The following is a 72,089-nucleotide window of genomic DNA, read 5'->3' as shown; positions in this document are numbered from 1 at the left end:
TGCCCTCACAGCTTTCTTCCTTCTTCCTCCCCTGCCCCCAGCTCTTTCCTCCTTCTTGCTCCCCTGCCCTCACAGCTCTTTCCTCCTTTTTCCTCCTCTGCCCTCACAGCTCTTTCCTCCTTCCTCCCCTGCCCTCACAGCTCTTTCCTCCTTCTTCCACCCCTGCCCCCACAACTCTTTCCTGCTTCTTCCTCCCCTGCCCTCACAGCTCCTTCTTCCTCCCCTGCCCTCACAGCTCTTTCCTCCTTCTTCCTCCCCTGCCCTCACAGCTCTTTCCTCCATCTTGCTCCCCTGCCCTCACAGCTCTTTCCTCCTCCCCTGCCCTCACAGCTCTTTCCTCCTTCCTCTCCTGCCCTCACAGCTCTTTCCTCCCTCTTCCTCCCCTGCCCTCACAGCTCTTTCCTCCTCCCTCCCCTGCCCTCACAGCTCTTTCCTCCCCTGCCCTCACTGCTCTTTCCTCCTCCCTCTGTCCTCACAGCTCTTTCCTCCTTTTTCCTCCCCTGCCCTCACAGCTTTCCTCCTTTTTCCTCCCCTGCCCTCACAGCTTTCCTCCTTTTTCCTCCCCTACCCTCACAGCTCTTTCCTCCTTCTTCCTCCCCTGCCCTTACAGCTCTTTCCTCCTTCCTCCCCTGCCCTCACAGCTCTTCCTCCTTCTTCCTCCCCTGCCCTCGCAGCTCCTTCCTCCCCTGCCCTCACAGCTCTTTCCTCCTCCCTCTGCCCTCACAGCTCTTTCCTCCTTCCTCCCCTGCCCTCACAGCTCTTTCCTCCTTCCTCCCCTGCTCTCACAGCTCTTTCCTCCTTCCTCCCCTGCTCTCACAGCTCTTTCCTCATTCTCCCTCTGCCCTCACAGCTCTTTCCTCCTTCCTCCCCTGCCCTCACAGCTCTTTCCTCCTTCTCCCTCTGCCCTCACAGCTCTTTCCTCCTTCCTCCCCTGCCCTCACAGCTCTTTCCTCCTCCCTCCCCTGCCCTCACAGCTCTTTCCTCCTCCCCTGCCCTCACAGCTTTCCTCCTTCCTCCCCTGCCCTCACAGCTCTTTCCTCCTTCTTCCTCCCCTGCCCTCACAGCTCTTTCCTCCTTCCTCCCCTGCCCTCACAGCTCTTTCCTCCTTCTCCCTCTGCCCTCACAGCTCTTTCCTCCTTCTCCCTCTGCCCTCACAGCTCTTTCCTCCTTCCTCCCCTGCCCTCACAGCTCTTTCCTCCTTCCTCCCCTGCCCTCACAGCTCTTTCCTACTTCTTCCTCTGCCCTCACAGCTCTTTCGTCCTTCTCCCTCTGCCCTCACAGCTCTTTCGTCCTTCTCCCTCTGCCCTCACAGCTCTTTCCTCTCCTGCCCTCACAGCTCTTTCCTCCTTCCTCCCCTGCCCTCACAGCTCTTTCCTCCTTCCTCCCCTGCCCTCACAGCTTTCCTCCTTTTTCCTCCCCTGCCCTCACAGCTTTCCTCCTTTTTCCTCCCCTGCCCTCACAGCTTTCCTCCTTTTTCCTCCCCTACCCTCACAGCTCTTTCCTCCTTCTTCCTCCCCTGCCCTTACAGCTCTTTCCTGCTTCCTCCCCTCCCCTCACAGCTCTTTCCTCCTTCTTCCTCCCCTGCCCTCACAGCTCTTCCTCCTTCTTCCTCCCCTGCCCTCGCAGCTCCTTCCTCCCCTGCCCTCACAGCTCTTTCCTCCTCCCTCTGCCCTCACAGCTCTTTCCTCCTTCCTCCCCTGCCCTCACAGCTCTTTCTTCATTCTCCCTCTGCCCTCACAGCTCTTTCCTCCTTCCTCCCCTGCCCTCACAGCTCTTTTCTCCTCCCTCCCCTGCCCTCACAGCTCTTTCCTCCTCCCTCCCCTGCCCTCACAGCTTTCCTCCTTCCTCCCCTACCCTCACATCTCTTTCCTCCTTCCTCCCCTGCCCTCACAGCTCTTTCCTCCCCTGCCCTCACAGCTCTTTCGTCCTTCTCCCTCTGCCCTCACAGCTCTTTCGTCCTTCTCCCTCTGCCCTCACAGCTCTTTCCTCCTTCTCCCTCTGCCCTCACAGCTCTTTCCTCCTCCCTCTGCCCTCACAGCTCTTTCTTCCTTCCTCCCCTGTCCTCACAGCTCTTTCCTCCTCCCCTGCCCTCACAGCTTTCCTCCTTCCTCCCCTGCCCTCACATCTCTTTCCTCCTTCCTCCCCTGCCCTCACAGCTTTCCTCCTTCCTCCCCTGCCCTCACATCTCTTTCCTCCCCTGCCCTCACAGCTCTTTCCTCCTTCCTCCCCTGCCCTCACAGCTCTTTCCTCCTTCCTCCCCTGCCCTCACAGCTCTTTCCTCCTTCTCCCTCTGCCCTCACAGCTCTTTCCACCTTCCTCCCCTGCCCTCACAGCTCTTTCCTCCTCCTTCCCCTGCCCTCACAGCTCTTTCCTCCTCCCTCCCCTGCCCTCACAGCTCTATCCTCCTTCCTCCCCTGCCCTCACATCTCTTTCCTCCTTCCTCCCCTGCCCTCACAGCTCTTTCCTCCTTCTTCCCCTGCCCTCACAGCTCTTTCCTCCTCCCTCTGCCCTCACAGCTCTTTCCTCCTCCCTCTGCCCTCACAGCTCTTTCCTCCTCCCTCTGCCCTCACAGCTCTTTCCTCCTCCCTCTGCCCTCACAGCTCTTTCCTCCTCCCTCCCCTACCCTCAGAGCTCTTTCCTCCTTCTTCCTCCCCTGCCCTCACAGCTTTCTTCCTTTTTCCTCCCCTACCCTCACAGCTCTTTCCTCCTTCCTCCCCTGCCCTCACAGCTCTTTCCTCCTTCCTCCCCTGCCCTCACAGCTCCTTCCTCCCCTGCCCTCACAGCTCTTTCCTCCTTCCTCCCCTGCCCTCACAGCTCTTTCCTCCTTCTTCCCCTGCCCTCACAGCACTTTCCTATTTCCTCCCCTGCCCTCACAGCTCTTTCCTCCTTCCTCCCCTGCCCTCACAGCTCTTTCCTCCTTCCTCCCCTGCCCTCACAGCTCTTTCCTCCTTCCTCCCCTGCTCTCACAGCTCTTTCCTCCTTCTTCCTCCCCTGCCCTCACAGCTCTTTCCTCCTTCCTCTCCTGCCCTCACAGCTCTTTCCTCCTCCTTCCTCCCCTGCCCTCACAGCTCTTTCCTCCTTCCTCCCCTGCCCTCACAGCTCTTTCCTCCCTCTTCCTCCCCTGCCCTCACAGCTCTTTCCTCCCTCTTCCTCCCCTGCCCTCACAGCTCTTTCCTCCCTCTTCCTCCCCTTCCCTCACAGCTCTTTCCTCCTTCTTCCTCCCCTGCCCTCACAGCTCTTTCCTCCTTCTTCCTCCCCTGCCCTCACAGCACTTTCCTCCTTCTTCCTCCCCTGCCATCACAGCTCTTTCCTCCTTCCTCCCCTGCCATCACAGCTCTTTCCTCCTTCCTCCCCTGCCCTCACAGCTCTTTCCTCCTTCCTCTCCTGCCCTCACAGCTCTTTTCTCCTTCTTCCTCTCCTGCCCTCACAGCTCTTTTCTCCTTCTTCCTCCCCTGCCCTCACAGCTCTTTCCTCCTTCTTCCTCCCCTGCCCTCACAGGTCTTTCCTCCTTATTCCTCCACTGCCCTCACAGCTCTTTCCTCCTTCTTCCTCCCCTGCCCCCACCTCTTTCCTCCTTCCTCCCCTGCCCTCACAGGTCTTTCCTCCTTATTCCTCCACTGCCCTCACAGCTCTTTCCTCCTTCCTCCCCTGCCCCCACCTCTTTCCTTCTTCCTCCCCTGCCCTCACAGCTTTCTTCCTTCTTCCTCCCCTGCCCCCAGCTCTTTCCTCCTTCTTGCTCCCCTGCCCTCACAGCTCTTTCCTCCTTTTTCCTCCTCTGCCCTCACAGCTCTTTCCTCCTTCCTCCCCTGCCCTCACAGCTCTTTCCTCCTTCTTCCACCCCTACCCCCACAACTCTTTCCTGCTTCTTCCTCCCCTGCCCTCACAGCTCCTTCTTCCTCCCCTGCCCTCACAGCTCTTTCCTCCTTCTTCCTCCCCTGCCCTCACAGCTCTTTCCTCCATCTTGCTCCCCTGCCCTCACAGCTCTTTCCTCCTCCCCTGCCCTCACAGCTCTTTCCTCCTTCCTCTCCTGCCCTCACAGCTCTTTCCTCCCTCTTCCTCCCCTGCCCTCACAGCTCTTTCCTCCTCCCTCCCCTGCCCTCACAGCTCTTTCCTCCCCTGCCCTCACTGCTCTTTCCTCCTCCCTCTGTCCTCACAGCTCTTTCCTCCTCCCCTGCCCTCACAGCTCTTTCCTCCTTTTTCCTCCCCTGCCCTCACAGCTTTCCTCCTTTTTCCTCCCCTGCCCTCACAGCTTTCCTCCTTTTTCCTCCCCTGCCCTCACAGCTTTCCTCCTTTTTCCTCCCCTGCCCTCACAGCTTTCCTCCTTTTTCCTCCCCTACCCTCACAGCTCTTTCCTCCTTCTTCCTCCCCTGCCCTTACAGCTCTTTCCTGCTTCCTCCCCTGCCCTCACAGCTCTTTCCTCCTTCTTCCTCCACTGCCCTCACAGCTCTTCCTCCTTCTTCCTCCCCTGCCCTTGCAGCTCCTTCCTCCACTGCCCTCACAGCTCTTCCTCCTTCTTCCTCCCCTGCCCTTGCAGCTCCTTCCTCCCCTGCCCTCACAGCTCTTTCCTCCTCCCTCTGCCCTCACAGCTCTTTCCTCCTTCCTCCCCTACCCTCACAGCTCTTTCTTCATTCTCCCTCTGCCCTCACAGCTCTTTCCTCCTTCCTCCCCTGCCCTCACAGCTCTTTTCTCCTCCCTCCCCTGCCGTCACAGCTCTTTCCTCCTCCCCTGCCCTCACAGCTTTCCTCCTTCCTCCCCTGCCCTCACATCTCTTTCCTCCTTCCTCCCCTGCCCTCACAGCTCTTTCCTCCCCTGCCCTCACATCTCTTTCCTCCTTCTCCCTCTGCCCTCACAGCTCTTTCGTCCTTCTCCCTCTGCCCTCACAGCTCTTTCGTCCTTCTCCCTCTGCCCTCACAGCTCTTTCCTCCTTCTCCCTCTGCCCTCACAGCTCTTTCTTCCTTCCTCCCCTGTCCTCACAGCTCTTTCCTCCTCCCCTGCCCTCACAGCTTTCCTCCTTCCTCCCCTGCCCTCACATCTCTTTCCTCCTTCCTCCCCTGCCCTCACAGCTTTCCTCCTTCCTCCCCTGCCCTCACATCTCTTTCCTCCCCTGCCCTCACAGCTCTTTCCTCCTTCCTCCCCTGCCCTCACAGCTCTTTCCTCCTTCCTCCCCTGCCCTCACAGCTCTTTCCTCCTTCTCCCTCTGCCCTCACAGCTCTTTCCTCCTTCCTCCCCTGCCCTCACAGCTCTTTCCTCCTCCCTCCCCTGCCCTCACAGCTCTTTCCTCCTCCCTCCCCTGCCCTCACAGCTCTATCCTCCTTCCTCCCCTGCCCTCACATCTCTTTCCTCCTTCCTCCCCTGCCCTCACAGCTCTTTCCTCCTTCCTCCCCTGCCCTCACAGCTCTTTCCTCCTTCTCCCTCTGCCCTCACAGCTCTTTCCTCCTCCTTCTGCCCTCACAGCTCTTTCCTCCTTCTCCTTCTGCCCTCACAGCTCTTTCCTCCTCCCTCTGCCCTCACAGCTCTTTCCTCCTCCCCTGCCCTCACTGCTCTTTCCTCCTCCCTCTGTCCTCACAGCTCTTTCCTCCTCCCCTGCCCTCACAGCTCTTTCCTCCTTTTTCCTCCCCTGCCCTCACAGCTTTCCTCCTTTTTCCTCCCCTGCCCTCACAGCTTTCCTCCTTTTTCCTCCCCTACCCTCACAGCTCTTTCCTCCTTCTTCCTCCCCTGCCCTTACAGCTCTTTCCTCCTTCCTCCCCTGCCCTCACAGCTCTTCCTCCTTCTTCCTCCCCTGCCCTCGCAGCTCCTTCCTACCCTGCCCTCACAGCTCTTTCCTCCTCCCTCTGCCCTCACAGCTCTTTCCTCCTTCCTCCCCTGCCCTCACAGCTCTTTCCTCCTTCCTCCCCTGCTCTCACAGCTCTTTCCTCCTTCCTCCCCTGCTCTCACAGCTCTTTCCTCATTCTCCCTCTGCCCTCACAGCTCTTTCCTCCTTCCTCCCCTGCCCTCACAGCTCTTTCCTCCTTCTCCCTCTGCCCTCACAGCTCTTTCCTCCTTCCTCCCCTGCCCTCACAGCTCTTTCCTCCTCCCTCCCCTGCCCTCACAGCTCTTTCCTCCTCCCCTGCCCTCACAGCTTTCCTCCTTCCTCCCCTGCCCTCACAGCTCTTTCCTCCTTCTTCCTCCCCTGCCCTCACAGCTCTTTCCTCCTTCCTCCCCTGCCCTCACAGCTCTTTCCTCCTTCTCCCTCTGCCCTCACAGCTCTTTCCTCCTTCTCCCTCTGCCCTCACAGCTCTTTCCTCCTTCCTCCCCTGCCCTCACAGCTCTTTCCTCCTTCCTCCCCTGCCCTCACAGCTCTTTCCTACTTCTTCCTCTGCCCTCACAGCTCTTTCGTCCTTCTCCCTCTGCCCTCACAGCTCTTTCGTCCTTCTCCCTCTGCCCTCACAGCTCTTTCCTCTCCTGCCCTCACAGCTCTTTCCTCCTTCCTCCCCTGCCCTCACAGCTTTCCTCCTTTTTCCTCCCCTGCCCTCACAGCTTTCCTCCTTTTTCCTCCCCTGCCCTCACAGCTTTCCTCCTTTTTCCTCCCCTACCCTCACAGCTCTTTCCTCCTTCTTCCTCCCCTGCCCTTACAGCTCTTTCCTGCTTCCTCCCCTGCCCTCACAGCTCTTTCCTCCTTCTTCCTCCCCTGCCCTCACAGCTCTTCCTCCTTCTTCCTCCCCTGCCCTCGCAGCTCCTTCCTCCCCTGCCCTCACAGCTCTTTCCTCCTCCCTCTGCCCTCACAGCTCTTTCCTCCTTCCTCCCCTGCCCTCACAGCTCTTTCTTCATTCTCCCTCTGCCCTCACAGCTCTTTCCTCCCCTGCCCTCACAGCTCTTTTCTCCTCCCTCCCCTGCCCTCACAGCTCTTTCCTCCTCCCCTGCCCTCACAGCTTTCCTCCTTCCTCCCCTGCCCTCACATCTCTTTCCTCCTTCCTCCCCTGCCCTCACAGCTCTTTCCTCCCCTGCCCTCACAGCTCTTTCCTCCTTCTCCCTCTGCCCTCACAGCTCTTTCGTCCTTCTCCCTCTGCCCTCACAGCTCTTTCGTCCTCCCTCTGCCCTCACAGCTCTTTCCTCCTTCTCCCTCTGCCCTCAGAGCTCTTTCTTCCTTCCGCCCCTGTCCTCACAGCTCTTTCCTCCTCCCCTGCCCTCACAGCTTTCCTCCTTCCTCCCCTGCCCTCACATCTCTTTCCTCCTTCCTCCCCTGCCCTCACAGCTTTCCTCCTTCCTCCCCTGCCCTCACATCTCTTTCCTCCCCTGCCCTCACAGCTCTTTCCTCTTTCCTCCCCTGCCCTCACAGCTCTTTCCTCCTTCCTCCCCTGCCCTCACAGCTCTTTCCTCCTTCTCCCTCTGCCCTCACAGCTCTTTCCTCCTTCCTCCCCTGCCCTCACAGCTCTTTCCTCCTCCCTCCCATGCCCTCACAGCTCTTTCCTCCTCCCTCCCCTGCCCTCACAGCTCTTTCCTCCATCCTCCCCTGCCCTCACATCTCTTTCCTCCTTCCTCCCCTGCCCTCACAGCTCTTTCCTCCTTCTTCCCCTGCCCTCACAGCTCTTTCCTCCTCCCTCTGCCCTCACAGCTCTTTCCTCCTCCCTCTGCCCTCACAGCTCTTTCCTCCTCCCTCTGCCCTCACAGCTCTTTCCTGCTCCCTCCCCTACCCTCAGAGCTCTTTCCTCCTTCTTCCTCCCCTGCCCTCACAGCTTTCTTCCTTTTTCCTCCCCTACCCTCACAGCTCTTTCCTCCTTCCTCCCCTGCCCTCACAGCTCTTTCCTCCTTCCTCCCCTGCCCTCACAGCTCCTTCCTCCCCTGCCCTCACAGCTCTTTCCTCCTTCCTCCCCTGCCCTCACAGCTCTTTCCTCCTTCCTCCCCTGCCCTCACAGCTCCTTCCTCCCCTGCCCTCACAGCTCTTTTCTCCTTCCTCCCCTGCCCTCACAGCTCTTTCCTCCTTCTTCCCCTGCCCTCACAGCACTTTCCTCCTTCCTCCCCTGCCCTCACAGCTCTTTCCTCCTTCCTCCCCTGCCCTCACAGCTCTTTCCTCCTTCCTCCCCTGCCCTCACAGCTTTCTTCCTTCTTCCTCCCCTGCCCCCAGCTCTTTCCTCCTTCTTGCTCCCCTGCCCTCACAGCTCTTTCCTCCTTTTTCCTCCTCTGCCCTCACAGCTCTTTCCTCCTTCCTCCCCTGCCCTCACAGCTCTTTCCTCCTTCTTCCACCCCTGCCCCCACAACTCTTTCCTGCTTCTTCCTCCCCTGCCCTCACAGCTCCTTCTTCCTCCCCTGCCCTCACAGCTCTTTCCTCCTTCTTCCTCCCCTGCCCTCACAGCTCTTTCCTCCATCTTGCTCCCCTGCCCTCACAGCTCTTTCCTCCTCCCCTGCCCTCACAGCTCTTTCCTCCTTCCTCTCCTGCCCTCACAGCTCTTTCCTCCCTCTTCCTCCCCTGCCCTCACAGCTCTTTCCTCCTCCCTCCCCTGCCCTCACAGCTCTTTCCTCCCCTGCCCTCACTGCTCTTTCCTCCTCCCTCTGTCCTCACAGCTCTTTCCTCCTTTTTCCTCCCCTGCCCTCACAGCTTTCCTCCTTTTTCCTCCCCTGCCCTCACAGCTTTCCTCCTTTTTCCTCCCCTACCCTCACAGCTCTTTCCTCCTTCTTCCTCCCCTGCCCTTACAGCTCTTTCCTCCTTCCTCCCCTGCCCTCACAGCTCTTCCTCCTTCTTCCTCCCCTGCCCTCGCAGCTCCTTCCTCCCCTGCCCTCACAGCTCTTTCCTCCTCCCTCTGCCCTCACAGCTCTTTCCTCCTTCCTCCCCTGCCCTCACAGCTCTTTCCTCCTTCCTCCCCTGCTCTCACAGCTCTTTCCTCCTTCCTCCCCTGCTCTCACAGCTCTTTCCTCATTCTCCCTCTGCCCTCACAGCTCTTTCCTCCTTCCTCCCCTGCCCTCACAGCTCTTTCCTCCTTCTCCCTCTGTCCTCACAGCTCTTTCCTCCTTCCTCCCCTGCCCTCACAGCTCTTTCCTCCTCCCTCCCCTGCCCTCACAGCTCTTTCCTCCTCCCCTGCCCTCACAGCTTTCCTCCTTCCTCCCCTGCCCTCACAGCTCTTTCCTCCTTCTTCCTCCCCTGCCCTCACAGCTCTTTCCTCCTTCCTCCCCTGCCCTCACAGCTCTTTCCTCCTTCTCCCTCTGCCCTCACAGCTCTTTCCTCCTTCTCCCTCTGCCCTCACAGCTCTTTCCTCCTTCCTCCCCTGCCCTCACAGCTCTTTCCTCCTTCCTCCCCTGCCCTCACAGCTCTTTCCTACTTCTTCCTCTGCCCTCACAGCTCTTTCGTCCTTCTCCCTCTGCCCTCACAGCTCTTTCGTCCTTCTCCCTCTGCCCTCACAGCTCTTTCCTCTCCTGCCCTCACAGCTCTTTCCTCCTTCCTCCCCTGCCCTCACAGCTCTTTCCTCCTTCCTCCCCTGCCCTCACAGCTTTCCTCCTTTTTCCTCCCCTGCCCTCACAGCTTTCCTCCTTTTTCCTCCCCTGCCCTCACAGCTTTCCTCCTTTTTCCTCCCCTACCCTCACAGCTCTTTCCTCCTTCTTCCTTCCCTGCCCTTACAGCTCTTTCCTGCTTCCTCCCCTCCCCTCACAGCTCTTTCCTCCTTCTTCCTCCCCTGCCCTCACAGCTCTTCCTCCTTCTTCCTCCCCTGCCCTCGCAGCTCCTTCCTCCCCTGCCCTCACAGCTCTTTCCTCCTCCCTCTGCCCTCACAGCTCTTTCCTCCTTCCTCCCCTGCCCTCACAGCTCTTTCTTCATTCTCCCTCTGCCCTCACAGCTCTTTCCTCCTTCCTCCCCTGCCCTCACAGCTCTTTTCTCCTCCCTCCCCTGCCCTCACAGCTCTTTCCTCCTCCCTCCCCTGCCCTCACAGCTTTCCTCCTTCCTCCCCTGCCCTCACATCTCTTTCCTCCTTCCTCCCCTGCCCTCACAGCTCTTTCCTCCCCTGCCCTCACAGCTCTTTCGTCCTTCTCCCTCTGCCCTCACAGCTCTTTCGTCCTTCTCCCTCTGCCCTCACAGCTCTTTCCTCCTTCTCCCTCTGCCCTCACAGCTCTTTCCTCCTCCCTCTGCCCTCACAGCTCTTTCTTCCTTCCTCCCCTGTCCTCACAGCTCTTTCCTCCTCCCCTGCCCTCACAGCTTTCCTCCTTCCTCCCCTGCCCTCACATCTCTTTCCTCCCCTGCCCTCACAGCTCTTTCCTCCTTCCTCCCCTGCCCTCACAGCTCTTTCCTCCTTCCTCCCCTGCCCTCACAGCTCTTTCCTCCTTCTCCCTCTGCCCTCACAGCTCTTTCCACCTTCCTCCCCTGCCCTCACAGCTCTTTCCTCCTCCTTCCCCTGCCCTCACAGCTCTTTCCTCCTCCCTCCCCTGCCCTCACAGCTCTATCCTCCTTCCTCCCCTGCCCTCACATCTCTTTCCTCCTTCCTCCCCTGCCCTCACAGCTCTTTCCTCCTTCTTCCCCTGCCCTCACAGCTCTTTCCTCCTCCCTCTGCCCTCACAGCTCTTTCCTCCTCCCTCTGCCCTCACAGCTCTTTCCTCCTCCCTCTGCCCTCACAGCTCTTTCCTCCTCCCTCTGCCCTCACAGCTCTTTCCTCCTCCCTCCCCTACCCTCAGAGCTCTTTCCTCCTTCTTCCTCCCCTGCCCTCACAGCTTTCTTCCTTTTTCCTCCCCTACCCTCACAGCTCTTTCCTCCTTCCTCCCCTGCCCTCACAGCTCTTTCCTCCTTCCTCCCCTGCCCTCACAGCTCCTTCCTCCCCTGCCCTCACAGCTCTTTCCTCCTTCCTCCCCTGCCCTCACAGCTCTTTCCTCCTTCTTCCCCTGCCCTCACAGCACTTTCCTCCTTCCTCCCCTGCCCTCACAGCTCTTTCCTCCTTCCTCCCCTGCCCTCACAGCTCTTTCCTCCTTCCTCCCCTGCCCTCACAGCTCTTTCCTCCTTCCTCCCCTGCTCTCACAGCTCTTTCCTCCTTCTTCCTCCCCTGCCCTCACAGCTCTTTCCTCCTTCCTCTCCTGCCCTCACAGCTCTTTCCTCCTCCTTCCTCCCCTGCCCTCACAGCTCTTTCCTCCTTCCTCCCCTGCCCTCACAGCTCTTTCCTCCCTCTTCCTCCCCTGCCCTCACAGCTCTTTCCTCCCTCTTCCTCCCCTGCCCTCACAGCTCTTTCCTCCCTCTTCCTCCCCTGCCCTCACAGCTCTTTCCTCCTTCTTCCTCCCCTGCCCTCACAGCTCTTTCCTCCTTCTTCCTCCCCTGCCCTCACAGCACTTTCCTCCTTCTTCCTCCCCTGCCATCACAGCTCTTTCCTCCTTCCTCCCCTGCCATCACAGCTCTTTCCTCCTTCCTCCCCTGCCCTCACAGCTCTTTCCTCCTTCCTCTCCTGCCCTCACAGCTCTTTTCTCCTTCTTCCTCTCCTGCCCTCACAGCTCTTTTCTCCTTCTTCCTCCCCTGCCCTCACAGCTCTTTCCTCCTTCTTCCTCCCCTGCCCTCACAGGTCTTTCCTCCTTATTCCTCCACTGCCCTCACAGCTCTTTCCTCCTTCTTCCTCCCCTGCCCCCACCTCTTTCCTCCTTCCTCCCCTGCCCTCACAGGTCTTTCCTCCTTATTCCTCCACTGCCCTCACAGCTCTTTCCTCCTTCTTCCTCCCCTGCCCCCACCTCTTTTCTTCTTCCTCCCCTGCCCTCACAGCTTTCTTCCTTCTTCCTCCCCTGCCCCCAGCTCTTTCCTCCTTCTTGCTCCCCTGCCCTCACAGCTCTTTCCTCCTTTTTCCTCCTCTGCCCTCACAGCTCTTTCCTCCTTCCTCCCCTGCCCTCACAGCTCTTTCCTCCTTCTTCCACCCCTACCCCCACAACTCTTTCCTGCTTCTTCCTCCCCTGCCCTCACAGCTCCTTCTTCCTCCCCTGCCCTCACAGCTCTTTCCTCCTTCTTCCTCCCCTGCCCTCACAGCTCTTTCCTCCATCTTGCTCCCCTGCCCTCACAGCTCTTTCCTCCTCCCCTGCCCTCACAGCTCTTTCCTCCTTCCTCTCCTGCCCTCACAGCTCTTTCCTCCCTCTTCCTCCCCTGCCCTCACAGCTCTTTCCTCCTCCCTCCCCTGCCCTCACAGCTCTTTCCTCCCCTGCCCTCACTGCTCTTTCCTCCTCCCTCTGTCCTCACAGCTCTTTCCTCCTCCCCTGCCCTCACAGCTCTTTCCTCCTTTTTCCTCCCCTGCCCTCACAGCTTTCCTCCTTTTTCCTCCCCTGCCCTCACAGCTTTCCTCCTTTTTCCTCCCCTGCCCTCACAGCTTTCCTCCTTTTTCCTCCCCTGCCCTCACAGCTTTCCTCCTTTTTCCTCCCCTACCCTCACAGCTCTTTCCTCCTTCTTCCTCCCCTGCCCTTACAGCTCTTTCCTGCTTCCTCCCCTGCCCTCACAGCTCTTTCCTCCTTCTTCCTCCACTGCCCTCACAGCTCTTCCTCCTTCTTCCTCCCCTGCCCTTGCAGCTCCTTCCTCCCCTGCCCTCACAGCTCTTTCCTCCTCCCTCTGCCCTCACAGCTCTTTCCTCCTTCCTCCCCTGCCCTCACAGCTCTTTCTTCATTCTCCCTCTGCCCTCACAGCTCTTTCCTCCTTCCTCCCCTGCCCTCACAGCTCTTTTCTCCTCCCTCCCCTGCCCTCACAGCTCTTTCCTCCTCCCCTGCCCTCACAGCTTTCCTCCTTCCTCCCCTGCCCTCACATCTCTTTCCTCCTTCCTCCCCTGCCCTCACAGCTCTTTCCTCCCCTGCCCTCACATCTCTTTCCTCCTTCTCCCTCTGCCCTCACAGCTCTTTCGTCCTTCTCCCTCTGCCCTCACAGCTCTTTCGTCCTTCTCCCTCTGCCCTCACAGCTCTTTCCTCCTTCTCCCTCTGCCCTCACAGCTCTTTCTTCCTTCCTCCCCTGTCCTCACAGCTCTTTCCTCCTCCCCTGCCCTCACAGCTTTCCTCCTTCCTCCCCTGCCCTCACATCTCTTTCCTCCTTCCTCCCCTGCCCTCACAGCTTTCCTCCTTCCTCCCCTGCCCTCACATCTCTTTCCTCCCCTGCCCTCACAGCTCTTTCCTCCTTCCTCCCCTGCCCTCACAGCTCTTTCCTCCTTCCTCCCCTGCCCTCACAGCTCTTTCCTCCTTCTCCCTCTGCCCTCACAGCTCTTTCCTCCTTCCTCCCCTGCCCTCACAGCTCTTTCCTCCTCCCTCCCCTGCCCTCACAGCTCTTTCCTCCTCCCTCCCCTGCCCTCACAGCTCTATCCTCCTTCCTCCCCTGCCCTCACATCTCTTTCCTCCTTCCTCCCCTGCCCTCACAGCTCTTTCCTCCTTCCTCCCCTGCCCTCACAGCTCTTTCCTCCTTCTCCCTCTGCCCTCACAGCTCTTTCCTCCTCCTTCTGCCCTCACAGCTCTTTCCTCCTTCTCCTTCTGCCCTCACAGCTCTTTCCTCCTCCCTCTGCCCTCACAGCTCTTTCCTCCTCCCTCTGCCCTCACAGCTCTTTCCTCCTTCCTCCCCTGCCCTCACAGCTCTTTCCTCCTCCCCTGCCCTCACAGCTTTCCTCCTTCCTCCCCTGCCCTCACATCTCTTTCCTCCTTCCTCCCCTGCCCTCACAGCTCTTTCCTCCTCCCCTGCCCTCACAGCTTTCCTCCTTCCTCCCCTGCCCTCACATCTCTTTCCTCCTTCCTCCCCTGCCCTCACAGCTCTTTCCTCCCCTGCCCTCACAGCTCTTTCCTCCTTCTCCCTCTGCCCTCACAGCTCTTTCGTCCTTCTCCCTCTGCCCTCACAGCTCTTTCCTCCTTCCTCCCCTGCCCTCACAGCTCTTTCCTCCTCCTTCCTCCCCTGCCCTCACAGCTCTTTCCTCCTTCTCCCTCTGCCCTCACAGCTCTTTCGTCCTTCTCCCTCTGCCCTCACAGCTCTTTCGTCCTTCTCCCTCTGCCCTCACAGCTCTTTCCTCCTTCCTCCCCTGCCCTCACAGCTCTTTCCTCCTCCTTCCTCCCTCTGCCCTCACAGCTCTTTCCTACTTCTTCCTCTGCCCTCACAGCTCTTTCCTCCCCTGCCCTCACAGCTCTTTCGTCCTTCTCCCTCTGCCCTCACAGCTCTTTCCTCCTTCCTCCCCTGCCCTCACAGCTCTTTCCTCCTCCCTCCCCTGCCCTCACAGCTCTTTCCTCCTCCCTCCCCTGCCCTCACAGCTCTTTCCTACTTCCTCCCCTGCCCTCACAGCTCTTTCCTCTCCTGCCCCCTCAGCTCTTTCCTCCTTCCTCCCCTGCCCTCACAACTCTTTCCTCCTTCCTCCCCTGCCCTCACAGCTCTTTCAATGTGTCCTGGATGCCTTGTATATCTAACCATTTATTGTTTGTGAGAGCTTCACAGCTTCCTGATGAAGTGAACCGGATGTTATCACAGAAATCCTACATCATGTGCAGCATCATTCACAGCAATTAAACTGTAACAGGAATTTGTGTCCAGATATAGTATACCATTTGTTATTAAAAGTGATACGAGTTACATATTTTAAAAGGAAGGTATTCCAAGCATTGTGCCAATATATGGGTATAAAAAGCAAAATTGAATGTATAAACACTAACATTAAGTATAAAGTTAGATAAGTTAGGTATGGAACAATGGGCATATATTTCCAAATCCTTAGTAGGCAGACAAACTTAGGAACAATTAGAAATAATTAAAATAAACTTAATCAACTCAGTGTTAATTAGAACACTCTTGGCTGACATCAAGGCAGGTGGCGAGTGCATGTGCACTCACCGCGATAGAGCTCACCACACTAAACCGCCATCACTACACAAACTGGCAACATCGTGACTCTAGCTACACAAAATGGCAACTTGCATGCAGTATTTTTTATAGATGTCTAGGAACTTAAATCTTGCTGGGTTATGTCACACCTCACCTAGTTCACCGAAGGTTAAAGTCATTATATGAGAGACTTTGCTAAACGTGGCTGAGCTTAAAATGTTCTATAGCACAGGTTCTCAAACTCGGCCCTTAGGACCCCAAACAGTGCATGTTTTCCAGATCTTCTTACAGAATCACAAGTGAAATAATTAGCTCCACCTGTGTCAGTGAGTAATGAATACACCTTTGGAAAACGTGAACTGTGTGGGTTCCTGAGGACCGAGTTTGAGAACCACTGCTCTAGGCTTTCTCGTTTGACTCTCCCAACTGCCTATGTTAGAACTCTGTTCTGTTTTGCTGTTTCCCGTCTGTTATTTTTCCCAGCAACCCGGGGTTCCCGATATATGAGCTACAGTTATGGATGTGACCAGAGGTGGTGCTGTTATGATTCTGTGCTGAGGCCAGGTGTCAGGTAATTTATTATTCATTCCCAGCATGGACTACACCTGACAGCTGCCTATTCAAGTCTGCATGATCCCAGCACTCATTGCTGGGTCTATAATTGTTCTGCCATTCACCAATGTTACTGGAGTTGTATACATGTGAGCTTCTGTGATCTGCCCTGCCATGTATATCTGCCTTACAAGCTTGTCTGTCATGCAAGAATATCAGCATTCTCAAATCTGAATTTTTAAATGTACCTACATTCTTAGCATCCTACCATTAAAGTATACCTGTATTATCATTAACTTACCTGCACTCCCAGGTCATTGTATTTTCCATCAATATACATCATTCTGAATTGATTGCTACATTCTGTGACTTGTGACTCACCTCCCGCCAGAGGGAACATAACAGAATATAGGCACTAATACTATTTATTCAACAATCAGAAAACGTGATTAAAAGAATCATCCAGTGCCGATGGTAAAGATTAATGTAGGTGACAGAGCCTAACTAGCCCTGACTCTCCCCACCTTATCCTTTGGCAATCTGGCTGGTGGTAAGATGTTCTCCGGTGGCCAATGAAGGGACTCCACTTTGTGCTCCAAATCTACGGCACCCTGCTGGTCATCCACCGTTTCATACCAAATTTGCTTTTTCAAGTACCATTGCTATGAAACAAAGAAGAGGTATGAAAAGCCTGGATTATTATATGTTACAATATATTAATACTAGTATCTGTTTATTTTATTTATTATTATGCTAGATGTATAGAACACTGAGGGTATGTAGAGTACTAGTTGGAATTTTTTGGTTATTTATGACTATTCATTTAAAAAATATATGCATATGTCTTCTTGCTATTATAAATATATAGTATACTATAGGGAATGATAATATTTTTTATGGATGTTGTAGTGAATTTATTAAATGGTTCGATAAGGGTTTTTATGCTCTTGTAATATCTATCTCCTTTATCCAACCAACAAAATGGCGGAGATTATATTTGGGACAAGATCGATAAAGACTGGGCACTTGTACAATACTGAATTTCAATATCTACTGTAATATGATCGGGGTAGGGGTCCCTCTCCTGGGGTTGAAGTACGCCTCAATACACATAGCAGCCAGGAAACAGCAGTAGTCGTGGGTTTTCGTGCAAGCTGGTTGGCACCAATAAACAACCAAAACATAAAAATAAACCCTAGCCCGTCTGGGCTCTAACTAGACAGGTAACACCCTCTATACAAGTGGCAGGGCCTACTGCCTTACCACAAACATAGTACATACCAATGTCACGGTGTCTCAGAACAAAACCTCAATGTCTGTTCTCCCCAGGGTGCGTGAGACACTGCATCAAAACTGTACAGAGCTCTTATGAGTCACTTCCAGGTGTAATCATTAATTAGCCTGGTCTCAGGCTGTAAAGCCCAACACCTGAAGCGGCCCTGTGGATGGAGCCCTCCCTTCTCTCTCTCACCCACACCCCCAGGACCCATTATCCGGCTTTTACCACACATCCCACCCTGCTGAGGAGCTGCCCTTACACCACACACTACCATCTCCCCGCATGGCCTACTGGGAATCTATCTCCCTGCTCCGGTGAAGACATTCCCCTCGTGGGTTACAGGACGCCGCCGGTGGCTTACAGTGACTTTCTGTGTATTCCCCCTATAGGTAGTCAGTAAGCCTCTCCACCTCCACGGACTTTACTGAATGACGTCACATCTCTACTGATAAATGTGGCAACCACCTAGGTCATAATGACGTCTTACTGATAGTTGTATTTATTCTTGGTCAGACAGTCGCCATGAGCAACTTGCAGCGACATATTTGTTACAGCGATTTGGACGTAGACATAGAAAATGGGATGAAAGGGGCTATGACGTTGTACTTCCTTATTATTGTCTACGGTCTGACGCGTAACCCTCAGCGGTGCCCTATTTGCCCGTTACCCCAAACAGCGGTCTCATAGGGGCTATAGGGGGGGGGTCCTGTACATTAGAATGGACTATGGACCCCAATATTATCGTTATTTAGGGGTATCCCACGTTACAGGGATCAAATATGGTAAACGTTTCCCGTGGTGTATCCTGGGAAATTAGATGTATGTGCCCCCGCTACGCGTCTGTCTCAGGGTACACGCTGTGTTACTATGGGACGGGCAGGGCCCTCCGCACTTCCACTATAATAAAGCAGCGTCATCATAGGTTTCCCAGAGGTGACTGACTACACAGGGAAGGCAGCTACATGTTTATATCTATATATACATCTGTCTATATATATCTATATATATGATATATATCTGACACCCGCCTGGCCCCGCCCAGCGAAATACGTCATGAAGGTTTTCCCTGCGATGGGGATTTGTTTTTTATACCTGACTTGCGTTCCAGCTTACTTCCGCCCTGTGCGTTCCACCTCGACTTCCGCCCTGTGCGTTCCACCCGACATCCGCCCTGTGCGTTCCACCCGCAGGAAGTCATTTGTACATCCATCTCCGCGTCTCTTCCAGAAAGAAAACAAAGAGACTGTCCGGCAGCAGCAGGTAATAATGTCCTACTACAGGGGGAGCAGCCTGTAGTGCTCTATTATACAGGGGGAGCAGCCTGTAGTGCTCTATTAAACAGGGGGAGCAGCCTGTAGTGCTCTATTTTACAGGGGAGCAGACTTTGGTGCCTACTATACAATGGAGCCTGTGGTGCCTACTATAGAGTGGAGGAGGCCTGTGGTGCCTATTATACAGGCGGAGCAGCCTGTGGTGGCCTACTATACAGGGGGAGTTGTCTGTGGTGCCCTACGATACAGGGGAGCAGCTTATAGTGTCCTATTAATATTACACAGGCGAGCAGCCTGTGGTGTCCTGTTATTATTATTGTACAGTGGGAGCAGCCTGTGGTGTCCTGGTATTATTATTATACAGGGGGAGCGGCCTGTGGTGTCACGATATTATACAGGGGGAGCAGCTGTGGTGTCCTGTTTTTATTATTATTATTTATTACTATTATTATTATACAGGGGGAGCAGCCTGTGGTGTCCTGTTATTATTATTATTATACAGGGGGAGCAGCCTGTGGTGTCCTATTATTATTATTCAGGGGGAGCAGCCTGTGGTGTCCTGTTATTATTATTATTATTATACAGGGGGAGCAGCCTGTGGGGTCCTGTTGTTGTTGTTGTTATTATTATTAACAGGACCCCACAGGCTGCTCCCCCTGTATAATAATAATAATAATAACAGGACACCACAGGCTGCTCCCCCTGAATAATAATAATAGGACACCACAGGCTGCTCCCTCTATATAATATTAACAATAAAAAATAACAACAACAGGCTGATCCTCCTTAATAATAATATCATATAGGAGGATCAGCCTATGGTGTCTTGTAATAAAATAATAATAAAAATAATAATCATCATCATCAGGAGGAGCAGCCTGTGGTGTCCTTATTATACAGAGGGAGCAGCCTTTGGTGTCCTTATTATAGAGAGGGAGCCTATTGTATTATTGTTATTATTATACAGTAGAATCAGCCTGTTGTTGTTATTTTATTATTAAGTAATAATAATAATAATTAGAAACAGAGTCTTTAGTACACGTCATACATTCTGTATTCTCACTGATTCACTGAGGATGGACAATGACGGGAGTCACAGGACTGAGAGGATTTTACATATCACCCTGGAGATAATCTACCTGCTGACTGGGGAGGTGAGGGGATCTGGGGGTGTCACAGTGACATCACTTATATCTATAGTAATAATACAGGGACATGACTGGGGAGGTGAGGGGATCTGGGAGTGTCACAGTGACATCACTTATATCTATAGTAATAATACAGGGACATGACTGGGGAGGTGAGGGGATCTGGGAGTGTCACAGTGACATCACTTATATCTATAGTAATAATACAGGGACATGACTGGGGAGGTGAGGGGATCTGGGAGTGTCACAGTGACATCACTTATATCTATAGTAATAATACAGGGACATGACTGGGGAGGTGAGGGGATCTGGGAGTGTCACAGTGACATCACTTATATCTATAGTAATAATACAGGGACATGACTGGGGAGGTAAGAGGATCTGGGAGTGTCACAGTGACATCACTTATATCTATAGTAATAATACAGGGACATGACTGGGGAGGTGTGGGGATCTGGGAGTGTCACAGTGACATCACTTATATCTATAGTAATAATACAGGGACATGACTGGGGAGGTGAGGGGATCTGGGGGTGTCACAGTGACATCACTTATATCTATAGTAATAATACAGGGACATGACTGGGGAGGTGAGGGGATCTGGGAGTGTCACAGTGACATCACTTATATCTATAGTAATAATACAGGGACATGACTGGGGAGGTGAGGGGATCTGGGAGTGTCACAGTGACATCACTTATATCTATAGTAATAATACAGGGACATGACTGGGGAGGTGAGGGGATCTGGGAGTGTCACAGTGACTATAGTAATAATACAGGGACATGACTGGGGAGGTGAGGGGATCTGGGAGTGTCACAGTGACATCACTTATATCTATAGTAATAATACAGGGACATGACTGGGGAGGTAAGAGGATCTGGGAGTGTCACAGTGACATCACTTATATCTATAGTAATAATACAGGGACATGACTGGGGAGGTGTGGGGATCTGGGAGTGTCACAGTGACATCACTTATATCTATAGTAATAATACAGGGACATGACTGGGGAGGTGAGGGGATCTGGGAGTGTCACAGTGACATCACTTATATCTATAGTAATAATACAGGGACATGACTGAGGAGGTGAGGGGATCTGGGAGTGTCACAGTGACATCACTTATATCTATAGTAATAATACAGAGACATGACTGAGGAGGTGAGGGGATCTGGGAGTGTCACAGTGACATCACTTATATCTATAGTAATAATACAGGGACATGACTGGGGAGGTGTGGGGATCTGGGAGTGTCACAGTGACATCACTTATATCTATAGTAATAATACAGGGACATGACTGGGGAGGTGAGGGGATCTGGGAGTCTCACAGTGACATCACATATATCTATAGTAATAATACAGGGACATGACTGGGGAGGTGAGGGGATCTGGGAGTCTCACAGTGACATCACATATATCTATAGTAATAATACAGGGACATGACTGGGAAGGTGAGGGGATCTGGGGGTGTCACAGTGACTATCTATAGTAATAATACAGGGACATGACTGGGGAGGTGAGGGGATCTGGGGGTGTCACAGTGACATCACTTATATCTATAGTAATAATACAGGGACATGACTGGGGAGGTGAGGGGATCTGGGAGTGTCACAGTGACATCACTTATATCTATAGTTATAATACAGGGACATGACTGGGGAGGTGAGGGGATCTGGGAGTGTCACAGTGACATCACTTATATCTATAGTAATAATACAGGGACATGACTGGGGAGGTGAGGGGATCTGGGAGTGTCACAGTGACATCACTTATATCTATAGTAATAATACAGGGACATGACTGGGGAGGTGAGGAGATCTGGGAGTGTCACAGTGACATCACTTATATCTATAGTAATAATACAGGGACATGACTGGGGAGGTAAGAGGATCTGGGAGTGTCACAGTGACATCACTTATATCTATAGTAATAATACAGGGACATGACTGGGGAGGTGAGGGGATCTGGGAGTGTCACAGTGACATCACTTATATCTATAGTAATAATACAGGGACATGACTGGGGAGGTGAGGGGATCTGGGAGTGTCACAGTGACATCACTTATATCTATAGTAATAATACAGGGACATGACTGGGGAGGTAAGAGGATCTGGGAGTGTCACAGTGACATCACTTATATCTATAGTAATAATACAGGGACATGACTGGGGAGGTGAGGGGATCTGGGAGTGTCACAGTGACATCACTTATATCTATAGTAATAATACAGGGACATGACTGGGGAGGTGAGGGGATCTGGGAGTGTCACAGTGACATCAATTATATCTATAGTAATAATACAGGGACATGACTGGGGAGGTGAGGGGATCTGGGAGTGTCACAGTGACATCACTTATATCTATAGTAATAATACAGGGACATGACTGGGGAGGTGAGGGGATCTGGGAGTGTCACAGTGACTATCTATAGTAATAATACAGGGACATGACTGGGGAGGTGAGGGGATCTGGGAGTGTCACAGTGACATCACTTATATCTATAGTAATAATACAGGGACATGACTGGGGAGGTAAGAGGATCTGGGAGTGTCACAGTGACATCACTTATATCTATAGTAATAATACAGGGACATGACTGGGGAGGTGTGGGGATCTGGGAGTGTCACAGTGACATCACTTATATCTATAGTAATAATACAGGGACATGACTGGGGAGGTGAGGGGATCTGGGAGTGTCACACTGACATCACTTATATCTATAGTAATAATACAGGGACATGACTGAGGAGGTGAGGGGATCTGGGAGTGTCACAGTGACATCACTTATATCTATAGTAATAATACAGGGACATGACTGAGGAGGTGAGGGGATCTGGGAGTGTCACAGTGACATCACTTATATCTATAGTAATAATACAGGGACATGACTGAGGAGGTGAGGGGATCTGGGAGTGTCACAGTGACATCACTTATATCTATAGTAATAATACAGGGACATGACTGGGGAGGTGAGGGGATCTGGGAGTGTCACAGTGACATCACTTATATCTATAGTAATAATACAGGGACATGACTGGGGAGGTGAGGGGATCTGGGAGTGTCACAGTGACTATCTATAGTAATAATACAGGGACATGACTGGGGAGGTGAGGGGATCTGGGAGTGTCACAGTGACATCACTTATATCTATAGTAATAATACAGGGACATGACTGAGGAGGTGAGGGGATCTGGGAGTCTCACAGTGACATCACATATATCTATAGTAATAATACAGGGACATGACTGGGGAGGTGAGGGGATCTGGGAGTCTCACAGTGACATCACATATATCTATAGTAATAATACAGGGACATGACTGGGAAGGTGAGGGGATCTGGGGGTGTCACAGTGACTATCTATAGTAATAATACAGGGACATGACTGGGGAGGTGAGAGGGTCTGGGAGCGTCACAGTGACATCACTTATATCTATAGTAATAATACAGGGACATGACTGGGGAGGTGAGGGGGATCTGGGAGTCTCACAGTGACATCACATATATCTATAGTAATAATACAGGGACATGACTGGGGAGGTGAGGGGATCTGGGAGTCTCACAGTGACATCACATATATCTATAGTAATAATACAGGGACATGACTGGGAAGGTGAGGGGATCTGGGGGTGTCACAGTAACTATCTATAGTAATAATACAGGGACATGACTGGGGAGGTGAGGGGATCTGGGGGTGTCACAGTGACATCACTTATATCTATAGTAATAATACAGGGACATGACTGGGGAGGTGAGGGGATCTGGGAGTGTCACAGTGACATCACTTATATCTATAGTAATAATACAGGGACATGACTGGGGAGGTGAGGGGATCTGGGAGTGTCACAGTGACATCACTTATATCTATAGTAATAATACAGGGACATGACTGGGGAGGTGAGGGGATCTGGGAGTGTCACAGTGACATCACTTATATCTATAGTAATAATACAGGGACATGACTGGGGAGGTGAGGAGATCTGGGAGTGTCACAGTGACATCACTTATATCTATAGTAATAATACAGGGACATGACTGGGGAGGTAAGAGGATCTGGGAGTGTCACAGTGACATCACTTATATCTATAGTAATAATACAGGGACATGACTGGGGAGGTGAGGGGATCTGGGAGTGTCACAGTGACATCACTTATATCTATAGTAATAATACAGGGACATGACTGGGGAGGTGAGGGGATCTGGGAGTGTCACAGTGACATCACTTATATCTATAGTAATAATACAGGGACATGACTGGGGAGGTAAGAGGATCTGGGAGTGTCACAGTGACATCACTTATATCTATAGTAATAATACAGGGACATGACTGGGGAGGTGAGGGGATCTGGGAGTGTCACAGTGACATCACTTATATCTATAGTAATAATACAGGGACATGACTGGGGAGGTGAGGGGATCTGGGAGTGTCACAGTGACATCAATTATATCTATAGTAATAATACAGGGACATGACTGGGGAGGTGAGGGGATCTGGGAGTGTCACAGTGACATCACTTATATCTATAGTAATAATACAGGGACATGACTGGGGAGGTGAGGGGATCTGGGAGTGTCACAGTGACTATCTATAGTAATAATACAGGGACATGACTGGGGAGGTGAGGGGATCTGGGAGTGTCACAGTGACATCACTTATATCTATAGTAATAATACAGGGACATGACTGGGGAGGTAAGAGGATCTGGGAGTGTCACAGTGACATCACTTATATCTATAGTAATAATACAGGGACATGACTGGGGAGGTGTGGGGATCTGGGAGTGTCACAGTGACATCACTTATATCTATAGTAATAATACAGGGACATGACTGGGGAGGTGAGGGGATCTGGGAGTGTCACACTGACATCACTTATATCTATAGTAATAATACAGGGACATGACTGAGGAGGTGAGGGGATCTGGGAGTGTCACAGTGACATCACTTATATCTATAGTAATAATACAGGGACATGACTGAGGAGGTGAGGGGATCTGGGAGTGTCACAGTGACATCACTTATATCTATAGTAATAATACAGGGACATGACTGAGGAGGTGAGGGGATCTGGGAGTGTCACAGTGACATCACTTATATCTATAGTAATAATACAGGGACATGACTGGGGAGGTGAGGGGATCTGGGAGTGTCACAGTGACATCACTTATATCTATAGTAATAATACAGGGACATGACTGGGGAGGTGAGGGGATCTGGGAGTGTCACAGTGACATCACTTATATCTATAGTAATAATACAGGGACATGACTGGGGAGGTGAGGGGATCTGGGAGTGTCACAGTGACTATCTATAGTAATAATACAGGGACATGACTGGGGAGGTGAGGGGATCTGGGAGTGTCACAGTGACATCACTTATATCTATAGTAATAATACAGGGACATGACTGAGGAGGTGAGGGGATCTGGGAGTCTCACAGTGACATCACATATATCTATAGTAATAATACAGGGACATGACTGGGGAGGTGAGGGGATCTGGGAGTCTCACAGTGACATCACTTATATCTATAGTAATAATACAGGGACATGACTGGGAAGGTGAGGGGATCTGGGGGTGTCACAGTGACTATCTATAGTAATAATACAGGGACATGACTGGGGAGGTGAGGGGATCTGGGAGCGTCACAGTGACATCACTTATATCTATAGTAATAATACAGGGACATGACTGGGGAGGTGAGGGGATCTGGGGGTGTCACAGTGACATCACTTATATCTATAGTAATAATACAGGGACATGACTGGGGAGGTGAGGGGATCTGGGAGTGTCACAGTGACATCACATATCTATAGTAATAATACAGGGACATGACTGGGGAGGTGAGGGGATCTGGGAGTGTCACAGTGACATCACTTATATCTATAGTAATAATACAGGGACATGACTGGGGAGGTGAGGTGATCTGGGAGTGTCACAGTGACATCACTTATATCTATAGTAATAATACAGGGACATGACTGGGGAGGTGAGGGGATCTGGGAGTGTCACAGTGACTATCTATAGTAATAATACAGGGACATGACTGGGGAGGTGAGGGGATCTGGGAGTGTCACAGTGACATCACTTATATCTATAGTAATAATACAGGGACATGACTGGGGAGGTAAGAGGATCTGGGAGTGTCACAGTGACATCACTTATATCTATAGTAATAATACAGGGACATGACTGGGGAGGTGTGGGGATCTGGGAGTGTCACAGTGACATCACTTATATCTATAGTAATAATACAGGGACATGACTGGGGAGGTGAGGGGATCTGGGAGTGTCACAGTGACATCACTTATATCTATAGTAATAATACAGGGACATGACTGAGGAGGTGAGGGGATCTGGGAGTGTCACAGTGACATCACTTATATATAGTAATAATACAGGGACATGACTGGGGAGGTGAGGGGATCTGGGGGTGTCACAGTGACATCACTTATATCTATAGTAATAATACAGGGACATGACTGGGGAGGTGAGGGGATCTGGGAGTCTCACAGTGACATCACATATATCTATAGTAATAATACAGGGACATGACTGGGGAGGTGAGGGGATCTGGGAGTCTCACAGTGACATCACATATATCTATAGTAATAATACAGGGACATGACTGGGAAGGTGAGGGGATCTGGGGGTGTCACAGTGACTATCTATAGTAATAATACAGGGACATGACTGGGGAGGTGAGGGATCTGGGAGTGTCACAGTGACATCACTTATATCTATAGTAATAATACAGGGACATGACTGGGGAGGTGAGGGTATCTGGGAGTGTCACAGTGACATCACTTATATCTATAGTAATAATACAGGGACATGACTGGGAAGGTGAGGGGATCTGGGGGTGTCACAGTGACATCAGTTATATCTATAGTAATACAGGGACATGACTGGGGAGGTGAGGGGATCTGGGGGTGTCACAGTGACATCACTTATATGTATAGTAATAATACAGGGACATGACTGGGGAGGTGAGAGGATCTGTGGGTGTCACAGTGACATCACTTATATCTATAGTAATAATACAGGGACATGACTGGGGAGGTGAGGGGATCTGGGAGTCTCACAGTGACATCACATATATCTATAGCAGTAACACAGGGACATGACTGGGGAGGTGAGGGGATCTGGGAGTGTCACAGTGACATCACTTATAGCTATAGTAATAATACAGGGACATGACTGGGGAGGTGAGGGTATCTGGGAGTGTCACAGTGACATCACTTATATCTATAGTAATAATACAGGGACATGACTGGGGAGGTGAGAGGATCTGTGGGTGTCACAGTGACATCACTTATATCTATAGTAATAATACAGGGACATGACTGGGGAGGTGAGGGGATCTGGGAGTCTCACAGTGACATCACATATATCTATAGCAGTAACACAGGGACATGACTGGGGAGGTGAGGGTATCTGGGAGTGTCACAGTGACATCACTTATATCTATAGTAATAATACAGGGACATGACTGGGGAGGTGAGGGGATCTGGGAGTCTCACAGTGACATCACATATATCTATAGCAGTAACACAGGGACATGACTGGGGAGGTGAGGGGATCTGGGAGTGTCACAGTGACATCACTTATAGCTATAGTAATAATACAGGGACATGACTGGGGAGGTGAGGGTATCTGGGAGTGTCACAGTGACATCACTTATATCTATAGTAATAATACAGGGACATGACTGGGGAGGTGAGAGGATCTGTGGGTGTCACAGTGACATCACTTATATCTATAGTAATAATACAGGGACATGACTGGGGAGGTGAGGTGATCTGGGAGTGTCACAGTGACATCACTTATATCTATAGTAATAATACAGGGACATGACTGGGGAGGTGAGGGGATCTGGGAGTGTCACAGTGACTATCTATAGTAATAATACAGGGACATGACTGGGGAGGTGAGGGGATCTGGGAGTGTCACAGTGACATCACTTATATCTATAGTAATAATACAGGGACATGACTGGGGAGGTAAGAGGATCTGGGAGTGTCACAGTGACATCACTTATATCTATAGTAATAATACAGGGACATGACTGGGGAGGTGTGGGGATCTGGGAGTGTCACAGTGACATCACTTATATCTATAGTAATAATACAGGGACATGACTGGGGAGGTGAGGGGATCTGGGAGTGTCACAGTGACATCACTTATATCTATAATAATAATACAGGGACATGACTGAGGAGGTGAGGGGATCTGGGAGTGTCACAGTGACATCACTTATATATAGTAATAATACAGGGACATGACTGGGGAGGTGAGGGGATCTGGGGGTGTCACAGTGACATCACTTATATCTATAGTAATAATACAGGGACATGACTGGGGAGGTGAGGGGATCTGGGAGTCTCACAGTGACATCACATATATCTATAGTAATAATACAGGGACATGACTGGGGAGGTGAGGGGATCTGGGAGTCTCACAGTGACATCACATATATCTATAGTAATAATACAGGGACATGACTGGGAAGGTGAGGGGATCTGGGGGTGTCACAGTGACTATCTATAGTAATAATACAGGGACATGACTGGGGAGGTGAGGGATCTGGGAGTGTCACAGTGACATCACTTATATCTATAGTAATAATACAGGGACATGACTGGGGAGGTGAGGGTATCTGGGAGTGTCACAGTGACATCACTTATATCTATAGTAATAATACAGGGACATGACTGGGAAGGTGAGGGGATCTGGGGGTGTCACAGTGACATCAGTTATATCTATAGTAATACAGGGACATGACTGGGGAGGTGAGGGGATCTGGGGGTGTCACAGTGACATCACTTATATGTATAGTAATAATACAGGGACATGACTGGGGAGGTGAGAGGATCTGTGGGTGTCACAGTGACATCACTTATATCTATAGTAATAATACAGGGACATGACTGGGGAGGTGAGGGGATCTGGGAGTCTCACAGTGACATCACATATATCTATAGCAGTAACACAGGGACATGACTGGGGAGGTGAGGGGATCTGGGAGTGTCACAGTGACATCACTTATAGCTATAGTAATAATACAGGGACATGACTGGGGAGGTGAGGGTATCTGGGAGTGTCACAGTGACATCACTTATATCTATAGTAATAATACAGGGACATGACTGGGGAGGTGAGAGGATCTGTGGGTGTCACAGTGACATCACTTATATCTATAGTAATAATACAGGGACATGACTGGGGAGGTGAGGGGATCTGGGAGTCTCACAGTGACATCACATATATCTATAGCAGTAACACAGGGACATGACTGGGGAGGTGAGGGTATCTGGGAGTGTCACAGTGACATCACTTATATCTATAGTAATAACACAGGGACATGACTGGGGAGGTGAGGGGATCTGGGAGTCTCACAGTGACATCACATATATCTATAGCAGTAACACAGGGACATGACTGGGGAGGTGAGGGGATCTGGGAGTGTCACAGTGACATCACTTATAGCTATAGTAATAATACAGGGACATGACTGGGGAGGTGAGGGTATCTGGGAGTGTCACAGTGACATCACTTATATCTATAGTAATAATACAGGGACATGACTGGGGAGGTGAGAGGATCTGTGGGTGTCACAGTGACATCACTTATATCTATAGTAATAATACAGGGACATGACTGGGGAGGTGATGGGGATCTGGGGGTGTCACAGTGACATCACTTATATCTATAGTAATAATACAGGGACATGACTGGGGAGGTGAGGGGCTCTGGGGGTGTCACAGTGACATCACTTATATCTATAGTAATAATACAGGGACATGACTGGGAAGGTGAAATGGTCTGCAGGTGTCACAGTGACATCACTTATATCTATAGTAATAATACAGGGACATGACTGGGGAGGTGAGGGGATCTGGGAGTGTCACAGTGACATCACTTATATCTATAGTAATAATACAGGGACATGACTGGGGAGGTGAGGGGATCTGGGAGTGTCACAGTGACATCACTTATATCTATAGTAATAATACAGGGACATGACTGGGAAGGTGAGGGGATCTGGGAGTGTCACAGTGACATCACTTATATTTATAGTAATAATACAGGGACATGACTGGGGAGGTGAGGGGATCTGTGAGTCTCTCAGTGACATCACTTATATCTATAGTAATAATACAGGGACACGACTGGGGAGGTGAGGGGATCTGGGGGTGTTACAGTGACTATCTATAGTAATAATACAGGGACATGACTGGGGAGGTGATGGGATCTGGGAGTGTCACAGTGACATCACTTATATCTATAGTAATAATACAGGGACATGACTGGGGAGGTGAGGGGATCTGGGAGTGTCACAGTGACATCACTTATATCTATAGTAATAATACAGGGACATGACTGGGAAGGTGAGGGGATCTGGGAGTGTCACAGTGACATCACTTATAGCTATAGTAATAATACAGGGACATGACTGGGGAGGTGAGGGTATCTGGGAGTGTCACAGTGATATCACTTATATCTATAGTAATAACACAGGGACATGTCTGGTAAGGTGAGGGTATCTGGGAGTGTCACAGTGACATCATTTATATCTATAGTAATAATACAGGGACATGACTGGAGGTGAGGGTATCTGGGAGTGTCACAGTGACATCACTTATATCTATAGTAATAATACAGGGACATGACTGGGGAGGTGAGGGGATCTGGGAGTGTCACAGTGACATCACTTATATATAGTAATAACACAGGGACATGACTGGGAAGGTGAGAGGGTCTGGGAGTGTCACAGTGATATCACTTATATCTATAGTAATAACACAGGGACATGACTGGGAAGGTGAGGGTATGGGAGTGTCACAGTGATATCACATATATCTATAGTAATAACACAGGGACATGACTGGGAAGGTGAGGGTATCTGGGAGTGTCACAGTGATATCACTTATATCTATAGTAATAACACAGGGACATGACTGGGAGGTGAGGGTATCTGGGAGTGTCACAGTGACATCACTTATATCTATAGTAATAATACAGGGACATGACTGGGAAGGTGAGGGTATCTGGGAGTGTCACAGTGACATCACTTATATCTATAGTAATAATACAGGGACATGACTGGGGAGGTGAGGGGATCTAGGAGTGTCACAGTGACATCACTTATAGTTATAGTAATAACACAGGGACATGACTGGGAAGGTGAGGGGATCTGGGAGTGTCACAGTGACATCACTTATATCTATAGTAATAATACAGGGACATGACGGGAGTTGAGGGGATCTGGGAGTGTTACAGTGACATCACTTATATCTATAGTAATAATACAGGGACATGACTGGGGAGGTGAGGGGATCTGGGAGTGTCACAGTGATGCCACTTATAGCTATAGTAATAATACAGGGACATGACTGGGGAGGTGAGGGGATCTGGGGGTGTCACAGTGACATCACTTATATCTATAGTAATAATACAGGGACATGACTGGGGAGGTGAGGGGATCTGGGAGTGTCACAGTGACATCACTTATATCTATAGTAATAATACAGGGACATGACTGGGGAGGTGAGGGGATCTGGGAGTGTCACAGTGACATCACTTATATCTATAGTAATAATACAGGGACATGACTGGGGAGGTGAGGGGATCTGGGAGTGTCACAGTGACATCACTTATATCTATAGTAGTAATACAGGGACATGACTGGGAAGGTGAGAGGGTCTGGGAGTGTCATAGTGACATCACTTATATCTATAGTAATAATACAGGGACATGACTGGGGAGGTGAGGGGATCTGGGAGTGTCACAGTGACATCACTTATATCTATAGTAATAATACAGGGACATGACTGGGGAGGTGAGGCGATCTGGGAGTGTCACAGTGACATCACTTATAGTTATAGTTATAACACAGGGACATGACTGGGAAGATGAGGGGATCTGGGAGTGTCACAGTGATATCACTTATATCTATAGTAATAACACGGACATGACTGGGGAGGTGAGGGGATCTGGGAGTGTCACAGTGACATCACTTATATCTATAGTAATAATAGAGGGACATGACGGGAGTTGAGGGGATCTGGAAGTGTTACAGTGACATCACTTATATCTATAGTAATAATAGAGGGACATGACGGGAGGTGAGGGGATCTGGGAGTGTCACAGTGACATCACTTATATCTATAGTAATAATACAGGGACATGACTAGTGAGGTGAGGGTATCTGGGAGTGTCACAGTGATATCACTTATATCTATAGTAATAACACAGGGACATGACTGGGAAGGTGAGAGGGTCTGGGAGTGTCACAGTGATATCACTTATATCTATAGTAATAATACAGGGACATGACTGGGGAGGTGAGAGGATCTGGGGGTGTCACAGTGACATCACTTATATCTATAGTAATAATACAGTGACATGACTGGGAAGGTAAGAGGGTCTGGGAGTGTCACAGTGATATCACTTATATATCTGTAGTAATAATACAGGGACATGACTGGGGAGGTGAGAGGATCTGGGGGTGTCACAGTGACATCACATATATCTGTAGTAATAATACAGGGACATGACTGGGGAGATGAGGGGATCTGGGGGTGTCACAGTGACATCACTTATATCTATAGTAATAATACAGGGACATGACTGGGGAGGTGAGGGGATCTGGGAGTGTCACAGTAACATCACTTATAGCTATAGTAATAACACAGGGACATGACTGGGAAGGTGAGGGTATCTGGGAATGTCACAGTGACATCACTTATATCTATAGTAATAACACAGGGACATGACTGGGGAGGTGAGGGTATCTGGGAGTGTCACAGTGACATCACTTATATCTATAGTAATAACACAGGGACATGACTGGGGAGGTGAGGGGATCTGGGAGAGTCACAGTGACATCACTTATATCTTTAATAATAATACAGGGACATGACTGGGGAGGTGAGCTGATCTGGAAGTGTTACAGTGACATCACTTATATCTATAGTAATAATACAGGGACATGACTGGGGAGGTGAGGGGATCTGGGAGAGTCACAGTGACATCACTTATATCTTTAATAATAATACAGGGACATGACTGGGGAGGTGAGCTGATCTGGAAGTGTTACAGTGACATCACTTATATCTATAGTAATAATACAGGGACATGACTGGGGAGGTGAGGGGATCTGGGAGTGTTACAGTGACATCACTTATATCTATAGTAATAATACAGGGACATGACTGGGGAGGTGAGGGGATCTGGGAGTGTCACAGTGACATCACTTATATCTATAGTAATAATACAGGGACATGACTGGGGAGGTGAGGGGATCTGGGAGTGTCACAGTGACATCACTTATATCTATAGTAATAATACAGGGACATGACGGGAGTTGAGGGGATCTGGAAGTGTTACAGTGACATCACTTATATCTATAGTAATAATACTCGGACATGACTGGGGAGGTGAGGGGATCTGGGAGAGTCACAGTGACATCACTTATATCTTTAATAATAATACAGGGACATGACTGGGGAGGTGAGGGGATCTGGGAGTGTCACAGTGACGCCACTTATATCTATAGTAATAATACAGGGACTTGACTGGGGAGGTGAGGGGATCTGGGAGTGTCACAGTGACATCACTTATATCTATAGTAATAATACAGGGACATGACTGGGGAGGTGAGGGGATCTGGGAGTGTCACAGTGACATCACTTATATCTATAGTAATAATACAGGGACATGACTGGGGAGGTGAGGGGATCTGGTAGTGTCACAGTGACATCACTTATAGTTATAGTGATAACACAAGGACATGACTGGGAAGGTGAGAGGGTCTGGGAGTGTCACAGTGACATCACTTATATCTATAGTAATAATACAGGGACATGACTGGGGAGGTGAGGGGATCTGGTAGTGTCACAGTGACATCACTTATATCTATAGTAATAATACAGGGACATGACTGGGAAGGTGAGAGGGTCTGGGTGTGTCACAGTGATATCACTTATATCTATAGTAATAATACAGGGACATGACTGGGGAGGTGAGGGGATCTGGGAGTGTCACAGTGACATCAATTATATCTATAGTAATAATACAGGGACATGACTGGGGAGGTGAGGGGATCTGGGAGTGTCACAGTGACATCACTTATATCTATAGTAATAATACAGGGACATGACTGGGGAGGTGAGGGGATCTGGGAGTGTCACAGTGACATCACTTATATCTATAGTAATAATACAGGGACATGACTGGGGAGGTGAGGGGATCTGGGAGTGTCACAGTGACATCACTTATATCTATAGTAATAATACAGGGACATGACTGGGGAGGTGAGCTGATCTGGAAGTGTTACAGTGACATCACTTATATCTATAGTAATAATACAGGGACATGACTGGGGAGGTGAGGGGATCTGGGAGTGTTACAGTGACATCACTTATATCTATAGTAATAATACAGGGACATGACTGGGGAGGTGAGGGGATCTGGGAGTGTCACAGTGACATCACTTATATCTATAGTAATAATACAGGGACATGACTGGGGAGGTGAGGGGATCTGGGAGTGTCACAGTGACATCACTTATATCTATAGTAATAATACAGGGACATGACGGGAGTTGAGGGGATCTGGAAGTGTTACAGTGACATCACTTATATCTATAGTAATAATACTCGGACATGACTGGGGAGGTGAGGGGATCTGGGAGAGTCACAGTGACATCACTTATATCTTTAATAATAATACAGGGACATGACTGGGGAGGTGAGGGGATCTGGGAGTGTCACAGTGACGCCACTTATATCTATAGTAATAATACAGGGACTTGACTGGGGAGGTGAGGGGATCTGGGAGTGTCACAGTGACATCACTTATATCTATAGTAATAATACAGGGACATGACTGGGGAGGTGAGGGGATCTGGGAGTGTCACAGTGACATCACTTATATCTATAGTAATAATACAGGGACATGACTGGGGAGGTGAGGGGATCTGGTAGTGTCACAGTGACATCACTTATAGTTATAGTGATAACACAAGGACATGACTGGGAAGGTGAGAGGGTCTGGGAGTGTCACAGTGACATCACTTATATCTATAGTAATAATACAGGGACATGACTGGGGAGGTGAGGGGATCTGGTAGTGTCACAGTGACATCACTTATATCTATAGTAATAATACAGGGACATGACTGGGAAGGTGAGAGGGTCTGGGTGTGTCACAGTGATATCACTTATATCTATAGTAATAATACAGGGACATGACTGGGGAGGTGAGGGGATCTGGGAGTGTCACAGTGACATCAATTATATCTATAGTAATAATACAGGGACATGACTGGGGAGGTGAGGGGATCTGGGAGTGTCACAGTGACATCACTTATATCTATAGTAATAATACAGGGACATGACTGGGGAGGTGAGGGGATCTGGGAGTGTCACAGTGACTATCTATAGTAATAATACAGGGACATGACTGGGGAGGTGAGGGGATCTGGGAGTGTCACAGTGACATCACTTATATCTATAGTAATAATACAGGGACATGACTGGGGAGGTAAGAGGATCTGGGAGTGTCACAGTGACATCACTTATATCTATAGTAATAATACAGGGACATGACTGGGGAGGTGTGGGGATCTGGGAGTGTCACAGTGACATCACTTATATCTATAGTAATAATACAGGGACATGACTGGGGAGGTGAGGGGATCTGGGAGTGTCACACTGACATCACTTATATCTATAGTAATAATACAGGGACATGACTGAGGAGGTGAGGGGATCTGGGAGTGTCACAGTGACATCACTTATATCTATAGTAATAATACAGGGACATGACTGAGGAGGTGAGGGGATCTGGGAGTGTCACAGTGACATCACTTATATCTATAGTAATAATACAGGGACATGACTGAGGAGGTGAGGGGATCTGGGAGTGTCACAGTGACATCACTTATATCTATAGTAATAATACAGGGACATGACTGGGGAGGTGAGCGGATCTGGGAGTGTCACAGTGACATCACTTATATCTATAGTAATAATACAGGGACATGACTGGGGAGGTGAGGGGATCTGGGAGTGTCACAGTGACATCACTTATATCTATAGTAATAATACAGGGACATGACTGGGGAGGTGAGGGGATCTGGGAGTGTCACAGTGACTATCTATAGTAATAATACAGGGACATGACTGGGGAGGTGAGGGGATCTGGGAGTGTCACAGTGACATCACTTATATCTATAGTAATAATACAGGGACATGACTGAGGAGGTGAGGGGATCTGGGAGTCTCACAGTGACATCACATATATCTATAGTAATAATACAGGGACATGACTGGGGAGGTGAGGGGATCTGGGAGTCTCACAGTGACATCACATATATCTATAGTAATAATACAGGGACATGACTGGGAAGGTGAGGGGATCTGGGGGTGTCACAGTGACTATCTATAGTAATAATACAGGGACATGACTGGGGAGGTGAGAGGGTCTGGGAGCGTCACAGTGACATCACTTATATCTATAGTAATAATACAGGGACATGACTGGGGAGGTGAGGGGATCTGGGGGTGTCACAGTGACATCACTTATATCTATAGTAATAATACAGGGACATGACTGGGGAGGTGAGGGGATCTGGGAGTGTCACAGTGACATCACTTATATCTATAGTAATAATACAGGGACATGACTGGGGAGGTGAGGGGATCTGGGAGTGTCACAGTGACTATCTATAGTAATAATACAGGGACATGACTGGGGAGGTGAGGGGATCTGGGAGTGTCACAGTGACATCACTTATATCTATAGTAATAATACAGGGACATGACTGGGGAGGTAAGAGGATCTGGGAGTGTCACAGTGACATCACTTATATCTATAGTAATAATACAGGGACATGACTGGGGAGGTGTGGGGATCTGGGAGTGTCACAGTGACATCACTTATATCTATAGTAATAATACAGGGACATGACTGGGGAGGTGAGGGGATCTGGGAGTGTCACAGTGACATCACTTATATCTATAGTAATAATACAGGGACATGACTGAGGAGGTGAGGGGATCTGGGAGTGTCACAGTGACATCACTTATATCTATAGTAATAATACAGGGACATGACTGAGAGGTGAGGGGATCTGGGAGTGTCACAGTGACATCACTTATATCTATAGTAATAATACAGGGACATGACTGAGGAGGTGAGGGGATCTGGGAGTGTCACAGTGACATCACTTATATATAGTAATAATACAGGGACATGACTGGGGAGGTGAGGGGATCTGGGGGTGTCACAGTGACATCACTTATATCTATAGTAATAATACAGGGACATGACTGGGGAGGTGAGGGGATCTGGGAGTCTCACAGTGACATCACATATATCTATAGTAATAATACAGGGACATGACTGGGGAGGTGAGGGGGATCTGGGAGTCTCACAGTGACATCACATATATCTATAGTAATAATACAGGGACATGACTGGGAAGGTGAGGGATCTGGGGGTGTCACAGTGACTATCTATAGTAATAATACAGGGACATGACTGGGGAGGTGAGGGATCTGGGAGTGTCACAGTGACATCACTTATATCTATAGTAATAATACAGGGACATGACTGGGGAGGTGAGGGTATCTGGGAGTGTCACAGTGACATCACTTATATCTATAGTAATAATACAGGGACATGACTGGGAAGGTGAGGGGATCTGGGGGTGTCACAGTGACATCAGTTATATCTATAGTAATACAGGGACATGACTGGGAGGTGAGGGGATCTGGGGGTGTCACAGTGACATCACTTATATGTATAGTAATAATACAGGGACATGACTGGGGAGGTGAGAGGATCTGTGGGTGTCACAGTGACATCACTTATATCTATAGTAATAATACAGGGACATGACTGGAGAGGTGAGGGGATCTGGGAGTGTCACAGTGACATCACTTATATCTATAGTAATAATACAGGGACATGACTGGGAGGTGAGGGGATCTGGGAGTCTCACAGTGACATCACATATATCTATAGCAGTAACACAGGGACATGACTGGGGAGGTGAGGGGATCTGGGAGTGTCACAGTGACATCACTTATAGCTATAGTAATAATACAGGGACATGACTGGGGAGGTGAGAGGATCTGTGGGTGTCACAGTGACATCACTTATATCTATAGTAATAATACAGGGACATGACTGGGGAGGTGAGGGGATCTGGGAGTGTCACAGTGACATCACTTATATCTATAGTAATAATACAGGGACATGACTGGGGAGGTGAGGGGATCTGGGAGTCTCACAGTGACATCACATATATCTATAGTAATAATACAGGGACATGACTGGGGAGGTGAGGGGCTCTGGGGGTGTCACAGTGACATCACTTATATCTATAGTAATAATACAGGGACATGACTGGGGAGGTGAGGGGCTCTGGGGGTGTCACAGTGACATCACTTATATCTATAGTAATAATACAGGGACATGACTGGGAAGGTGAAATGGTCTGCAGGTGTCACAGTGACATCACTTATATCTATAGTAATAATACAGGGACATGACTGGGGAGGTGAGGGGATCTGGGAGTGTCACAGTGACATCACTTATATCTATAGTAATAATACAGGGACATGACTGGGGAGGTGAGGGGATCTGGGAGTGTGACAGTGACATCACTTATATCTATAGTAATAATACAGGGACATGACTGGGAAGGTGAGGGGATCTGGGAGTGTCACAGTGACATCACTTATATTTATAGTAATAATACAGGGACATGACTGGGGAGGTGAGGGGATCTGTGAGTCTCTCAGTGACATCACTTATATCTATAGTAATAATACAGGGACACGACTGGGGAGGTGAGGGGATCTGGGGGTGTCACAGTGACATCACTTATAGCTATAGTAATAATACAGGGACATGACTGGGGAGGTGAGGGGATCTGGGAGTGTCACAGTGACATCACTTATATCTATAGTAATAATACAGGGACATGACTGGGAAGGTGAGGGGATCTGGGAGTGTCACAGTGACATCACTTATAGCTATAGTAATAATACAGGGACATGACTGGGGAGGTGAGGGGATCTGGGAGTGTCACAGTGATATCACTTATATCTATAGTAATAACACAGGGACATGTCTGGTAAGGTGAGGGTATCTGGGAGTGTCACAGTGACATCATTTATATCTATAGTAATGATACAGGGACATGACTGGGGAGGAGAGGGTATCTGGGAGTGGCACAGTGACATCACTTATATCTATAGTAATAATACAGGGACATGACTGGGGAGGTGAGGGGATCTGGGAGTGTCACAGTGACATCACTTATATATAGTAATAACACAGGGACATGACTGGGAAGGTGAGAGGGTCTGGGAGTGTCACAGTGATATCACTTATATCTATAGTAATAACACAGGGACATGACTGGAGAGGTGAGAGGATCTGGGGGTGTCACAGTGACATCACTTATATCTATAGTAATAATACAGGGACATGACTGGGAAGGTGAGGGTATAGGAGTGTCACAGTGATATCACATATATCTATAGTAATAACACAGGGACATGACTGGGAAGGTGAGGGTATCTGGGAGTGTCACAGTGATATCACTTATATCTATAGTAATAACACAGGGACATGACTGGGAGGTGAGGGTATCTGGGAGTGTCACAGTGACATCACTTATATCTATAGTAATAATACAGGGACATGACTGGGAAGGTGAGGGGATCTGGGGGTGTCACAGTGACATCAGTTATATCTATAGTAATACAGGGACATGACTGGGGAGGTGAGGGGATCTGGGGGTGTCACAGTGACATCACTTATATGTATAGTAATAATACAGGGACATGACTGGGGAGGTGAGAGGATCTGTGGGTGTCACAGTGACATCACTTATATCTATAGTAATAATACAGGGACATGACTGGGGAGGTGAGGGGATCTGGGAGTGTCACAGTGACATCACTTATATCTATAGTAATAATACAGGGACATGACTGGGGAGGTGAGGGGATCTGGGAGTCTCACAGTGACATCACATATATCTATAGCAGTAACACAGGGACATGACTGGGGAGGTGAGGGGATCTGGGAGTGTCACAGTGACATCACTTATAGCTATAGTAATAATACAGGGACATGACTGGGGAGGTGAGGGTATCTGGGAGTGTCACAGTGACATCACTTATATCTATAGTAATAATACAGGGACATGACTGGGGAGGTGAGAGGATCTGTGGGTGTCACAGTGACATCACTTATATCTATAGTAATAATACAGGGACATGACTGGGGAGGTGAGGGGATCTGGGGGTGTCACAGTGACATCATTTATATCTATAGTAATAATACAGGGACATGACTGGGAAGGTGAAATGGTCTGCAGGTGTCACAGTGACATCACTTATATCTATAGTAATAATACAGGGACATGACTGGGGAGGTGAGGGGATCTGGGAGTGTCACAGTGACATCACTTATATCTATAGTAATAATACAGGGACATGACTGGGGAGGTGAGGGGATCTGGGAGTGTCACAGTGACATCACTTATATCTATAGTAATAATACAGGGACATGACTGGGGAGGTGAGGGGATCTGGGAGTGTCACAGTGACATCACTTATATCTATAGTAATAATACAGGGACATGACTGGGGAGGTGAGGGGATCTGGGAGTGTCACAGTGACATCACTTATATTTATAGTAATAATACAGGGACATGACTGGGGAGGTGAGGGGATCTGTGAGTCTCTCAGTGACATCACTTATATCTATAGTAATAATACAGGGATACGACTGGGGAGGTGAGGGGATCTGGGGGTGTCACAGTGACATCACTTATATCTATAGTAATAATACAGGGACATGACTGGGAAGGTGAGGGGATCTGGGAGTGTCACAGTGACATCACTTATATCTATAGTAATAATACAGGGACATGACTGGGGAGGTGAGGGGATCTGGGGGCGTCACAGTGACATCACTTATATCTATAGTAATAATACACGGACATGACTGGGAAGGTGAGGGGATCTGGGAGTGTCACAGTGACATCACTTATAGCTATAGTAATAATACAGGGACATGACTGGGGAGGTGAGGGTATCTGGGAGTGTCACAGTGATATCACTTATATCTATAGTAATAACACAGGGACATGTCTGGTAAGGTGAGGGTATCTGGGAGTGTCACAGTGACATCATTTATATCTATAGTAATAATACAGGGACATGACTGGAGGTGAGGGTATCTGGGAGTGGCACAGTGACATCACTTATATCTATAGTAATAATACAGGGACATGACTGGGGAGGTGAGGGGATCTGGGGGTGTCACAGTGACATCACTTATATCTATAGTAATAATACAGGGACATGACTGGGAAGGTGAGAGGGTCTGGGAGTGTCACAGTGATATCACTTATATCTATAGTAATAACACAGGGACATGACTGGAGAGGTGAGAGGATCTGGGGGTGTCACAGTGACATCACTTATATCTATAGTAATAATACAGGGACATGACTGGGAAGGTGAGGGTATGGGAGTGTCACAGTGATATCACATATATCTATAGTAATAATACAGGGACATGACCGGGGAGATGAGGGTATCTGGGAGTGTCACAGTGATATCACTTATATCTATAGTAATAACACAGGGACATGACTGGGAGGTGAGGGTATCTGGGAGTGTCACAGTGACATCACTTATATCTATAGTAATAATACAGGGACATGACTCGGAAGGTGAGGGGATCTGGGAGTGTCACAGTGATATAACTTATATCTATAGTAATATTACAGGGACATGACTGGGGAGGTGAGGGGATCTGGGAGAGTCACAGTAACATCACTTATATCTATAGTAATAATACAGGGACATGACTGGGGAGGTGAGGGGATCTAGGAGTGTCACAGTGACATCACTTATAGTTATAGTAATAACACAGGGACATGACTGGGAAGGTGAGGGGATCTGGGAGTGTCACAGTGACATCACTTATATCTATAGTAATAATACAGGGACATGACGGGAGTTGAGGGGATCTGGGAGTGTTACAGTGACATCACTTATATCTATAGTAATAATACAGGGACATGACTGGGGAGGTGAGGGGATCTGGGAGTGTCACAGTGATGCCACTTATAGCTATAGTAATAATACAGGGACATGACTGGGGAGGTGAGGGGATCTGGGGGTGTCACAGTGACATCACTTATATCTATAGTAATAATACAGGGACATGACTGGGGAGGTGAGGGGATCTGGGAGTGTCACAGTGACATCACTTATATCTATAGTAATAATACAGGGACATGACTGGGGAGGTGAGGGGATCTGGGAGTGTCACAGTGACATCACTTATATCTATAGTAATAATACAGGGACATGACTGGGGAGGTGAGGGCATCTGGGAGTGTCACAGTGACATCACTTATATCTATAGTAATAATACAGGGACATGACTGGGAAGGTGAGAGGGTCTGGGAGTGTCACAGTGACATCACTTATATCTATAGTAATAATACAGGGACATGACTGGGAAGGTGAGAGGGTCTGGGAGTGTCACAGTGACATCACTTATATCTATAGTAATAATACAGGGACATGACTGGGGAGGTGAGGGGATCTGGGAGTGTCACAGTGACATCACTTATATCTATAGTAATAATACAGGGACATGACTGGGGAGGTGAGGCGATCTGGGAGTGTCACAGTGACATCACTTATAGTTATAGTTATAACACAGGGACATGACTGGGAAGATGAGGGGATCTGGGAGTGTCACAGTGATATCACTTATATCTATAGTAATAACACGGACATGACTGGGGAGGTGAGGGGATCTGGGAGTGTCACAGTGACATCACTTATATCTATAGTAATAATAGAGGGACATGACGGGAGTTGAGGGGATCTGGAAGTGTTACAGTGACATCACTTATATCTATAGTAATAATAGAGGGACATGACGGGAGGTGAGGGGATCTGGGAGTGTCACAGTGACATCACTTATATCTATAGTAATAATACAGGGACATGACTGGGGAGGTGAGGGGATCTGGGAGTGTCACAGTGATATCACTTATATCTATAGTAATAATACAGGGACATGACTGGGGAGGTGAGAGGATCTGGGGGTGTCACAGTGACATCACTTATATCTATAGTAATAATACAGTGACATGACTGGGAAGGTAAGAGGGTCTGGGAGTGTCACAGTGATATCACTTATATATCTGTAGTAATAATACAGGGACATGACTGGGGAGGTGAGAGGATCTGGGGGTGTCACAGTGACATCACATATATCTGTAGTAATAATACAGGGACATGACTGGGGAGATGAGGGGATCTGGGAGTGTCACAGTGACATCACTTATATCTATAGTAATAATACAGGGACATGACTGGGGAGGTGAGGGGATCTGGGAGTGTCACAGTGACATCACTTATAGCTATAGTAATAACACAGGGACATGACTGGGAAGGTGAGGGTATCTGGGAATGTCACAGTGACATCACTTATATCTATAGTAATAACACAGGGACATGACTGGGGAGGTGAGGGTATCTGGGAGTGTCACAGTGACATCACTTATATCTATAGTAATAACACAGGGACATGACTGGGGAGGTGAGGGGATCTGGGAGAGTCACAGTGACATCACTTATATCTTTAATAATAATACAGGGACATGACTGGGGAGGTGAGCTGATCTGGAAGTGTTACAGTGACATCACTTATATCTATAGTAATAATACAGGGACATGACTGGGGAGGTGAGGGGATCTGGGAGTGTCACAGTGACATCACTTATATCTATAGTAATAATACAGGGACATGACTGGGGAGGTGAGGGGATCTGGGAGTGTTACAGTGACATCACTTATATCTATAGTAATAATACAGGGACATGACTGGGGAGGTGAGGGGATCTGGGAGTGTCACAGTGACATCACTTATATCTATAGTAATAATACAGGGACATGACTGGGGAGGTGAGGGGATCTGGGAGTGTCACAGTGACATCACTTATATCAATAGTAATAATACAGGGACATGACGGGAGTTGAGGGGATCTGGAAGTGTTACAGTGACATCACTTATATCTATAGTAATAATACTCGGACATGACTGGGGAGGTGAGGGGATCTGGGAGAGTCACAGTGACATCACTTATATCTTTAATAATAATACAGGGACATGACTGGGGAGGTGAGGGGATCTGGGAGTGTCACAGTGACGCCACTTATATCTATAGTAATAATACAGGGACTTGACTGGGGAGGTGAGGGGATCTGGGAGTGTCACAGTGACATCACTTATATCTATAGTAATAATACAGGGACATGACTGGGGAGGTGAGGGGATCTGGGAGTGTCACAGTGACATCACTTATATCTATAGTAATAATACAGGGACATGACTGGGGAGGTGAGGGGATCTGGTAGTGTCACAGTGACATCACTTATATCTATAGTAATAATACAGGGACATGACTGGGGAGGTGAGGGGATCTGGTAGTGTCACAGTGACATCACTTATATCTATAGTAATAATACAGGGACATGACTGGGAAGGTGAGAGGGTCTGGGTGTGTCACAGTGATATCACTTATATCTATAGTAATAATACAGGGACATGACTGGGGAGGTGAGGGGATCTGGGAGTGTCACAGTGACATCACTTATATCTATAGTAATAATACAGGGACATGACTGGGGAGGTGAGGGGATCTGGGAGTGTCACAGTGACATCACTTATATCTATAGTAATAATACAGGGACATGACTGGGGAGGTGAGGGGATCTGGGAGTGTCACAGTGACATCACTTATATCTATAGTAATAATACAGGGACATGACTGGGGAGGTGAGGGGATCTGGGAGTGTCACAGTGACATCACTTATATTTATAGTAATAATACAGGGACATGACTGGGGAGGTGAGGGGATCTGTGAGTCTCTCAGTGACATCACTTATATCTATAGTAATAATACAGGGACACGACTGGGGAGGTGAGGGGATCTGGGGGTGTCACAGTGACATCACTTATATCTATAGTAATAATACAGGGACATGACTGGGAAGGTGAGGGGATCTGGGAGTGTCACAGTGACATCACTTATATCTATAGTAATAATACAGGGACATGACTGGGGAGGTGAGGGGATCTGGGGGCGTCACAGTGACATCACTTATATCTATAGTAATAATACACGGACATGACTGGGAAGGTGAGGGGATCTGGGAGTGTCACAGTGACATCACTTATAGCTATAGTAATAATACAGGGACATGACTGGGGAGGTGAGGGTATCTGGGAGTGTCACAGTGATATCACTTATATCTATAGTAATAACACAGGGACATGTCTGGTAAGGTGAGGGTATCTGGGAGTGTCACAGTGACATCATTTATATCTATAGTAATAATACAGGGACATGACTGGAGGTGAGGGTATCTGGGAGTGGCACAGTGACATCACTTATATCTATAGTAATAATACAGGGACATGACTGGGGAGGTGAGGGGATCTGGGAGAGTCACAGTAACATCACTTATATCTATAGTAATAATACAGGGACATGACTGGGGAGGTGAGGGGATCTAGGAGTGTCACAGTGACATCACTTATAGTTATAGTAATAACACAGGGACATGACTGGGAAGGTGAGGGGATCTGGGAGTGTCACAGTGACATCACTTATATCTATAGTAATAATACAGGGACATGACGGGAGTTGAGGGGATCTGGGAGTGTTACAGTGACATCACTTATATCTATAGTAATAATACAGGGACATGACTGGGGAGGTGAGGGGATCTGGGAGTGTCACAGTGATGCCACTTATAGCTATAGTAATAATACAGGGACATGACTGGGGAGGTGAGGGGATCTGGGGGTGTCACAGTGACATCACTTATATCTATAGTAATAATACAGGGACATGACTGGGGAGGTGAGGGGATCTGGGAGTGTCACAGTGACATCACTTATATCTATAGTAATAATACAGGGACATGACTGGGGAGGTGAGGGGATCTGGGAGTGTCACAGTGACATCACTTATATCTATAGTAATAATACAGGGACATGACTGGGGAGGTGAGGGCATCTGGGAGTGTCACAGTGACATCACTTATATCTATAGTAATAATACAGGGACATGACTGGGAAGGTGAGAGGGTCTGGGAGTGTCACAGTGACATCACTTATATCTATAGTAATAATACAGGGACATGACTGGGAAGGTGAGAGGGTCTGGGAGTGTCACAGTGACATCACTTATATCTATAGTAATAATACAGGGACATGACTGGGGAGGTGAGGGGATCTGGGAGTGTCACAGTGACATCACTTATATCTATAGTAATAATACAGGGACATGACTGGGGAGGTGAGGCGATCTGGGAGTGTCACAGTGACATCACTTATAGTTATAGTTATAACACAGGGACATGACTGGGAAGATGAGGGGATCTGGGAGTGTCACAGTGATATCACTTATATCTATAGTAATAACACGGACATGACTGGGGAGGTGAGGGGATCTGGGAGTGTCACAGTGACATCACTTATATCTATAGTAATAATAGAGGGACATGACGGGAGTTGAGGGGATCTGGAAGTGTTACAGTGACATCACTTATATCTATAGTAATAATAGAGGGACATGACGGGAGGTGAGGGGATCTGGGAGTGTCACAGTGACATCACTTATATCTATAGTAATAATACAGGGACATGACTGGGGAGGTGAGGGGATCTGGGAGTGTCACAGTGATATCACTTATATCTATAGTAATAATACAGGGACATGACTGGGGAGGTGAGAGGATCTGGGGGTGTCACAGTGACATCACTTATATCTATAGTAATAATACAGTGACATGACTGGGAAGGTAAGAGGGTCTGGGAGTGTCACAGTGATATCACTTATATATCTGTAGTAATAATACAGGGACATGACTGGGGAGGTGAGAGGATCTGGGGGTGTCACAGTGACATCACATATATCTGTAGTAATAATACAGGGACATGACTGGGGAGATGAGGGGATCTGGGAGTGTCACAGTGACATCACTTATATCTATAGTAATAATACAGGGACATGACTGGGGAGGTGAGGGGATCTGGGAGTGTCACAGTGACATCACTTATAGCTATAGTAATAACACAGGGACATGACTGGGAAGGTGAGGGTATCTGGGAATGTCACAGTGACATCACTTATATCTATAGTAATAACACAGGGACATGACTGGGGAGGTGAGGGTATCTGGGAGTGTCACAGTGACATCACTTATATCTATAGTAATAACACAGGGACATGACTGGGGAGGTGAGGGGATCTGGGAGAGTCACAGTGACATCACTTATATCTTTAATAATAATACAGGGACATGACTGGGGAGGTGAGCTGATCTGGAAGTGTTACAGTGACATCACTTATATCTATAGTAATAATACAGGGACATGACTGGGGAGGTGAGGGGATCTGGGAGTGTCACAGTGACATCACTTATATCTATAGTAATAATACAGGGACATGACTGGGGAGGTGAGGGGATCTGGGAGTGTTACAGTGACATCACTTATATCTATAGTAATAATACAGGGACATGACTGGGGAGGTGAGGGGATCTGGGAGTGTCACAGTGACATCACTTATATCTATAGTAATAATACAGGGACATGACTGGGGAGGTGAGGGGATCTGGGAGTGTCACAGTGACATCACTTATATCAATAGTAATAATACAGGGACATGACGGGAGTTGAGGGGATCTGGAAGTGTTACAGTGACATCACTTATATCTATAGTAATAATACTCGGACATGACTGGGGAGGTGAGGGGATCTGGGAGAGTCACAGTGACATCACTTATATCTTTAATAATAATACAGGGACATGACTGGGGAGGTGAGGGGATCTGGGAGTGTCACAGTGACGCCACTTATATCTATAGTAATAATACAGGGACTTGACTGGGGAGGTGAGGGGATCTGGGAGTGTCACAGTGACATCACTTATATCTATAGTAATAATACAGGGACATGACTGGGGAGGTGAGGGGATCTGGGAGTGTCACAGTGACATCACTTATATCTATAGTAATAATACAGGGACATGACTGGGGAGGTGAGGGGATCTGGTAGTGTCACAGTGACATCACTTATATCTATAGTAATAATACAGGGACATGACTGGGGAGGTGAGGGGATCTGGTAGTGTCACAGTGACATCACTTATATCTATAGTAATAATACAGGGACATGACTGGGAAGGTGAGAGGGTCTGGGTGTGTCACAGTGATATCACTTATATCTATAGTAATAATACAGGGACATGACTGGGGAGGTGAGGGGATCTGGGAGTGTCACAGTGACATCACTTATATCTATAGTAATAATACAGGGACATGACTGGGGAGGTGAGGGGATCTGGGAGTGTCACAGTGACATCACTTATATCTATAGTAATAATACAGGGACATGACTGGGGAGGTGAGAGGATCTGGGGGTGTCACACTGACATCACTTATATCTATAGTAATAATACAGGGACATGACTGGGGAGGTGAGAGGATCTGGGGGTGTCACACTGACATCACTTATATCTATAGTAATAATACAGGGACATGACTGGGAAGGTGAGGGGATCTGGGAGTGTCACAGTGACATCACTTATATCTATAGTAATAATACAGGGACATGACTGGGAAGGTAAGAGGGTCTGGGAGTGTCACAGTGATATCACTTATATATCTATAGTAATAATACAGGGACATGACTGGGGAGGTGAGAGGATCTGCGGGTGTCACAGTGACATCACATATATCTTTAGTAATAATACAGGGACATGACTGGGGAGGTGAGGGGATTTGGGACTGTCACAGTGACATCACTTATATCTATAGTAATAACACAGGGACATGACTGGGAAGGTGAGAGGGTCTGGGAGTGTCACAGTGATATCACTTATATCTCTAGTAATAACACAGGGACATGACTGGGAAGGTGAGAGGGTCTGGGAGTGTCACAGTGATATCACTTATATATCTATAGTAATAATACAGGGACATGACTGGGGAGGTGGGAGGATCTGGGAGTGTCACAGTGACATCACTTATATCTATAGTAATAATACAGGGACATGACTGGGGAGGTGAGGGGATCTGGGGGTGTCACAGTGACATCACTTATATCTATAGTAATAATACAGGGACATGACTGGGGAGGTGAGGGGATCTGGGAGTGTCACAGTGACATCACTTATAGCTATAGTAATAACACATGGACATGACTGGGAAGGTGAGGGTATCTGGGAGTGTCACAGTGACATCACTTATATCTATAGTAATAACACAGGGACATGACTGGGGAGGTGAGGGTATCTGGGAGTGTCACAGTGACATCACTTATATCTATAGTAATAACACAGGGAGATGACTGGGGAGGTGAGGAGATCTGGGAGTGTCACAGTGACGTCACTTATATGTATAGTAATAATACAGGGACATGACTGGGGAGGTGAGAGGATCTGGGAGTGTCACAGTGACATCACTTATATCTATAGTAATAATACAGGGACATGACTGGGGAGGTGAGGAGATCTGGGAGTGTCACAGTGACGTCACTTATATGTATAGTAATAATACAGGGACATGACTGGGGAGGTGAGGGGATCTGGGAGTGTCACAGTGACATCACTTATATCTATAGCAATAATACAGGGACATGACTGGGGAGGTGAGAGGGTCTGGGAGTGTCACAGTGACATCACTTATGTCTATAGCAATAATACAGGGACATGACTGGGGAGGTGAGGGGATCTGGGAGTGTCACAGTGACATCACTTATGTCTATAGTAATAATACAGGGACATGACTGGGGAGGTGAGGGGATCTGGGAGTGTCACAGTGACATCACTTATATCTATAGTAATAATACAGGGACATGACTGGGGAGGTGAGAGGATCTGGCAGTGTCACAGTGACATCACTTATATCTATAGTAATAATACAGGGACATAACTGGGAAGGTGAGGGTATGGGAGTGTCACAGTGATATCACATATATCTATAGTAATAACACAGGGACATGACTGGGAAGGTGAGGGGATCTGGGAGAGTCACAGTGACATCACTTATATCTTTAATAATAATACAGGGACATGACTGGGGAGGTGAGGGGACCTGGGAGTGTCACAGTGACGCCACTTATAGCTATAGTAATAATACAGGGACATGACGGGAGTTGAGGGGATCTGGGAGTGTTACAGTGACATCACTTATATCTATAGTAATAATACAGGGACATAACTGGGAAGGTGAGGGTATGGGAGTGTCACAGTGATATCACATATATCTATAGTAATAACACAGGGACATGACTGGGAAGGTGAGGGCATCTGGGAGTGTCACAGTGATATCACTTATATCTATAGTAATAACACAGGGACATGACTGGTAAGGTGAGGGTATCTGGGAGTGTCACAGTGACATCACTTATATCTATAGTAATAATACAGGGACATGACGGGAGGTGAGAGGATCTGTGGGTGTCACAGTGACATCTCTTATATCTATAGTAATAATACAGGGACATGACTGGGGAGGTGAGGGGATCTGGGAGTGTCACAGTGACATCACTTATAGTTATAGTAATAACACAGGGACATGACTGGGAAGGTGAGGGTATCTGGGAGTGTCACAGTGACATCACTTATATCTATAGTAATAATACAGGGACATGACTGGGGAGGTGAGAGGATCTGGGAGTGTCACAGTGACATCACTTATATCTATAGTAATAATACAGGGACATGACTGGGAAGGTGAGGGGATCTGGGAGTGTCACAGTGACATCACTTATATCTATAGTAATAATACAGGGACATGACTGGGGAGGTGAGAGGATCTGTGGGTGTCACAGTGACATCACTTATATCTATAGTAATAATACAGGGACATGACTGGGGAGGTGAGGGGATCTGGGAGTGTCACAGTGACATCACTTATATCTATAGTAATAATACAGGGACATGACTGGGAAGGTGAGGGGATCTGGGAGTGTCACAGTGACATCACTTATAGTTATAGTAATAACACAGGGACATGACTGGGAAGGTGAGGGTATCTGGGAGTGTCACAGTGACATCACTTATATCTATAGTAATAATACAGGGACATGACGGGAGTTGAGGGGATCTGGGAGTGTTACAGTGACATCACTTATATCTATAGTAATAATACAGGGACATGACTGGGGAGGTGAGGGGATCTGGGAGTCACAGTGACATCACTTATATCTTTAATAATAATACAGGGACATGACTGGGGAGGTGAGGGGATCTGGGAGTGTCACAGTGACGCCACTTATAGCTATAGTAATAATACAGGGACATGACTGGGGAGGTGAGGGGATCTGGGAGTGTCACAGTGACGTCACTTATATCTATAGTAATAATACAGGGACATGACTGGGGAGGTGAGATGGACTGGGGGTGTCACAGTGACATCACATATATCTATAGTAATAATACAGGGACATGACTGGGGAGGTGAGGGGATCTGGGAGTGTCACAGTGACATCACTTATATCTATAATAATAATACAGGGACATGACTGGGGAGGTGAGGGGATCTGGGAGTGTCACAGTGACATCACATATAGTTATAGTGATAACACAGGGACATGACTGGGAAGGTGAGGGTATCTGGGAGTGTCACAGTGATATCACTTATATCTATAGTAATAACACAGGGACATGACTGGGAAGGTGAGAGGGTCTGGGAGTGTCACAGTGATATCACTTATATCTATAGTAATAATACAGGGACATGACTGGGGAGGTGAGAGGATCTGGGGGTGTCACAGTGATATCACTTATATCTATAGTAATAATACAGGGACATGACTGGGGAGGTGAGAAGATCTGGGGGTGTCACAGTGACATCACTTATATCTATAGTAATAATACAGGGACATGACTGGGAAGGTAAGAGGGTCTGGGAGTGTCACAGTGACATCACTTATATCTATAGTAATAATACAGGGACATGACTGGGGAGGTGAGAGGATCTGGGGGTGTCACAGTGACATCACTTATATCTATAGTAATAATACAGGGACATGACTGGGGAGGTGAGGGGATCTGGGAGTGTCACAGTGACATCACTTATATCTATAGTAATAATACAGGGACATGACTGGGAAGGTGAGGGGATCTGGGAGTGTCACAGTGACATCACTTATAGTTATAGTAATAACACAGGGACATGACTTGGAAGGTGAGGGTATCTGGGAGTGTCACAGTGACATCACTTATATCTATAGTAATAATACAGGGACATGACGGGAGTTGAGGGGATCTGGGAGTGTTACAGTGACATCACTTATATCTATAGTAATAATACAGGGACATGACTGGGGAGGTGAGGGGATCTGGGAGTCACAGTGACATCACTTATATCTTTAATAGTAATACAGGGACATGACTGGGGAGGTGAGAGGATCTGGGGGTGTCACAGTGACGCCACTTATAGCTATAGTAATAATACAGGGACATGACTGGGGAGGTGAGGGGATCTGGGAGTGTCACAGTGACGTCACTTATATCTATAGTAATAATACAGGGACATGACTGGGGAGGTGAGATGATCTGGGGGTGTCACAGTGACATCACATATATCTATAGTAATAATACAGGGACATGACTGGGGAGGTGAGGGGATCTGGGAGTGTCACAGTGACATCACTTATATCTATAATAATAATACAGGGACATGACTGGGGAGGTGAGGGGATCTGGGAGTGTCACAGTGACATCACTTATAGTTATAGTGATAACACAGGGACATGACTGGGAAGGTGAGGGTATCTGGGAGTGTCACAGTGATATCACTTATATCTATAGTAATAACACAGGGACATGACTGGGAAGGTGAGAGGGTCTGGGAGTGTCACAGTGATATCACTTATATCTATAGTAATAATACAGGGACATGACTGGGGAGGTGAGAGGATCTGGGGGTGTCACAGTGATATCACTTATATCTATAGTAATAATACAGGGACATGACTGGGGAGGTGAGAAGATCTGGGGGTGTCACAGTGACATCACTTATATCTATAGTAATAATACAGGGACATGACTGGGAAGGTAAGAGGGTCTGGGAGTGTCACAGTGACATCACTTATATCTATAGTAATAATACAGGGACATGACTGGGGAGGTGAGAGGATCTGGGGGTGTCACAGTGACATCACATATATCTATAGTAATAATACAGGGACATGACTGGGGAGGTGAGGTGATCTGGGAGTGTCACAGTGACATCACTTATAGCTATAGTAATAACACAGGGACATGACTGGGAAGGTGAGGGTATCTGGGAGTGTCACAGTGACATCACTTATATCTATAGTAATAACACAGGGACATGACTGGGGAGGTGAGGGGATCTGGGAGTGTCACAGTGACATCACTTATATCTATAGTAATAATACAGGGACATGACTGGGGAGGTGAGAGGATCTGGGAGTGTTACAGTGACATCACTTATATCTATAGTAATAACACAGGGACATGACTGGGAAGGTGAGGGTATCTGGGAGTGTCACAGTGATATCACTTATATCTCTAGTAATAGCACAGGGACATGACTGGGAAGGTGAGAGGGTCTGGGAGTGTCACAGTGACATCACTTATATGTATAGTAATAATACAGGGACATGACTGGGGAGGTGGGAGGATCTGGGGGTGTCACAGTGACATCACTTATATCTATAGTAATAATACAGGGACATGACTGGGGAGGTGAGGGGATCTGGGAGAGTCACAGTGACATCACTTATATCTTTAATAATAATACAGGGACATGACTGGGGAGGTGAGGGGATCTGGGAGTGTCACAGTGACGCCACTTATAGCTATAGTAATAATACAGGGACATGACTGGGGAGGTGAGGGGATCTGGGAGTGTCACAGTGACGCCACTTATAGCTATAGTAATAATACAGGGACATGACTGGGGAGGTGAGGGGATCTGGGAGTGTCACAGTGACATCACTTATATGTATAGTAATAATACAGGGACATGACTGGGGAGGTGAGGGGATCTGGGAGTGTCACAGTGACATCACTTATATCTATAGTAATAATACAGGGACATGACTGGGGAGGTGAGAGGATCTGGGGGTGTCACAGTGACATCACTTATATCTATAGTAATAATACAGGGACATGACTGGGGAGGTGAAATGGTCTGCAGGTGTCACAGTGACATCACTTATATCTCTAGTAATAATACAGGGAAATGACTGGGAAGGTGAAGGGATCTGGGAGTGTCACATTGATATCACTTATTGCTATAGTAATAATACAGGTACATGACTGGGGAGGTGAGAGGATCTGCAGGTGTCACAGTGACATCTCTTATATCTATAGTATTGATACAGGGTCATGACTGGGGAAGTAAGGAAATCTGGGTCCCCATGTCTCAGTAGGACTGAGCAGAACTCAGAGCCCCAAAACAGTGCCTCCACCTGACTGATACATGAGAGACACAATGACCAGAAGATCCTGGAACTCACCAACAAGATCATTCAGCTGCTGACTGGAGAGGTGACTGCTGGGAATGGGACATTATACCGTAACACCGGGGGGTGGGTGTCTGGGTGATGACTGTATCATTGTGTGTGTCAGGTTCCTATAAGGTGTCAGGATGTCATTGTCTATATCTCCTTGCAGGACAAGGGTCTGTACAAGGACGTGATGATGGAAAATCACCGGCCCCTCACATTACTGGGTAAGAGTAGACTCGTTTATTGTACAGGGGAGAGCAGGTATGGGGACCCCCTATACACACATCACCTGATAATCACATTTATACAATGTACTCAGTCACTGTGTGTCTCCTACAAATGGACCCAGTAACAGAAATACCCCAGACAGATGTCCCCGTCCTCTGTATTCCCAGGATTGTACAGAGGAGAATCACAGGATCCCACAGGAGTATCAGGTAGGTGGGTTTTAGGGTCTCACAATATACCAAAGTGACTGTCGCTATATGGTGTGTACAGAAGCTGTGTGTGTCTTATCCACTGATATTATACTGTTTACACTCAATGATAATCCCACTGTATAATTTTATGGGTTATTTAGGGTGAAGGAAAACATAAAAAAGCAAAGCCAGCGCACCTTGTGGGGCACATGCAATAGATAACTGCAAAAAGTTAAAACTTAAGTCCATTCTGTCTGCTAGATGTCCATATTTTTGTGCAAGAAATGATGGAATTTCTGTACAGTCCTTTCCAATGTAAAATACGCGAAAAGAGCAACTAATCACAAAGTTATAAAACACCTATATATATATATATATATATATATATTTGCTGCTATTATAGCTTTATAAGCCGGAGAGGACCTTTTGGGAAGCTGCCCATATAGAAATAGATATCGGGTACATTAAAGATAAAACTTTTTTCAAGAAAGAAAAAAAAAGAATAAAGTGACCGGGATAAACAGGTGTACACTGCTGGGGATGTGGGGTCATATTAAGGATTTTATACGTACACCACATGGTTGGAAGATTGACACAAAGAAAAGAACTGTACAAGTTTCCTATGACTATTACTATCTGACATTGAACATATCTCAATACTCCTAACTGAAGGAGCACTGGGTTTGCTTTTTTATATTTTCATTTATGTTTGTTTAGGGAGGTGATCATGTATTTGAAATCTTGCTGCACCTGTTTTTTGAGCGCAGGTGTTACACATTACTTCACACTTGTATATTTAGGGTGAAGATCTGACTGATATGAAGGCAGAAGATACACAGGGAGAAGAGACGTATGTGACTAATATGAAGGCAGAAGATATAGAGGGAGAAGAAGAGACGTATGTGACTGATATAAAAACAGAAGATATAGAGGGAGAAGAAGAGACGTATGTGACTGATATAAAGGCAGAAGATATAGAGGGAGAAGAAGAGACGTATGTGACTGATATAAAGGCAGAAGATATAGAGGGAGAACAAGAGACATATGTGACTGATATAAAGGCAGAAGATATAGAGGGAGAAGAGACGTATGTGACTGATATAAAGGCAGAAGATATAGAGGGAGAAGAAGAGACATATGTGACTGATATGAAGGCAGAAGATACAGAGGGAGAAGAAGAGACATATGTGACTGATATAAAGACAGAAGATATAGAGGGAGAAGAAGAGATGTATGTGACTGATTTGAAGCCAGAAGATATAGAGGGAGAAGAGATGTATGTGACTGATAATAAGGCAGAAGATATAGAGGGAAAAGAAGAGACGTATTTGACTGATATGAAGGCAGAAGATATAAAGGGAGGAGAAGAGACGTATGTGACTGATATAAAGGTAGAAGATATAAAGGGAGAAAAAGAAATGTATGCGAGGGGTGATCAGCAGTGTAAGGAGGAGGAAATCCCTACAGATATCAGCACAGGTGAGTAATTAGCTTTTATTACATTAGTCACATATCCTCCTTGCTCAATCACTACAACAATTTCTTATCCTGCATCCTCCTCTATTAGTACAAACTAATGAGGGAAATGTATCTGACCAGTGGGGGAGTCAGAAGCCATCAGCCCCTATTATACTCCTGCTCCCCCTCACATCATGTCACTGTGTGTTACCAGCCCAGAGATCTAACCAGTCTCTTTTTCACACTTTCTGGTGTAACCCACATAGCCTACTATCATCTCTCACCAGTGGCCGTAGTATGGGCTAGTAATAACTCATTGTACCTGGAGGCTGTAGTTGTTGTTGCTCACCTGCTCCCAAGATACACTAGACACAGGAGACCTTTCTGCCCACTGAAGAGATCACCATGTGGTTGGGGAACACGTCATAAGGAAAAGGGTACACGGGACTTTCGGAGATGAAGACTTCTCATTCTATAAGCAGTAGTGTAACAAAAAATTTCCATCCACACTACTCTCCTGCATTTAGACAGATCCAGAACCCAGCAGCGATAGAACAATACTTGGATGTGAGGCTTCCTTAATCTGTGGATCTGGTATGCGCAGCAGCAGCCAATTACTGCTGGCAGCATCTCATCCAATTGCCGTCGGCAGCGTCTCATCCAATCACTGCATGAGACCTCCATGCCTCTCCGATCTCCAGGCTCTCAATCAAACATCCTTCTTGGATGCAGCAGAGTTGTTGGTGGTGCTGGGCCCCTCCAGCAGCCTGCACTCCATCCCCAACTCCTTCTGACAGCTCTGTGCACGCAGAAGGATGGGGAAGTTGACACTGTCCGGGGCATAAGTGAACTGGAGTTCTACAACTGGCTGCTGAGGGAGAAGCTGGGGCTGCAGCTCAGGCTAGAGGCCTACAACACTGACCTGGCCAGGGGCTCCCAGTAGGAGGAAGGAGGTAACCACTTCCCTAACTGCTATCTACCCTTACCTCTTCCCTTCCCCTAGTACTGCCCCAGCTTCTGTCCTGTCCCCTCCCTACCCCAGTACTCCCTGACCCTAACCCCTGCCTTGCCCCCCAGTACTGCCCCAGCTGCTATCTACCCTTTACTCCTATATACCCCTAGAACTTCCTGCCCTTGTCCCCTCCCTGCCCCCAGCACTGTCTCAGATGTTGTCTGCACATACTACCCCCAACACTGCATGCCCTTACCCCCTTCTACCCCAACTTCTACTTGTCCCCAGTACTGTCCAAACTGCCGCCCCCTGGAATTTCCCAACTGCTTCCTGCCCTTAGCCCTCAAATGCAGTGCTGGGAAGAGAGAGGGGGCTATGTAAAATCAAGGTAATGTATTTACTGTATAAGCATTGTCTGTAGTTCTAATATGAATGTGACTTTCCTTAGTGTACAGAATGTGTAGGCCATTTGGGGTGTTCTCATTGCATATGGGGATCTCAAAAGCACAAATTGTGATGGACCCAGAAACTGTGGAGTTAGAAGCCCACTCAGCACGATCACTGGATGAGCCAGAGCATTATGACCACCTACCATATATACTGTTGTACCTGAGTGGAGGAAGATACCTTTTCATTCAGAGTGGGGTGGCATGTACTGGGAATTGTCGTGGCTGTCTCAGTTTTCTGGCACATGACTATATATATTTATATCTATTGATATTGGTATATTTTGGTGCCAATTAATAATTTATATAATACCCAACATATTTCAATTTCCTGGCAATTTGGGGACATTCACCTTAGTCAGTATTCTAAAAGAAATCTTGTAACCAAACATTAATATTTCCATATGTATTTTATTCCCAGCAGATGGATGTAGCAGCCGGAATGTCTCAGAGGATCATCTCGTTATAACTCAGAATTGTGAAATTGATGATGATATCATCACTCGAGGTTCCCCAATTACCCCAGTTATGCCTCCAGTACCTCACAGTGCAGATATTTCACCTGATCCCTCTGATTATGGGGAGTGTTCTAAAAACTCTGATATTGTTGCATCTGTTACATCTCGGAAAGTAGATACAATATTTCCCTGTTCTATAGATTCCAAATGTTTTACACAGAAAACAAAGCTTATCGCCCATCAGCCAGGTGATAAGCCATTTCCATGTTCTGAGTGTGAGAAATGTTTTCCAAACAAATCACATCTTGTTAGACATCAGAGAACTCACACAGGTGAGAAACCATTTCTATGTCTTGAGTGTGGCAAATGTTTTGCACAGAAATCAGATCTTGTTATACATGAGAGAAGTCACACAGGTGAGAAACCATTTCCATGTTCTGAGTGTGAGAAATCGTTTACACTGAAATCATACCTTGTTACACATCAGAGAACTCACACAGGTGAGAAACCATTTCCGTGTCTTGAGTGTGGGAAATGTTTTACAAATAGAAAAGGTCTTGTTTCACATCAGAAAAGTCACACAGGTGAGAAGCCTTTTACATGTTCTGAGTGTGAGAAATGTTTTACACAGAAATCACATCTTGTTAGACATCAGAGACATCACACAGGTGATAAACCATTTCCTTGTCTTGAGTGTGGGATATGTTTTGCACAGAAATCAGAACTTGTTAAACATCTGAGAATTCATCCTAGTGAGAAACCATTTTCATGTCCCGAGTGTGGGAAATGTTTTGCACAGAAATCAGAACTTGTTAGACATCAGAGAGCTCACACAGGTGATAAACCATTTCCTTGTCTTGAGTGTGGGAAATGTTTTGCACAGAAATCAGAACTTGTTAAACATCTGAGAATTCACACTGGTGAGAAACCATTTTCATGTCCTGAGTGTGGGAAATGTTTTAAAGTGAATTCAGTACTTGTTTGGCATCAGAGGTTGCACACAGGTGTGACACCATATCCATGTTCTGAGTGTGGGAAATATTTTGCACAGAAATCAGGTCTTGTTACACATCAGAGAAGTCACACAGGTGAGAGGCCATTTCCATGTTCTGAGTGTGGGAAATGTTTTACACACAAATCATCTCTTGTTAAACATCAGAGAATTCACACAGGTGAGAAACCATTTCCATGTCCGGAGTGTGGGAAATGTTTTACACAGAAATCAGCTCTTGTTACACATCAGAAAAGTCACACAGGTGAGAAGCCATTTCCATGTCCGGAGTGTGGGAAATGTTTTACACACAAATCGTCTCTTGTTAAACATCAGAGAAGTCACACAGGTGAGAAACCATTTCCATGTCCTGAGTGTGGGAAATGTTTTACACAGAAATCAGCTCTGGTCACACATCAGAGAAATCACACAGGTGAGAAACAATTTCCATGTCCTGAGTAAGTGGTGTTAGTCAGGTGATTCTTTGTGTTTGCAAGTGAGAATATTTTATCTAAAGTACCTGAGTAAGCATAGTATTTCTCCTGTCACAGGCTCTTTAGTGACCTTTTCACGTTTCTTTTTTGTTATGGCCTCATTCAGTTACTGTACTAATCGCATTCTTGTGTATTTGTTCATTTGTTTTTGAAACCTGATAGACAAGTTCTTGCAAAAATCCTCCCCCCAATTCACATTTCTGGAGTGATGATTCCAGGTGCCCAGGGGAATGTGAGGCTATAAACTGACTCTGACTGTGAGCCTCATGTAATGTGGGCGCAATTCTAGCTAACTGCCTCCATCACAATTCTCTTGGCGGTATCCTGAGTCAGGCACTCACCACTCTCCACTGACTAGATCAGCCGTCATGGCCTGTAATGGCAACTTACACCTACCCAACACCTGACAATGACATGGAATGGCCAAATGCAGAACACTTATTAGCACGTACTTACATCTATACAGCCACGTGTGGACGCCCTGCTGAAATGTAGTCACTCCCATGTTGCCATAAGTTATGAGTCTAAGATATGAGCACCTCAGAATCACTTATTACTTACACCTATTACTAAGAAAGAAAAGGCTGGTACACAATGAGGACACAGCAATAGTGAGGCATAAGGACTGTCCTATATGTGGGTGCCCTGGAAGCATTTGCATTCTGGGTATATTAGTGTCTTTATAAGACCGCGCTCGCTCTCTCTTATCTGAGCAAAGAGGATGCTGCAAGGATCTTTTTCAAAGTTTCTTTTGTGCCGATATTTTTATATAGGCTAAATTGTAGTTTTATTTTTCTGACATCACTTTATATTCTGACTTCTCTAGTCAGGTTGTGGCCTGGGATCAGCCACTACTCACCATTGCGCCGGCTTCCCCTGATCTTCCTGATGGTCTCATCCAGTGGTAGCCTTGCCAGCTCTCAGCTGACTCTCCTCCAATGGATAGCTACCTAGGAGTTTAAAGCAGGACTCCAGGTAATAGGAAGGGGCCTGTTCAACTTTGTTCACTCTCCAGTGACTGTGTCCCTTACATCGCTCCAGGTTCCATGCTCAGATATTCTCGTGCTTCTCCGCCTTAGGATCTCCAGTGTGCTCGTTCAGCTCTCATGCTGATTTCTGGTGTTCATCTCTCATGCTGATTTCTGGTGTTCATCTCTCATGCTGATGTATCAATGTATCCTCTACGAGTTATTCTCTAGTGTATCTTCTACGAGACATTCTCCAGTGATACCCTTATGGGCCATCCTCCAGTGTACTTTCTACGAGTCATTGTTCAAGTACATCCTCTATGTGTCTCACCAGTGTATTCTCTATGACTTATTTCCCAGTGTGGGTAGTTATCTTTCTCTACCCTGCCACCTTGTCTCATTGCTAGTTTCTGGGTACCTGACCAGAGGGCCGCGACCTGCCCACTGGGTGCCGTAAAGCCAAAATACCAATTCAGTGATCGAGCTGAGCCAAAAAAATGTGGGTCCCAGGGACCCCTCTATTTAAAAACATTGGGGTCCTACCCTGACCTTTTCTGGGTCCCATCTAAATTAAGGTTATCTGTAAATCTAACAATTTAGCAGCTACATCCCATGAAGCATGTAGCAGATGACATTGGCCCTGGTAGGAAAAAAACAAACACGTGAAGAAACGCACACAATATGGCCCTGTTAGGATGAAAAAATATAAACTGTCCCCCACAGGAAAAAAATATATAAACACATTGGCCCCCACAGGAAAACAATACAAAATCATTGACCCCCACAGGAAAAAGATATATAAACACATTGGCTCCCACAGGAAATAAATACAAACACATTGGCCCCCACAGGAAAAAATATATAAACACATTGGCCCCCACAAGAAAAAAACAAACACATTGTACCTTACAGGAAAAAAGTATATAAACACATTGGCCCCCACAGGAAAAAAAAAATATAACACATTGGCCCCCACAGGAAAAAAAAAATATAACACATTGGCCCCCACAGGAAAACAATATATAAACACATTGGCCCTCATAGGAAAAAATACAAACACATTGACCCCCACAGGAAAAAAATACAATCATCAGGTCAGTCCCTGTAATGCTGCTGCTGCCGCCAAAAAGGTCTGTCTGCTTTTTATTGTCTGCAGTCAATCACTCATTTAAGGAAGAGCCAGGGATTGGCCATAGCGGAGCGCGTCCCCGGGGACCTACCCATTCAAAAAAGTGAGTCCCTGGTCCTCAATACCAGGTAAAATATGCTCTATAGCGCGTATTTGGGATCACTGCCAATTGGAGGGATCACTGGTGAAAACCACCAGTGGGTTATACTCCGCCTCTGGTCAGGTCTCACTAACACTCGGATCTAGCTAAGGAGGAAGACACACCTACCTCCACCTCATCTGTGGTCACTCCACACCCTAGTACCTTGACTTCCAGCCCTCTTTCCGAAGTTCCCTGTGTGTGGTCGTGACATCTCTATTAAATATATATGCAAAAGAGGGCGTGGCCATGGTGACATCAGAGTAAGATGCAGGTCCGTGGCCTCTCCGGCTAAACTATGATTACATCATACTAGTGCTTCTGCCTCGACAGTCTGAGGTCTATGCTGGTCTCCTTGTCTATGGTGGCCCTGGTGGTGGGTCCAGTGTGTAGCTCTTATGTTGAGCTGGGTCCTGTGGTGCTTCTACCAGGTCACGGCCTGGTAGTTCCTCGGGCCACATGTTCCACCACCAGAGTTCCTCTATTGCCATGTGGTTGCTGCTCCTGGGAAGCTGTTGGAGTCAGTGAGGGCCTCTGTCTCCCCTGTCAGTTGCTGGCCCATCTCTGGCCATGGGGCTGAGTCCCACTAATGGCTGCTGCTTTTTTCTGCACCTGCAGTTACTTTGCCTGTGGACCCCTATTGACACACTACCTTCTGTCTCCTACTATGCGGAAAACCAGCCATGGTGCAGCTAAATTAGAAAGAAATGCCCGTACTTCACATACACCCATGGGGTGCATTACTCCAGGCACCATAGGCTCTACAGATGTGTCCTTCTACACCTAGCCTAAATACCGCATGCGGCTTGAGACTCCAGGTCCCGTGCTACGCGGCTTACGCCGAGTGTCTTTTTTACATCCTTTTCACCCGAAAATCCGTCTTAGTTGCAAACGGTTGTGACAATCCGCTTCACGAGACTGCGCTGATTTATTTGATATGCGACACTTGTATATCTGTTTGCAACAGAATCTGTATATGAAGCACAATGGTCCTTGGCATAGAATAAAGACTCATATACAAGTGTCACATATCAAATAAATTAGTAGTCTTGCGACTAAAATGAATTTTCACATGACAAAGGGGCCTATTTACACTGCTCCTGTAATATATATCCGGGTACAGCGCACTCCTAGTGCCTCTTACTATGGGGAAAACCAGCCACACTGCAGCTGAATTAGAAAGATGTGCTTGTTATACTTCACATACTCCCGGGGGTGGGGGGAGCCGGGGGGTGACCATGGGCGCTACTTGGTTTGGGCCAGTAACCATCACCTGATGTTATTACTCTGTTACACCGGCCGGTCTTGTGGTATTCTTAAGATACTCACCTGGAATATTTGGGGTATGATAAAACAGGAATATGTGGACGTTTATATTCATTCAGCAACTCACAAATATATCCAGGCTTATGTTATTTTATTATCCTGCACTGCAATGTAGGGCATATAGAAAATCACTGAGAATATACATATATACAGTCAGGTGCATAAATATTGGGACAATTACAGAATTTTCATATTTTGGCCTCTAGTCACCACCACAATGGCTTTGAAATGAAACAAACAAGATGTGATTTACCTGCAGACTTTCAGATTTAATTTGAGGGTAATTACATCCAAATCAGGTGAACGGTGTAGGGATTACAACGGTGTCTATATGTGCCTCCCACTTTTCAAGCGGCCAAAAGTAATGGGACAAACTAAACAATCCTAAATCTAACTTTCACTTTTTAATACTTTGTTGCAAATCCTTTGCAGGCAATTACAGCCTGAAGTCTGGAACGCATAGACATCACCAGACGCTGGGTTTCATCCCTGGTGATGCTCTGCCAGGCCTCTACTGCTAATGTTTTCAGTTCCTGCTTGTTCTTGGGGCATTTTCCCTTCAGTTTTGTCTTCATGAAGTGAAATGCATGCTCAATCGGATTCAGGTCTGGGGATTGACTTGGCCATTGCATAACATTCCACTTTTTAGCCTTAAAAAACTCTTTGGTTGCTTTTGCAGTATGCTTCGGGTCATTGTCCATCTGCACTCTGAAGTGCCGTCCAATGAGTTCTGAAGCATTTGACTGAATATGAGCATATAGTATTGCCAGAAACACTTCAGAATTCAATCTGCTGCTTTTGTCAGCAGTCACATCATCAATAAATACAAGGGAACCAGTTCCATTGGCAGCCATACATGCCCACTCCATGACACTACCACCACCATGTTTCACTGATGAGGTGGTATGTTTTGGATCATGAGCAGTTCCTTTCCTTCTCCGTACTCTTCTCTTCCCATCACTCTGGTACAACTTGATCTTTGTCTCATCTGTCCATAGGATGTTGTTCCAGAACTGTAATGGCTTTTTTAGATGTTGTTTGGCAAACTCTAATCTGGTCTTCCTGTTTTTGAGGCTCACCAATGGTTTACATCTTGTGGTGAACCCTCTATATTCACTCTTGTGAAGTCTTCTCTTGATTGTTGACTTTGACACATATACACCTACCTCCTGGAGAGTGTTCTTGATTTGGCCAACTATTGTGAAGGGGTTTTTCTTCACCAGGGAAATAATTCTTCTGTCATCCACCACAGTTGTTTTCCGTGGTCTTCAGGGTCTTTTGGTGTTGCTGAGCTCTCCGGTGCGTTCTTTCTTTTTAAGAATGTTCCAAACAGTTGATTTGGCCACACCTAATGTTTTTGCTATCTCTCTGATGGGTTTGTTTTGATCTTTAAGCCTAATGATGGCTTGCTTCACTGATAGTGACAGCTCTTTGGATCTCATATTGAGAGTCGACAGCAACTGATTCCAAATGCAAATGTCACTCCTAGAATCAACTCCAGACCTTTTACCTGCTTAATTGATAATGAAATAACGAGGTAATAGCCCACACCTGTCCATGAAATAGCTTTTGAGTTGATAGTCCCATTACTTTTGACCCCTTAACAAGTGGGAGGTACATATAGAAACCGTTCTTATTCCTACACCGTTCACCTGATTTGGATGTAATTACCCTCAAATTAAATCTGAAAGTCTGCAGTTAAATCTCATCTTGTTTGTTTCATTTCAAAGCCATTGTGGTGGTGACTAGAGGCCAAAATATGAATATTCTGTCAATGTCCCAATATTTATGCACCTGACTGTATATATAGTTGTGCAAGTTGCAGTAGACCACACTTGTTGAATGGCCCCAGGCCCAGAGAGGATAAGGCCTTCCCTTTCCTCTCTAAATATATGCAGGTGTGTGTCTGATGCGGCAGCCATTTAGTTTTATATCTTAGCTAATAGCATGTTACATGATGTACTAACACGTGTGTAGAGAATAGTGTTTTATGTCTCTGCAGGTGTGATTAGCTGTGCAGATATGTATAGGCTTGTGAAGAATTATAGATTTTGTATGATTTTGAGTTTGTTTCGTAATAGTTTGTTAAACTCTGGCCCCTGACTGACCAATAAGATGCTCATTACATAGGACTCCCATGATGAGTATTCTTTGAAGTGTACAGGGCTAGAAGGCCTTTTGTTTAAAGTCTGTCAGAATAGCCCAGGTGATGAAACTAAGGGACATGCCCAGTTCCCACTAGCCTGATACCGAAGTCAGGAAATACTAAACAGATTCATCTAGCTTATGGCCCATCTGTAGGCTCATTCAGTAATGGTACCATTGTCACCAGGACATGTAGATTGCTCAGCCCTTTGTGTTTGCAGCTAGAGGAAGCCAGCGCTGTAGGGGATGTAATACAAAGAGTAACCAGGCTGACATTCAGGTGTGATGAGATACAGCCAGATCAAAGATCAGTCATATTTCAGATGGTTTATGAGATAACATTGATGTATCAGTGATAGCTGGAAGCTTGGAAAATCATATACACATAACTGGAATCAACATCCAGGTTGGGTGGGATTTACTAACCACTAAGACATACAGATATAAAGATATGAGATATCTCAAGAATGCACCATCATAAACACATGATATCTATACTCATATAACAGCTAAAATAAGGACAAGTAAGATGAACACCCCATATTTTAGGTAATCCTTCTGCAGGGGATATATATATATATTGTTTTAGCAATAAGAATTATAGGTTTAAAATGTATAAGGTATAACACACACAGAACAGCTGACAGCAGCAAGTCTCACATTTTATATAACAAATGAGCTGAGATAGCATTACCTGCAATAAGCAGAGATGAAGGATAAATGGGCGACCATGTCAGATTCCTACATGAGAACAAAAACATAACGCGGAATTATGTCAATTTTATGTCTAAGGCAGAGATAGCTAATAAAGGACCTGATTCAGAGCCGCTCGCAAGTGGCTTGATGTTTGTGATCTACGCCACGTCCGGCGTGCACATTCGCGAGCTCTGTCGAGTGACTGAAGTTCAGTTGCTACGGGGCTCGCTACAAGATGGGGCGGCTGTCGAAAGTGAGCGACAGCTCGCCCTGTTTTGTAGGCGTGTAGGGGGGTGGTTGGCCAAATGCAGGTGTTCCCTTAGGAACACCTGGCATTTGAGGGAGGACCTACTGACATCACAACTGATGTCAGTAGTGGACTTCCTGCTCTATTAGAGCAAGAAGTCCACTCGGCCTTGCGGAAGCTCAAACCCTACCACAGAGTCTCGTCGCAAGGCCATTATCGCGATGGGTTCCTTGCTGCTCGCACAAGCTGTGGGTGGGCTCCCACAGCTTTGCGAGCGGCAGGATTAATAAAAAACGTCAACATTACCTGCGAGCGACCAGCCCTTACGAGGGGGTCTGAATCAGGCCCAAAGATTTAAGGCCCCCATACACGGTGCGATGGCACCATGCGAGGTGATAAGTGATCCGTCGTCCAACATATCGGACGTTCCACACAGACGGTGCGATCCGGTGGACGACCACCTGATATGCCGGCTCCCTCCTCCCTAACTCGCATAGCCATACATGGGATCGCACATCGCATCCCCTGATCTTTGTCATACAGAAAGTTCAGGGGGTGCGATGTACGACCCCACGTGAGCGTGCTCGGCCTGACATCGGGGCCATACACGGTGCAATATAGCAGGCAAATCGCACCAATCAGTCGGATCACCTGATTTATCGCCCCGTGTATGGGGGCCTTAAGTTACATACAAATATTGATTGGACTAATTTAATTTATAAACAAAAATAAGGTATAAATATGAGCTGGGGAGGGGGGAGCAGTCGAAGAACAGAGGAGAGAGCGCAGAACGAGGGTCGGGGATGCCGTTGCCGTTATGTATGTATGAGGTATTGATTGACTGCTGTCGTGCTATTCTGTACAGAGTGTCACAAATTTATTTTAGAAGTATTCCCTACTGCTGTTGGTATAACCTATGTTTTTTGTTGTAACTCTGCATTGGCAAAATTAATGTATGATTAAGCTGTCTTTAAGTAAAAGCATTGTCATTTATTTTACAATCTGTATTTGTGTGGAATTATTTCAGTGCTCACTAATACAAGTAAGGTTTTTAAGTAATCCAGAATTTTCAGCGTTATCAACGACAAACTCTAGCGCTCTTTCTAGTCAGTAACCAGCTCAAACAATATGGTCCTGACAGTACTTGTCTATTTCAGTGGCGGTAAACTACTTTTCCTCAAAAATTCATGGATTGCCTGTGCGTTTCATGCCTCTCACATCTCCTCCCCTAAGGGAGTTTTTTGGGAGTTTCTGTACATTTTTTATTGAACTCTTTTTGAAAACAGCCAGGGGAAGTATGTTTTTCTTTGTCTGCAGAATACATTTGACTCCCTCTTTATCCTGGCTCTTATGTCCCCCACCGTTATCTCATGATGTATTGAAGAGAAAACAAGGGGATGTTAAATCAGCGCTCCACAAACTTCACCTTTTTTCTGTGTACAATATATAAGATAGGAGGGTCAGCTCCTCCAAGTGGTAGCGAGTGATATGAGCCTCACCATGATAATTTCTTAGCGCCCATAAGGAACCTTTCTTCTGTTCTCTTGTTGATGTATTGAAGAGAGCTGTTGAGTTGGTCATGCAATCCCCTACTACTTCTGTGCTAGGTTTAGGAGACTTTAATAATCTTAGACCCTACCATGTATAGGTGGCATGAATCCTCTGCCTCTCCTCTGCAGGGAAGAGGTAGATTTACACATTTTGTGACAGGTCTTGGCTGTGTTGATGCTTGGTGAGTAATACGTCCTGGTGTAGGCCAATTTTTTGGTATCTCACATACCTATCACTCCTTTTTGAGGATTGACCTGGCTCTGGTCTTTTGCAGATTGCTTCCAAAATATCTTTGGTCGAATATATTAAACCAGAGGTATTTCAGATTATTCCTTACTTATTTTAGACTTGGATTTAGCTAGCCCTCATGGACCGGGACTTTGGAAATTACACCCATCCTGGCTATTACAGATGGATGCTGGGTCTGAAGTAGAAATTTGTACTGGATATTTTTCTTATACTATAGGGATGACCTATGTGTGGTGAGATGAGCCTTCCATGAACCTTCCATGAACCAGGTGGAAAAAAGCAACATGGCGACCCATGTGGGGGATCTCATACCCCATGCTATACTTCACCGTAAGCATACTAATTTAGTACGATGGTAATTCTGGCTGTCATAATATCCATTCTTGTCCCTTAAAGTATAAAAATAAAACAAAATAATAAGGGAATAAACTCATATTTTAATCTTATAAGGCTTCTAGTAACAACTTTTTTGAAAAAGATTTTGGGAACAGGTTTGAATCACAATCGTTAGTAAAAACTAAACTTAGGAACAATTAGAAATAATTAAAATAAACTTAATCAACTCAGTGTTAATTAGAACACTCTTGGCTGACATCAAGGCAGGTGGCGAGTGCATGTGCACTCACCGCGATTGCGCTCACCACACTAAACCGCCATCACTACACAAACTGGCAACATCGCGACTCTAGCTACACAAAATGGCCACTTGCATGCAGTCATTTTTATCGATGTCTAGGAGCTTAAATCTTGCTGGGCTACGTCACACCCCACCTAGTTCACCGAAGATTAAAGTAATTTTATGAGAGACTTTGCTGAACGTGGTTGAGCTTAAAATGTTCTAAAGCACAGGTTCTCAAACTCAGTCCTCAAAGTCCCAAACAGTGCATGTTTTCCAGATCTCCTCACAGAATCACAAGTGAAATAATTAGCTCCACCTGTGGATCTTTTAAAATGTGTCAGTGAGTAATGAATACACCTTTGGACAACGTGAACTGTGTGGGTTCCTGAGGACCGAATTTGGGAACCACTGCTCTATAGGAAGAGAGGTGGAACACCCAGGACAACCTTAATTGAGTGACCGGTTGGAGTCCTCTAGGCTTACTCGTTTGACTTTCCCAACTGCCTGGACTGATCATCTTCAGGATAAATCTAATTGGAGGTTGATGTTTGCTTCACTTGGCTCATTTAGTTAATGTTTAGAAAATAAATATATTCAGCGCTGGGATGTATGTGAAGCCGCACAGTATGTAATAAAGGTACATTAGTTAAAAACAAGTGCTAAAAAAAAGGTGTCTATGTTAGAACTCTGTTCTGTTTTGCTGTTCCCCATCTGTTATTTTTCCTCACCACCCGAGGTTCCCAGGGCTCCCGATATGTGAGCTGCAGTTATGGATGTGACCAGAGGTGGTGCTGTTATGATTCTGTGCTGAGGCCAGGTGTCAGATAATTTATTATTCATTACCAGCATGGACTACACCTGACAGCTGCCTATTCAAGTCTGCCTGATCCCAGCACTCATTGCTGGGTCTATAATTGTTCTGCCATTCACCAATGTTACTGGAGTTGCGTTCATATGCTGGAGGTGTGTTCATGTGAGCTTCTGTGATCTGCCCTACTAAGTTTATCTACCTTGTCAAGTTTATCTGATGGGTTAAGTAGGGGTGCCAAACCCTATCCTTCTCCCGTAAGTGCTTAAACCTAACCCTTCCTCCCCACACCCTAACTCCCGGGGGGGTGCCTATCCCTAACCATCCCCCTAGCCTAACCCTCCCGGGGGGGTGCCTAACCCTAAGTAATAAAGTAAAAAGGTGTTGCAGTGTTTATTTCATTATTAATTTGATATTATCCTCAAATACAAAAATCCAGCATTCTATCTTTCACGTTTCCTTCAGTGCACGGTCTGTTTTTGGTTCTCTCTTGTCCCCTTGTGGACATGGGTTCCCACCCAAATATACACAGGCAAAAGGGAAAACAAAAGATTCTCTAATAGTGAAATTGTTTATTTTGGAAATGTCTATAAAAACATATAAAAAAACACCCAAAGGTATGTCCATGAGTCGTGGTCCTAGCAGCCCATACAGGGTTAAACATTCATTCATTGCTGTGTCTAAAACCACCAACAGACTATCCCAGTGATTACCGCTCACCTGTTCAGCCTGACCAATTACCTGTTATCACTCCTTATATATTTCCAGGCCTAGGAAATACTCATTGCCTGAACATCTGTGCTCCTTCCTGAGGATCGTTCTAGTCTCAGTGTCTCCTGTGTTTCCAGAACTTTCTCCTGTGGATGCTTATGGATTACCCATACACACAAGCAGATGGCCGATATATATCTGAAAAATGCATCGTCCATCTGCTGTGCTGCACAACACAAAGGAAATGTCTGTGAACGATGTCACCCAGTGATGCACTAGATATATCGCCTGTTGAATAGAATGGGCAATGTACCTATTAGTGTGTACCCAGCTTTCGGTTGTTAAGACATAGGAATACAAAACACATTTCCTAATTAAGATGATTAAATCAGTATAAGGGGAGACATGCTATGGGGAATGATATAACACACAGTATGGGGGTGAGCAGATACATGCTATGGGGAATGATATAACACAGTATGGGGGTGAGCAGAGACATGCTATGGGGAATGATATAACACAGTATGGGGTGAGCAGAGACATGCTATGGGGAATGATATAACACACAGTATGGGGGTGAGCAGATACATGCTATGGGGAATGATATAACACACAGTATGGGGGTGAGCAGAGACATGCTATGGGGAATGATATAACACAGTATGGGATGAGCAGTGATATGCTATGGGGAATGATATAACACAGTATGGGGTGAGCAGTGATATGCTATGGGGAATGATATAACACAGTATGGGGTGAGCAGAGACATGCTATGGGGAATTATATAACACAGTATGGGGGTGAGCAGAGACATGCTATGGGGAATGATATAACACAGTATAGAGGTGAGCAGAGACATGCTATGGGGAATGATATAACACAGAATGGGGGTGAGCAGAGACATGCTATGGGGAATGATATAACACAGTATGGGGGTGAGCAGAGACATGCTATGGGGAATGATATAACACAGTATGGGGGTGAGCAGAGACATGCTATGGGGAATGATATAACACAGTATGGGGGTGAGCAGAGACATGCTATGGGGAATGATATAACACAGTATGGGGTGAGTAGAGACATGCTATGGGGAATGATATAACACAGTATGGGGGTGAGCAGAGACATGCTATGGGGAATGATATAACAGTATGGGGGTGAGCAGAGACATGCTATGGGGAATGATATAACAGTATGGTAGTGAGCAGAGACATGCTATGGGGAATGATATAACACAGTATGGTAGTGAGCAGAGACATGCTATGGGGAATGATATAACACAGTATGGGGGTGAGCAGAGACATGCTATGGGGAATGATATAACATAGTATGGGGGTGAGCAGAGACATGCTATGGGGAATGATATAACATAGTATGGGGGTGAGCAAAGACATGCTATGGGGAATGATATAACACAGTATGGGGTGAGTAGAGACATGCTATGGGGAATGATATAACACAGTATGGGGGTGAGCAGAGACATGCTTTGGGGAATGATATAACATAGTATGGGGGTGAGCAGAGACATGCTATGGGGAATGATATAACACAGTATGGGGTGAGTAGAGACATGCTATGAGGAATGATATAACAGTATGGTAGTGAGCAGAGACATGCTATGGGGAATGATATAACACAGTATGGTAGTGAGCAGAGACATGCTATGGGGAATGATATAACACAGTATGAGGGTGAGCAGAGACATGCTATGGGGAATGATATAACACAGTATGGGGGTGAGCAGAGACATGCTATGGGGAATGATATAACCCAGTATGGGGGTGAGCAGACATGCTATGGGGAATGATATAATACACTGTATGGGGGTGAGCAGAGACATGCTATGGGGAATGATATAACACACAGTATGGGGGTGAGCAGAGACATGCTATGGGGAATGATATAACACAGTATGGGGGTGAGCAGAGACATGCTATGGGGAATGATATAACATAGTATGGGGGTGAGCAGAGACATGCTATGGGGAATGATATAACATAGTATGGGGGTGAGCAAAGACATGCTATGGGGAATGATATAACACAGTATGGGGTGAGTAGAGACATGCTATGGGGAATGATATAACACAGTATGGGGGTGAGCAGAGACATGCTTTGGGGAATGATATAACATAGTATGGGGGTGAGCAGAGACATGCTATGGGGAATGATATAACACAGTATGGGGTGAGTAGAGACATGCTATGAGGAATGATATAACACAGTATGGGGAAGAGCAGAGACATGTTATGGGGAATGGTATAACACAGTATAGGGGTGAGTAGAGACATGCTATGGGGCATGATATAACAGTATGAGGGTGAGCAGAGATATGCAATGGGGAATGATATAACAGTATGGGGGTGAGCAGAGACATGCTATGGGGAATGATATAACACAGTATGGGGTGAGCAGAGACATGCTATGGGGAATGATATATCACAGTATGGGGGTGAGCAAAGACATGCAATGGGGAATGATATAACACAGTATGGAGGTGAGCAGAGACATGCTATGGGGAATGACATAACACAGTATGGGGGGGAGCAGAGACATGCTATGGGGAATGATATAACAGCATGGGGGTGAGCAGAGACACGCTATGGGGAATGATATAACACAGTATGGGGGTGAGCAGAGACATGCTATGGGGAATGATAT

The 72,089-nt window shown here is 47.1% G+C and overlaps 1 protein-coding gene across 1 annotated transcript; it reads left to right on the top strand.

Moving 5' to 3' along the window:
* Positions 1-17,099: 17,099 nt before the first annotated feature.
* LOC148512023 (uncharacterized) lies at positions 17,100-62,581 on the top strand. Its single transcript, XM_088482370.1, is given in 8 exon segments — positions 17,100-17,211; positions 53,546-53,584; positions 53,587-53,663; positions 53,745-53,823; positions 53,939-54,060; positions 54,843-55,160; positions 55,251-55,521; positions 57,320-62,581. Coding segments are annotated over 8 exon segments (2,508 nt in total). The 3' UTR covers positions 58,810-62,581.
* Positions 62,582-72,089: the final 9,508 nt, after the last annotated feature.

Source organism: Taudactylus pleione, unplaced genomic scaffold (genome assembly GCF_031769625.1).
Source record: "Taudactylus pleione unplaced genomic scaffold, aTauple2 ptg000285l, whole genome shotgun sequence".
Lineage (NCBI taxonomy): Eukaryota > Metazoa > Chordata > Amphibia > Anura > Myobatrachidae > Taudactylus > Taudactylus pleione.
This window is presented reverse-complemented; position numbering and strand designations above follow the sequence as displayed.